Source organism: Oryctolagus cuniculus, chromosome 1 (assembly GCF_051225735.1).
Source record: "Oryctolagus cuniculus isolate XC-2025 breed Fujian yellow rabbit chromosome 1, ASM5122573v1, whole genome shotgun sequence".
Lineage (NCBI taxonomy): Eukaryota > Metazoa > Chordata > Mammalia > Lagomorpha > Leporidae > Oryctolagus > Oryctolagus cuniculus.
Genome location: NC_142867.1, coordinates 102,471,079 through 102,543,167, shown reverse-complemented (window position 1 = coordinate 102,543,167; position 72,089 = coordinate 102,471,079). Strand labels below are relative to the sequence as shown.

Sequence of the window (72,089 nt, the reverse complement as noted above, 5' to 3'; positions counted from 1 at the left end):
TCAGAATTAATTAATTTTAAATTTAATATGTGAGCAGGTTAGGTATAGAAGGAACATATCTCAACCTAACAAAAGCTGTATGTGACATCATCTTTAATGGGGAAAAGCTAGAAAGTATTACTCTAAGATCAAAAAATGTCCACGCTCATTTCTCTTATTCAAAAACCACTAGATGATCCAACATGGGAAGTGAGATACTCAGCAGACTCATAGAATGGCGGATGTCCTAAATAGCACTCTGGCCTCAGAATCAGCCCTAAAGGCACTCGGATCTGGCTGAAAAGCCCATGAGAGTATTTCAGGCATGGAAAGCCAAGACACTCTGGTAAAAAGATCTCTGTGAGTGAGATCCCAGTGGAAAGAACAGGTCTTCAAAGAAGGAGGTACCTTTCTCTGAAGGGAGGAGAGAACCTCCACTTTGACTATGACCTTGTCTAAACAAGATAAGAGTCGGAGAACTCAAGGGGCTTCCATAGCCTTGGAAACTCATGACTGGTGCATAGGGAGATTACTGATGCCATAAACAGGAGTGTCAATTTGTAAAGTCAACAACAGGAGTCACTGTGCACTTACTCCTCATGTAGGATCTCTGTCCTTAATGTGCTGTACATTGAGGCTTAATGCTATAATGAGTACTCAAACAGTATATTTCACTTTGTGTTTCTATGGGGGTGCAAACGGTTGAAATCTTTACTTAATGTATACTAAACTGATCTTCTGTAAAAAAAAAAAAAAAAGAAATTATCAATTCCCAACTTGACTCTCACTGGGATTAAACATGACAATAGGTCTGATCTGATTTCATCATCAATTAAAAAAAATCATCTATTATTTTTCACTTTATGTTTCTGTGTGGGAGCAAACTGTTGAAATCCTTACTTAATGTATACTAAGCTGATCTTCTGTATATAAAGAGAATCGAAAATGAATCTTGATGTGAATGGGAGAGGGAGTGGGAAAGGGGAGGGTTGTGGGTGGGAGGGATGTTATGGGGGGGAAGCCATTGTAATCCATAAGTCATACTTTGGAAATTTATATTCATTAAATAAAAGATAAAAAAACAGAATTAAAGACAGTGATTTCAGTGCTAATAAAAAAAAAACCACTAGAAATTTTAGCCAGAGCCATTAGGCAAGAGAACAAAATAAAAGACATACAAATAAGAAAAGACAAAGTTGAGTTATCTCTGTTTGAAGGTGACTTGATTCTATTGAGAGAGAAACCTGAAAACACCAGGAGACTATAAGAACTGATAAATTCAGCAAAGTTTCACAATAAAAAATCAGCACACAAAAATCAATAGCACTTTTTTACACCAACAGAAACTTCCGGAGACTGAAGGAGTAAGAGAAATTGCTTTTACATTAGCTACAAGAAAATAAAATACCTTGGAATAAATTTAACCAATTAAGTGAAAGATCATTACAATGAGAAATACAAAACACTAATCAAAGAAATTGAAGAGGACACATAAAAAGCAAAGACCTTCCATGTTTGTGGATTGGAAGAATTCATATTAATATAATGTCCATACTACCAAAAGAGATTTACAGATTCAATGCAGTTTCCTACAAAATACCAACAACACTTTTCATGAAAGTAGAAAAATCTTAATATTCATAAGGAAACACAAAAGTACCCAAACAGCCAAAGAAATCTTGAACAAAAAATAATGAAACTGGGATCATCTCAATACAAGGTTTCAAGAGATAATGTAGAGCTAACACAATCAAAACAGCATTGGGGCGGGGGGCAGGCGTTGTGGCACACCTGGCTAAGCATCTGCATGTAGAGCCAGCATCCCATGTTCGAGCTCCACTTGGAGTCCTAGCTGCTCTTCTTGAAATCCAGAACCCTGTTGATGCACCTGGGAAGGCAACAGAAGATGGCAAAGGTAAATGAGTCCTTGCCACCTATGTAGGAAAATCAGATGCAGTTCCTGTCTCCTGTCTTCAGATTGGCCCAGCCCAACTATTGCAGCCATGTGGAGAGTGAACATTGGATCTAAGATTCTGTGTGTGTGTGTGCGTGTGTGTGCGTAACTCTGCATTTCAAATAAATACATATATTTTAAAAAGATGGCATTAGCCCTTAAAAATAGGTACATACAAACACACAGACCATTGGAATAGAACTGAAATCCCACAAGTGAATCTACAAGTGTACAGCCAGCTGATCTTTGACAGAGGCACCAAAGTATACACTGAGAAAGGGCAAGCTATTCAATAAATGGGATTGGGAAACCTGGATATCCAACTGCAGGAGATTGAAGCTTGTCCCTGCCTGTCATCTATATAAAACTCAACTCAAAAATGGATCCAAAATCTAAATGTAAGACATGAAACTACTAGAAGAAGGCACAGGGGAAACATTTCAAGACATTGGCATAGGTCATTTTTTTGATAAGTACTTAAGCAACCAAACCTAAAGTAAACAAATGGGACTGTCAATCTAAGCTTCTGCATAGCAAACAGCGCAACACAGTGAAGAGACAACTGATGAGAGAAAATATTTGCACACTGATCATCTGACAAAGAATGCACATCCAGGACACATAAGAAACTCAAAAAACCAACAACAAAAACAAAGCAAGCCAGTTAAGAAACAGGGAAAAGATCCAAATAGACATTTCTCAAAAGAAGAAATACACATAGAGATTAAATGCATGGGAAATTCTCAATATCACTAGCCAGATAGGGAAGTTTTTTAAAATTTATTTTATTTATTTGAAATGCAGGGAGAGAGAGAGAAAGAGATATCTTCCATCTGCTGGTTCACCTCACAAATGGCTACAACAGCCAGGGCTAGGCTGGCCAAAGCCAGGAGCCTAGAACTGCATCTAGGTGCCAGGGGCCCAAGCACCTTGGCTGTCTTCCAGTGCTTTCCCAGGTATAGTGGAGCTGGATCAGAAGTGAAGCAGCTAGGACTTGAACCACTACTTACATGAGATGCTGACATCACAGGCAGTGGTCTAATCTGCTGTGCCACAATGCTGGCCCCTCCATCAGGGACACAAAAAGCAAACCCACCATAAGGTATCATCTCACTTTAGCTAGAATGGCTATTATCAAAAAGAAAAAGAAATACGGTTTTCAAAGATGTGGAGAGAAAGGAATGATTACACAGGGTTGGTGAGAATGCAAATTGTTTTTGCCATTATGGAGAACAATATAAAAGTTGCTCAGAAAACTAAAAATAGATCTATCATATGACCCAGCTCTAGCACTTCTGCGTGTATATCCAAAGGAAATGAAATCAGTCTGTGAAAGATATCCTACCCTCTCACAGTCACTGCAGCATACTTCACACTAGCCAAGATAGAGATTCAAAGTAGATGTCCATTGGTGGGTAGATTTTTAAAAGATTTTTAAAAGGTGCAGTTTTAAAATACATCTGTGTCTTTAAAACACATATATATTATCTTTTATACACATATGTATTATCTTTTATACACATACACACACAAAATGAATATTATCCAATCATAGAAATTAAATTCTGAGATTTTCATGGAAGTTGAGATCTATGTTAAATGACATAATCAGACATACAAAGGCAGCTATCACATGTTCTCAAATGTGGGTGTTTATAAAGTCAATTGAAATGACAATAGTGATTACTAGAGACTGAGGAAAGGGTTTGGGGGGACAACAGACATTGGGTAATGAGTACTAAAATGCAATCGGGGGGAGGTCATGGGTTCCTGTGTTCCACAGTACAGGGGGTGATTTCCAGAATGTATGATACACTGCTTTACAAAGATCTGGATGAGAGGAAGTGATACGCTCCAAACAGAAGGACATGGAAAGCATAAATCCCTGGTTTGACTGATTTACACCATGAATATGTGATGAAATATTGTGCCATACCCTATAACAAAGTACAAGTATTCATATTAATTCACAATTTAAAAATAAATCGCTTTAAAGCTAAAAAGTGCAGAAAATCAAATACAATAAGAAAATCATTAAGAAAAAAAATCTTTAAGAAACAAGGGGGAACCCATTAATCAGAGAATCAAGGTAAGAATTTACATGACATTGATCTGAAATCACACAAGCAAAAACTAGAGTATTTAGAGTGGTGAAAGAAAAGTGGCCTTAACATTAGACATCCAGAAAAATTATCATGCAAAAATGAAAAAAAAACCTTTTTTTTTTTTTTAAAAAAGACTTATTCACTGGGATTAAACATTACAATAGGTCTGATCTGATTTCATCATCATTTAAAAAAAATCATCTATTATTTTTCACTTTATGTTTCTGTGTGGGAGCAAACTGTTGAAATCCTTACTTAATGTATACTAAGCTGATCTTCTGTATATTAAGATAATCGAAAATGAATCTTGATGTGAATGGAAGGGGAGAGGGAGTGGGAAAGGGGAGGGTAGTGGGTGGGAGGGACGGTATGTGGGGGAAGCCATTGTAATCCATAAATCGTACTTTGGAAATTTATATTCATTAAATAAAAGTTAAAAAAAAAGACTTATTTATTTTATTTGAAAGTCAGAGTTACACAGAGAGAGGAGAGGCAGAGAGAGACAGAGAGGGCTTCCATCTGTTGGTTCACCCCCCCAATTGGCCACAACAGCTGGAGCTGTGCCGATCCGAAGCCAGGAGCCAGGAGCCTCCTCCAGGTCTCCCATGTGGGTACAGGGGCCATATTCTACTGCATCCCCAGGCCACAGCAGAAAGCTGGATCAGAAAAGGAGCAGCCAGGACTAGAATCAGCGCCCATATGGGATGCTAGCACTTCAGGCCAGGGCATTAACCGCTGTGCCACAGTGCCAGCCCCAAAAACCCTTTCTAACATAAGGAGAACTTAAGGTATTTCTCACCTGTAGGACAGCATTGTAAGAAATGTTAAATAGTAGTTATTTTAAAAGAGGAAAATTATACTTAGCACTAGAAAAGAAATGAGGGTAAAATATTTTAATTGCTGATTGATCTAGCAGAAAGGAGCAATTACAAAATAAAGATACAATGTACTCAGAAAGTACAGCTTATAAGGAAGGGAAATCAATGACAGTAGTGTCACTAGGGATGTGATGGAATGTGAATTTTGTTATAAGGTACTTGAACTACATGAAGGGGTACAGTGCTATTTGAAAGCAGACTTGGTTAGTTTTAAATATACATTGGAAACTCAAGAGCAACCACTGAAAGAAGTTTTAAAAATAAGTATAACTGGCCAGCGCCGCGGCTCACTAGGCTAATCTTCCACTTTGCGGCACTGGCACACCAGGTTCTAGTCCCGGTCGGGGCGCCAGATTCTGTCCCGGTTGCCCCTCTTCCAGGCCAGCTCTCTGCTGTGGCCAGGGAGTGCAGTGGAGGATGGCCCAAGTCCTTGGGCCTTGCACCCCATGGGAGACCAGGGTAAGTACCTGGCTCCTGCCATCGGATCAGCGTGGTGCGCTGGCCACAGCGCACCAGCCGCGGCAGCCATTGGAGGGTGAACCAATGGCAAAAGGAAGATCTTTCTCTCTGTCTCTCTCTCTCTCTCACTGTCCGCTCTGCCTGTCAAAAATAAAAAAATAAAATAAAATAAAATAAAAAATAAGTATAACTGCGCCAGTGCTGTGGTGTAGTGGGTAAAGCCGCTGCCTGCAGTGCCAGCATCCCATGTGGGCACAGGTTTAAGACTAAGCTGGCTCTATTTCCAATCCAATCCTCTGTGGGGCCTGGGAAAGCAGTGGAAGATAGCCCAAGTCCTTGGGCCCCTGCACCTGCATGGGAAACCCAGAAGAAGCTCTTGGCTTCTGGCTTCTGATCAGCATAGCTCCAGCCATTGCGGCCAACTGGGGAGTGAACCAGTGGATGGAAGACCTCTCTCTCTCTCTCTACCTCTCCTTCTCTCTCTGTGTAACTATGACTTTCAAATAAATAAATCAATCTTTAAAAATAAAAAAATGTATAATTGATATGCTAACAGGAAACAATAAAGTGTAATGAATATAAAATAGTAAATATGGTTTATATTCATACAACTTCATCAAAATAACTTAAGATTTCAACAGCCTAAATAAACCAGAAAGACAGGCACTGTCACAGTGGAGTTTAAAAAGTAAGATCCAACTGTATTTTTTTTTATTTGACAAAATCAGACAGTAAGAGAGAGAGACAGAGAGAAAGGTCCTCCCTCCGTTGGTTCACCCCCCAAATGGCTTCTACAGCTGGAGCTATGCCGATCCGAAGCCAGGAGCCAGATGCCTCTTCCTGGTCTCCCATGTGGGTGCAGGGCCTAAGCACCTGGGCCATCCTCCACTGCCTTCCCGGGCCACAGCAGAGAGCTGGACTGGAAGAGAAGCAACTGGGACTAGAACCCGGTGCCCATGTGGGATGCTGTCGCAGCAGCCAGAGGATTAACCAAGTGAGCCATGGTGCCGACCCCCAACTGTATGTTTTCTACAACAAACTCACTTTAAATAGTCTAAAAGTAGAATGCCAAAAAGTATATACACTAACACAAAGCGAGAGAGAGAGCTGAAGTACTTATATTCATTTCAAAGCAGATTCCTGAGCAAGGAAAATATCACTAATAAGGAATCTGTAGCAGGCATTTGCAACAGGGGAGATAAAAATATCAAGTTGCTTTTACTTTTTCTAGTTTGAAAATCCAAGCTAGATTGTAGCTTCAGAACACTAAGTTGCCCACTAAACTGGAAACCTTAATAGATCTTCATTCCAAGTGGTAGAAATAACGAGCTGGATTCTCCCACTGCCCTGGCCTTTATACTTCTACGCACTCCCTCCGACTCTCTGTGTTTCTTTTGGTTGGTTGCTCCATCACCACCTCTGGACACAGACCTAGTGACTGAGCACCCCCAATCTCTTGCCCCAGTGCTGGTGTTGGCTCAACCCTCTGTTCTCACACAGAGACCATTCTTTCCCACAGCCATCAGACCCAGTTGCCCACTGAGAGCCCCAGGCTCTCCTCACCAATTAGCAACCCCATCCCCAGGTTCATCTTGACCAATCACCAAGATGGTGCTCCAGCCTGATTGACATCTGAAGGGAAAGTATGGTGCTGACACCATGACTGAACCCATCGCTCACAGACATGCTTTTTTTTTTTTTAAGAAGAGATGGGGCACTTTCTGGGCAGAAGGCAGAATGCCCATCCCATCCTGAATATAGTCATTGGAAATATATTTTCTCAAAATTCTGGGAACCAGGAGTGTGCATAGAGTCAGCCTCATTTGTAAAATGAAGATATCCACTCAAAGGATAAAAAGTATTTTGGGACCATTGTTGTGATGTAGCAAGTGCTGCCTACAATGCTGACATCCCTCATGGGCACTGATTCAAGTCTCGGCTGCTCTGCTTCAGAACCATCTCCCACTAATGTACCTGGGAAAGCAGCGGAAGACGGCCCAAATACTTGGGCCCCTGAACCCACAGGGGAGACTGGGATGAAACTCCTGGCTCTGATCTGACCCAGCCCTGGCCCTTGCAGCCCTCTGGGGGACTGAATCAGCAGATGGAAGATCGTTATCTCTATCCTTCTCTCTGTCTCCAACTCTTTCAAATAATCTTAAAAAAAATTTAAGTATTTATTCACTCAGCAACTATGCACTGAACATTCACTCTGTACCAGCTCCTGTCCTCACTCGAGTACAGCAGTCAACAAGCAGTGCACAAAGAAGCACTCCATGCCTTCATGGAGGTTACTTTCTGTAGGAAGGCACACGATCGATCACTAGACCAGTGAGAAGACAGTGAGTAAAGTAGATGATGTTAAGTGCTAAGGAGACAGCAGGGAGGAGGAGGGAGGTGGAAGAGGCAGGAGCCAGTCCAGGGAAGCCCACAGCCAGGATGAAGCCTCACTGAGGCCAGCGCTGAGTTCTGTGCCTATCTAGGGCAACAGCATTCCTGGCAAGGTGAAGAATGGAAAAATTGTCGGAAAGGCTGAAGCTTTCTATGTGTGTACAGGTGAAGGAAAATTAATCTGATGTCAGGTATTTTGTGGTTTCTTTTCCTTCTGTTGCCTCCAGGGTTTGTCACAAGATCCTTACTTTCCATCAGTGTGATTGGATGGGACATAAGAAATCAACAAGGCCAACCTCAGATGACCCCAACAGGCCACACTGGCAAAGCTTCCATAGTTAGGAAGTCACAAGGCAGTTCTAATGTTTTCTGCACAGCCCACTTTCACCCTTGGCCTTACAAAAGCGGTCACTGGATACTTGCTCAGAACTCACTAGCCAGTTAAGCTATGTCCAGGTTGTAACTCAGAGAATGGTTTCCTGGAAACATCTCTCAAAAGTCTCAGCTCTCTTAGCTGAGGCTCTGGGTCAGTTCAGCTTCTAATCCTCTTAGCTGCAAGCACACCACAGTGGGCCCTCAGTAGGTTCTATCTAGCAACACCCACTCCTACCATACTGATGCTCAGAGCCATGAACAGCAGTGAACAAAACTGCCTGGTTCTTTAAGACTGGGACACACACACGTACACACACACACACATAGCCCCCAGTCTCAGTCGCAGCAATGGTGTTTGACTCAGTCTCTCTTCCATATGGCTTTACCCTCCCCTCCACCTGCTGCCAAGGGCAAGCTACCTCAATGTCCAAGTAGCTGGTTTCAGTCCAGATAGCTCTCGATGCCATGTGGCACCCACATAAACCACCAGTTGGTTTGGTGCCACATAGACACAACAGCGGTCTGATGGGTCGGGTTTTCACTTTTCACCCAGCTCAGTTGGCACGAGTCTGGGTGGCACCTGCCAAGTGCATGGGCACAGAACTGTCTGCAGGGCTAAAGCAGCCCCGTTTGCCCACTGTCCTTTCACAACCTGAAGTGCTTGGTTGGGGGAAGGGGGACTAATTTAGAGAAGCTGAGAACTAGGAGAGGGGCTGAGATTCAGCTCCCTAATCTGGAAAAGCCCAAGTTCCCAAGTCTCCCCTCCTGTGGGGAGGATTTGCCAGGTCTCTGACATTCGCCCCGGTCCATGCCTGCGTGCGACTGGCCAGCCAACAACAAAGGCTTCCTCAGAATCTGAGGTTAAGACAGACGAAGGGCCAGTGCCGCCTGTCTGTCTGCAGTGGGCATATTGCATCATAACAGCTTCCTCTGATCTCTCTCGTGCGCGTTCTTGGCTTCTCCTTCTTGGCTTCTCGCTTCCTCCTTTCAGCTTTGTAATGTAACACCCAGCCACTGGCTTCTTATCTTTCTTGCCTCCTCCACCTCCCAACTCTCCTCCTCTCTCAGACACACAGAAAACAGAGACCTCTCCTGCTTTGAAGAGTTGAGGATCCGACATCTGGCTTAACACCCTTTGTGTGCTGGACTCCTTGTTCAGTGGTGCTGTAGCCAAGCCAGGAGCATGAACTGCCCTCCCCTCCTCCCCATCCCAGTGACACAGCATCTCAGGCCAAGTGTTCTCACAGGCCCATCTCCAAGTGGGGACAGGGCCTGGATCTGAATATTTGGTCTGGAGCTTTTCTGTTCTTTCATAAGCTCAGAGGATGTGAAAATCAAGACTGTGCACTTCCTGAAATAGCTGTGATAATTTATCAGCGCCTTGTGGAGGGGGATGTTGGGGACCGTGGACCACCAGGCTGCACCCATTCAACATGGCGTTTCCCAGCTACAGGAAAGCTATCATGGTCTCCCTGGCACCAGGTGTGGTGAGTAGAGGGCTGCCTGACCACCTGTGGCACGCCCGGCGCAGCTCAACACTTCTGGGTTTAAGGAGTCCCATGTCACCAGCTCAGCTGAGATACCACGGGTGTAGGTCTTCCCCAAGTACCCAGAGTTGGGAAAACAGATTATTCTCATCACAAATTGACAATGTTGCTTCATAAGCAGAGTTCACACCCACTTCCTGGGCTCTCTCCAAGGAGGAGAACTGTGCTTTAAAACAAGGGGGAGAAATGCCTTCACGTAAATCTCCCCGCAGACATTAACTGCCTTGAGCAGGAACCTCCTTGGCAAGTCCCAAACTTCTCAGAGGTTGGAACAAAGAAACAAATTTTTCAACATTTAAAAAAAAAAAAAAGCCTAGAGCAGGCATTTTAGTGCAGCAATTCAGTCACTGGTTGGGATTCCCCATCCCAGAGTACCTGGTTCAAGCCCCAACTCCTCTGCTTTCAATTCAGTTTCCTACTAATGAGCACCCCTGGAGGCAGCAGTTGATGGCCCAAGTAGTTGGGAGGCTATTACCCATGTGGAAGACCTGGGTTGCATTTTAGGCTCCTGGTTTATGGCTGGCCCAGCCCTAATTGTTACAGATGTTTGGTGCATGAACAAGCAGATGGAAAATTTCTCTATGTCTCTACTTTTCAAATAATATGAAAAATAAAAATATTTAAGTAAAAGTATTTTAAAGATATATTTATTTACTTATACCTTCCCAGCTACATTGGCAGGAAGCTTGATCAGAAGTGTGGAGCAACCAGGATTGGAATCAGAACTTCAAAATGGGACGCCAGCATCACAAACAGGGGCTTAAACTGCTGGGCTACAGTGCCAGCCCCAATACAAATATTTTGCACAAGCTAATGGCAATGACATTATATGATTTATATGTAATTCATGAACTTATTATGTTAACTTGTGGGAAAATGTGTCTGTCTCCTATCAGAATCAGCTAGTTATAACTATAACTATGAGTGAATTTTTTAGTTAAAAAAAATAGCATGTTAAGTATTGGGATTTGTGAGGAGAAAATCTAAGATACCAGTGAGACCTGGCTGAGTGGTTTTGCCTGTGGCTCCTCCCACTGCGCAGAGCTCTGTGCCCAGGACAGTCCTATGGAACAAGGGTGCTTCTAAAGCACGTGGAAACGTGTGTTATGGCAAAAATACAAGGATTGCAATTTTTTGTTCCAAAATAAACTTATCTTTTAATCCCAGTTTCCCACAAGCTCTTTGAAGTGCCCTCGTGTTTTTCTGGAAAGACAGACACTGACAAGAGATGGGTTGTGTCTGCCATCTCTCCTCCCTAACTGGTCCCCAAGAAACGGGCCCTGGAGCGTGTGATGCTGAGGATCGAGAGCTCGGGGCCTCGACAGCATGAACAGGATACCAGACTACAGCAGGGCTGATAATGGGAGTGGTCATTACTGTGTGACAGTCATGGTCACTTTTTGGGCACTTACAACTTTCAGAGTTTACTCAGAGCCCACTTTTCAAAGTTTGTTGAGATGTGGGCTGAGTATGCATGATTAACCCCCATAATGCCGATGAATAATTTGGTCACTCACCCAGAAAGGGCTTAAGTTTAGGTCTCCTGACTACACCCAAACATTTACCTTCCAGAGCTCCAAGGGGCAGAGCTATTGTGCGACTGTAAGGCAAAGCTTCTCTGACCCCACTCCACTCCCAGTTATTTCAGGTTCTTTCTAGGCTTCCAGACCCACTTTGTCTCATGGGTAAACACAGCCTATCACATACAGATTAGACCACTCAGCACCAACTATCATTGGTATCACCAAAATTAAACCTACCTCCTCATTGAATGACACCATGAAGAAAAAGAACACACCATAAGGCCATAAGATGGGGGAGGGGGAGTAAAATATATTCAGCACATATCTGACAAATCCAAAATAAAGAATTTCAACAAACTAAAGATATAAAATAAAAAATCCAACTTACAAAACAATAGCTAGTAAGCACCTGAAGTATACCATAAATACAATATTTAAAAAATATTTTAAAATCATCAATTGAGAGATGCATAACAGCACCAATTATAGGAAAATGCTAATGAAAACTACAATAAGGAAGAACCATATACCCCATAGAATGGCTAAAATTTAGATAAAATACTAAAATGACTAATGGATATGGAGCAACTAGAAGTCACAAGCTGCTGGTGTGGGGTGTGTAAGACAGCACAATCACTTTGGAAAACCAGCCATTGTGAACATGCCTTCACTCTGGATACTAAACTAACAGGAGGAGAAATGTGTGTCTGTAACAAAGACTTGTAATTAAAGAGCCACTACAGCTTCGACTCATTATAACCAAAAACTTTGAACAACCCAAATATTCATTAGTAGATGAAATGCAATGCTATTTACCACCAAAAAATGAACTACTACACACAATAACATGGTAAAACCTGAAACATGTTATATCAAGCAAAAAAAAAAAGACACAAAAGAGTAGATTGCATTTACATGAATTCTAAGAACAGAAAATACTCTAGCATAATGATGGAAGTCAAGTTTTGAAGAGGACAGTAGAATAGATTTTAAGGGCACAAGGGGGTGTTGAAGAGGAACAGAAATATTTATCTTATTGTGGGGTAGTAGTTACACAGGCATTTACAACTGTCAAAAGTCTTCTAATTGAACTCTTGAGATCTACAATGCTACTTCAAAGTGTTCATGAAAAAATGGAATTAAAAGTTTCTTTAAGGGGCTGGGGCTGTGGCGTAGCGGGTAGAGCCACCGCCTGCACTACCAGCATCCCATATGGGTGCTGGTTAGAATCCCAGCTGTGGCCGGCACCGCAGCTCACTAGGCTAATCCTCTGCCTGAGGCACCGGCACACCGGGTTCTAGTCCCAGTCGGGGTGCCGGATTCTGTCCCGGTTGCCCCTCTTCCAGGCCAGCTCTCTGCTGTGGCCAGGGAGTGCAGTGGAGGATGGCCCAAGCACTTGGGCCCTGCACCCACATGGGAGACCAGGAGAAGCACCTGGCTCCTGGCTTCGGATCAGCGCAGTGCGCCGGCCGCAGCAGCCATTGAAGGGTGAACCAATGGCAAAGGAAGACCTTTCTATCTGTCTCTCTCTCTCACTGTCCACTCTGCCTGTCAAAAAATAAAAAAAAAAAAAAGAATCCCAGCTGCTCCACTTCCTATCCAGCTCTCTGCTATGGCCTAGGAAAGCAGTAGAAGACAGCCCAAGTCCTTGGGGCCCTGCACCCACATGGGAGACCTGGAAGAAGCGCCTGGCTCCTGGCTCCTGGCTCCGGATTGGATTAGCTCCGCCCATTGCAGCCACTTGGGGCATGAACCAGCAGATGGAAGACTTCTCTGTCTCTCTGCCACTGCTTCTCAGTAACTCTGCTTTCAAACAAATAAATAAATAATTTTTTAAAGTTTCTTTAGATGAAAAATTTTGAAACTCATGCATATTTTTCATAATATGTGTTTTCTGTGACCTTTTTGAAAGCCTCTCATGTGCATGTTTCAAATTTGTTGCACTAAAATAAACTTTTAAAATTCACTTTTACATGGACTTTTGAAACACCCATATATGTATTTTACTGTATGTTAATTATATCTCAATCTGCTGGATTAGCTGCAAGGGCTGTGGCCGTGGCTCCTTGGGGCCAGTTTCCTCCCCTCATCGTGAAATCTGAACTACAGAACTCTCCAAATAGCCTCAGCCTAACAGATAAAAGCGATGAGGAATTTCAGCAAAACATCTTCAACCAAAAGCCCAAGCTGCAGGGAGGTATGAGAAATCCCCCCTTTTCTGCCCTCTACCCCAGAGATACAGTGACCCCCCCCCAAATGTACTATCTTCATCTGTCAAACTGCGAGAGGAAAAGCCAGGAGTGCCTGCCAGTCATCTCCCAAAAAGGAGCAGAGCAAAACACTCACAGAGTGGTTGGTTGACAGCTCAGGGTCATGGTCACTTTGTTAGCAGGGAAGCCAGGTCCAGTGATTGACTGGCTCCTACTTTTAGAATGCACTGGACCTCACACAGAAGTTGACAGTAAAAGCTTGGAAAGGGATGCTAAAATGAGGGCTTCTGGCCATGCTCGTGTGTTACTAGGCCAGGATGTCTGGGTACTCCAAAGCAGCACAGTCTTGTGTCTAAACCACCTCTGGTGGCCAGCAATGTCCTTGCCCAGGGACTCTAGGATGGCAGTGGGCTTGGGAAACACAAGGGACAGTCACAAGAATCTGTGTCTTCCTGGATGAGAGGATGTGGAGACAACACACCAAAAGCTTGAAAAGCTGTCTAATGATAGAAGAAACAGGATTGATTTATACCAAACTGCCACACTCCAACCTGCGTATACAAATGACAAGAAGTCGGGTTTTAAAGCCAAAAGAGCCTTCACCCACCAACGCTCCTCGGCATCCCGTTCATGCATCCCTTCACTGCAGCCTCCAGTGTCTAAAGGCCTATCAAGTCGTGCACACACCAGAAAGGATCTGCTACACACTTGGCCAGGAAGAGCACTCTGTGCCAAACACGAGACAAGCCACCACTATAAATATCTTAGAAAATAGCAAGAGACAGGTGCAGGTGAGCTGACCATAGCGGGAGAGGCCGGGACTACTTCCCACCACAGCTGGGCCCCACAGGACACTCACCAGTCATTTTGCTCCTCCTCATTCATTTTTCCCATCTACTGAATAAATATTCATTGGGCCACTTTGTCCTAATTGGACAGTAAATAAGACAGTATCCTAAATGTTGGGGATAAAGAGTGAATCGGACAGTTTATCTGCATGGAGTTTACATCCTACAAACAAAAATCACACCAGTATAGTAGGTCAAGTAGGGACTGGAGCTACAAAGAAACAGGGTCACTCTGAGTGTTTATCACTCTCCTTGAGCAATCAAACAACTCTTACTTCCTCGTTTTCAGACGCAACAACCTCCTGACTCACTGATAAAGTTGTGGCCTCAGCACCTCTGCCCTACGTCCCAGCTACCATCATTTCTCAATTCAAATGCTTTGATTCAGAACAAAGGAATTTTCTTCCCCAACACTGATCTCTCCTTTCCCCTTGGTCACCACCTGTCTCTTCATTCAGCAGCTTGTCTTCCGCTCACAGACGCGCTCATTTCTCACAACTCAAACATCGCAAGCAGAACTAAATTTTCTCTTCCACATATGTCCTTTCCTCGCTGAATAAAATTCTTACAGTATTGTTAATCTTGTAGTCTCACAAACCAAAACAGTTGAAGTAATGGACTTCGTCTCCCTTGCCTTCTTTAAAAAAAAATTATTTATTAGCTTATGTCAAAGTCAGAATGGGGGGTGGGGGGACAGCCAGAGAGAAAGAGAGACAGAGAGACAGAGAGGTCTTCCATCCACAGGTTCACTCTCCCAAATAGCTGCAACTGCCAGGCTGGGCCAGTCTGAAGCCAGGAGCTTCCTCTGGGTCTCCCACATGGGTGCAGGGGCCCAAGCCCTTGAGCCATCCTCTGCTGCATTCCTGGCCACAGCAGGGAGCTGGATGCCTCCCTTGCCTTCTATACCAGCTTCCTTGCCAGCTCCTTTCTGTCAACTCTACCTTAAGAATCTCTCTTGAATCTCTTCTCCACACTCACTGCCTCTGCCTCAGAGCCCTCCTCTCTGTCTTGTGCTGTTGAAATGGTCTCCTGTTGGACTCCTTTTCTCTTCTTTGTGATAAATCCCATTTCAGGCCATTCCCTCCACTCACCCCATCATTACTTTATGACTTAATATTAAGTATGCTATTCCATGAGTTAAAGGTTTCTGAGGCTTTAAGGTTTTGTGGTGTAGCTGGAAAACTTCTGCCTACAATGCCGGCACCCAGTACGGGAGCCAGTTGGTGTTCTGGCTGCTCCACTTCTAATCTAATTCCCTGATAATGACCTGAGAAAAGCATCTGATGATGGCCCAGTACTTGGGTTCTTACCATCCACATGGGAGACCTGGAAGAAGCTCCTGGCTTCAGCCTGGCCCAGTCCCAGCTGCTGTGGCCATCTGGGGAGTGAACCAATGGGAGATATCCATCTTTATCTCTTCCCCCACCCCATCTGTAACTCTAACTTTCAAATAAATAATTAATCTTTCAAAAAAATTTCTGGAGCTTCCTGCTGACGCAGACTCTGGAAAGCAGAAGTGATGGATTGAGTAATTTGGATCCTGACACTCACATGGGAGACCAAGATTGAGTTCCTGTCTCCTGGCTACAGAGAGGGCCCAACTCTGCCCTCTGGGAGCACTTAAAGAGTAAACCATAGATAAGAGCTCTCTGGCTTACTGGCTGGATCCCTGTCTCCTTTAGTCTGTCTCTAAAATGAATAATACAATTTTTAAAAAGACTTCTGATTGTCCACATGCATAAGAGTGAGACTAAACTCTTAATTCTCACCACATACAAAAATTAATTCAAGGCCAGCATTGTCACACAGTAGGTTTGGTTGCCACTTACACTGTTGGCACACAATATGGGAGTGCCAGTTTGAGTCCCAGCTGCTCCCTTTTCAATCCAACTCCCTGTTAATATACCTGGAAAAGAAGCGGATGATGATCAGAGTCCTTGAGTCACACAGATGGTCCTTGCCACCCATGTGGGAGACCAAGAGAGTTCCAGGCTTCTGCCTTCAGTCTGGCCAAGCCCCAGCCACTGGGCCCTTTGGGGAGTGAACCAGCAGATGAAAGCTAGCTCATTCTCTCTCTTTCCCTCTCTCTTTCCCCACTGTGCCTTTCAAATGAATAAACAAATCTTTTAACTTATTTCTACTTGATTTTTAAAGTCTTAAATGTGAAACTCACATCTATCATACTACTAGAAGAGAACTTGGGACACTGGATCCAAGGTGACTAAATGTTGAGAAGCCACACAAACCTCAGCCATAGAAAGATACCAGAGAAATGAAGGACCATATTCCCAGGGCCTGACTCAGAGAAATTGTCAATGAAGTGACAGAACAACAGAGACGCCATGAGCAATGAGGAGAGAGGCTGAATACGCTACTGCTGCTCTGTATACTACCAGCCACCTTGCATCTTCTCAACTGGTCCCTGACTGAGGAAAGCCAGCTTGCTAAGACAAGGTAGGAAGAAGGTGCCTCAGCCCCTGCCCCCAGCAACATTAACAGAAGGAGAATCCCACAGTCCCCGCCCCCCTGACATCAAGTCCAGCCCGGGGAAATGAACGTAGGCTGGGTGATGACTTTTCTGAAAAGGAAAGCCACATCACCTGCCTTCCCTCCACCACCAAAGCACCAGACTCACTTTGCTATGGTAGAGGAGAAGCTGAACCCTGTTTTGATTCAGGGGACAGCAAGCAGTCCTGCTACCAGAAGCCACTAGAGAGAGAGAATAGAGCAATTTTCAGGGCAGAAAGCAACGCCCCTGCACCCTGTGACTGTGGCGATTCTGGGCTTAAGCCCTGGAGCTGAGAAAATTGCAGGTCGCAGCTGAATTCCCATGCACTCATCAAGTCTGACTTGTCCCTGCATACTGGGGACAGATCTCACTGTGGGGTCAGGGGACACACTATGGACTGAGTCAGTGCTCTGGACAGTGCACACCTGGGTAGGTGAGGTGCAATGGCACCTAATCTCACTTGAAGCTGTGAATCAACTAGTTCACCTGAGTACAGAGAAAAGCTTGGGCTTTGAATACACCATTCAGTTCCATCACCTTCCCCACACTGATTGTAGCCAGAGGTACTCTCTCACTCCCATCTCGGGTGTCACTCTGGACCCTGGCCCCACACAGCACGTGCTCCTGGAACTCAATTGTAATGCTTAGGTGCTCCAACAAGCCCCAGAGACACAACTCCAGGAATAAAGCCTTCAGTCAAAAAAAGCTTCCAGAAGAGATAAGAGATCCCCAAAGTCACTAAAATCAACATAGAGAGGCCAGCACTGTGGCATAGCAGGTAAAGTTGTCACCTGAAATGCCAGCATTCTATATGGGCACCAGTTGGTATCCCAGTTGCTCCACTTCTGATTTAGCTCCTTGCTAATGGGCCTGGGAGAGCCGTGGAGGATGGCCAAGGGGCTAGGGCCCCTGCACCCACATGGGAAGGCCAAAAGAAGCTCCTGGCTCCTGGCTTCAGTCCTGCCCAGTCCTGGTCATTGCATCTATTTAGGGAATGAACTAGCAGATGGAAGATCATTCGATCTTTTGATCTTTCAATCTTTCTCTCTCTCTCAAATAAATAAATAAATAAAATAAATCTTTAAAAAGAAACCATCATGGAAACACAAGAAACATGAACAAAGAAGGCAGTATCACTCCCCAAATGCAACACAATAATACAATACCATTGGATTGTGAAGAAGGGGAAACTGACCAAATGCCCAAAAAAGAATTCAAAAGAATGACTGTAAGGTTACTCAAAAATACAGAGAAACTGGTTCAGGTGTGGTGCAGGTTAAGCCACACACTGCCTGTGATGCCAACATCCCATATAGGTGCTGGTGTAAGTCTTAGCTGCTCTACTTCTAACCCAGCTAACCTAATTTGCCTTGGTGGGGAGCATAGTATGATCCAATTACTTGGGCCCCTGCCACTCATATGGGATACCCAAATGGAGTTCTAGAGGCTCCTGGCTTTGGCCTGGCCCATACCCAGTAATTGCACCCATTTGGGGAGTGAACCAGCAGGTAGAAGATCTCTGTAACTCTGCCTTTCAGAGAAACAAACAAATTTTTTAAAGAGAAAACATTAAATGAAATTATTCAATTATTATATGATGTAGATGAGAAATTCAGCAAACAGATATAGATTCTGAAGAAGAACCAAACAGAAATAATCTAAATGAAGGATTCAGTAAGTCATGATAAAATCAGACTAGAAAGTCTTAACAGTAGATTTGATGAGGCAGAGAAAGAATACACAATCAAAAGATCTTTTTAAATACCTTAGAGAAGAAAAAATTAGAAACAATGAAAACAATCTTCAGGACTGATGGAACACTATTTTTTTTAATTTTATCAAATTATTTTTAATTTCATGGACAATATGATACATATTGTATAGAAGCACACAATAGTTTCGCGGTACAATTTCAAAGTGTATACAAATTGGAATACAGAGAGGTTAAACACAGGTGTATGTACTGACAGCATTTCTCTTTATATAAACTGCATATAAAACTTACAATGCAAATATTAGCCAATCTGAAAACTTTACTCTCATAATATAAAAATGATACTTTGAGATGCAAATTTTTTTACTAAACAAACTATATAAACATTTAAAATAATCATTAAAAACTCAATATTAGAATTTATAAAGATCAGCTATAAAAATATATTGGCAGTCACTTTTCTTATAAAGGTACCATTCACTACATTACAAAATAGTCTCTAACATAAAATTACCTTAATAATCGTACTATTTTAAGATCTGATAAACCTTACATTGACTATAAAATCCTCTTGGAAAAACTTTGGTATGCATCTTCAGGTTTTTTTAAAAATAATATTTTAAGGGCCTGTAAACATTCCATTCTATTAAAGCACAACAGAATAAGTAATGAATATTCAACTACACACAGAATACAGAATCAAAAAAATTTATTACATATTTGTAGAAAATCACCATTACCGGAGTAAGCAAGGACCAATTTAAAAATATCAAACTATTAAACAGTTTTCTTTCCATTCTGATAAAAAAAAAAGTTATAAAATCACCACATTCCATTCATGTACCTTAGATAGCTTTAGGAGAAGACCTCAAAAAGGTTAACCCAGTTTCAAAAACCCTCTCAAGTCCAACAAGTAAACTTAAAAAAAAAAAAACTCACTTAAAAGACCTGACAATGGAACAAGCATATATAATCATAAAACATAATTTATCTTTTAGTAATGTACTAAGGTTTTCTTTTACAATTGTAATTTAGAATTTATTGGCAAAAATAACACACACACACAACTGAAAAAAGGTAAGTTTCAGGAAACAATAAAAAATGCAAACCTATAGGGTAAATTGATTTATTTTTAAAAATTCAATTTACCATATTTCATCTTTTTTGTATTTCTGGGTTGACACCAATGTTATTTAGAAAATGCCTGCTTCTTGGTTCTTGAGTTTAATTTTTACACAGCTTCCAGTTGTGTCCAGAGCTTCCTTGAGGTTGTTTTCCACTTAATCCTGTCGACACATCTCTTGCATAAGATATCTTTGTTGCAAAAACCTAAATAAAAAGCTTCACTTTTGACCTTTTAATTTATAAAACTCCGCTAAAAACAAATCCATCTAATTTTTAGGCAAGTCCACAAAAATATTTTCTTTCTTTCTTAAGAATCAAACACTTTTATGGGAATAAAGATCTTTTAAAGTCTTTAACTCTTCTATCAGAGTTTTATTTTGATTCTCCAGAACTGCAACTCGATTCTCCAGGCATTTCACATACTCTTTCTTCTTTCTGCGACATTCTCGAGCAGCTTCTCTGTTTTTCATGAGCCGTATTTCTCTCTTCAACTGAGGGTCATCTTAGTCATCTGTCTTAGTTGTCTGAGACGTCAGCGTCACAGGAGACGTCATCACCACAGCCTGTGGCAGTGAAGTCGCCGAGGGCGTGGTCCGGATCTGGTAGGTCTGCATATCTCCTGAGGCTGTCTGTACAACCACCTGGTTGCTGGGCACAAGTATTTGCTGTCCGTCCGAGGTCTGTGCCTACTGCAGGATTGTACCTTGCTGAGTGCTGCCTGAATTGGTCATGGGCAACGTCTGCAGTCCCTGTACTCCGTCTGCGCCTGGACTGGCCAACTGTAAGGCTCCATCCATTCGGGGCAATGGCAACTTCAACTGTACTGTCCGCTGCTAGTCTGATAGTTGGAAGTTGGAACAGACATAGAAGTAACAGCGGAAACTCCAGGGTTTTCTCCGTCTCCTTTTCTGCCTCGTGTATTTTCAGAAGAGAGGGCTTTCAAAATGTTTCTGTAGGATGGGCGTAGTGCTAGGATCCCGGGGGCTTTCTGTGAGGAGCCATGCTGTCAGACGAGTCCTGAGACTCCTCACTTTCTGATAAAGATGATACCTGCTGAGAAATATGAGCTCCCTGAACTGCTGAACCAGCTTGAGGCGCTGTCTCTGAAGCGTTACTCTTGTGGGAATCTTCCGTAATCAACTGTGGCTGCCGCCTCGCCGCAGTCCGGGGTGGGAACTTCCACGCCCCCCCACACACACACCCCTCCCAGATGGAGCCGAGTTCACTGCCCACTTCCCCTCCCCCTCCTCTCTCTCTCTCTCCCTCCTCGAGGGCCAGGCCGGGCGGTGGACGCGGTGTCGCTGAACGGCCCCGCAGTCCTAGGCGACCGTGTCCGAGGCACTCGGGGCACCCACGGGCGGCATGATCTCGACTCCGGGCCGGGGGCGGGGCTGATGGAACACTATTGAACAACCAAATATACAAGTCTTGGGAGTTCCAGAATAAATAGGAAAAAATAAGAATGGTATAGAAAATCTATTCAATAGGCCGGCTCCGTGGCTCACTAGGATAATCCTTCGCCTTGCGGCGCCGGCACACCGGGTTCTAGTCCCGGTCAGGGCTCCAGATTCTGTCCCGGTTGCCCCTCTTCCACGCCAGCTTTCTGCTGTGGCCAGGGAGTGCAGTGGAGGATGGCCCAAGTGCTTGGGCCCTGCACCCGCATGGGAGACCAGGAGAAGTACCTGGCTCCTGCCTTCCGATCAGCGCGGTGCGCTGGCCGTGGCGGCCATTGGAGGGTGAACCAACGGCAAAAGGAAGACCTTTCTCTCTCTCTCTCTCTCTCTCTCACTGTCCACTCTGCCTGTCAAAAATTAAAAAAAATAAGAAAATCCACTCAATAAGATGATAGCAGAAATTTTCCTTAATTTGGAAAAAGATACAAACATCCAAATACATGAAGTACATAGAATTGCAAATAGACATGATCAGGAAAGATTCTCACCACAACACATTAAACTGAAACTTTCAAAACTAAAACATAAAGAGAAAATCCTAAAATTTGGATGAGAAATGCCAGGTGACTTTTAAAGAAAATTATATCAGATTGAGAAATTTCTCAACACAAAACCTACAGGCCAGGAGAGAACGGAGAGACACAGTTAAATCCTATAAGAAGAAAACTGTCAACTCAGGATACTTCACCCAGAGAAATTGTCATTCATAAACGAATGTAAAATAAATACCTTAAAGTCAAGCAAAAACTGAAAAAATTTCCACCACCCAGTTAGCATTACAAATGATATTTAAGGGTACACTATCCACACACAGAAAGACAAGGAGCATCATGAAATATGAAGCCAATAAACCTCTTAGAAAAAGAAAAAAGGAAATCAAAATAAACAATAGGAGTAATTATGGAAAATCTTTCAATAATAACGTTAAAGGCAAATGGACTAAATTACACAATTAAAAGATACAGACTGGCTCAATGGATTGAAAAAAAAAAACAGACTAGACCCACTTCACCAATAATGCTATACACTGATTGAAAATGAAAGGATGTTAAAGGATATTCCATGCAAATGGAAATTCAAAGTGAGAAGTTGCTATATTCTTATCAGAATATATAGACTTTAACATAGAAACTGTTAAAAGTGACAAAGAATATCATTATGTAATGATTAAGAGAGAAATTCAACAAAAACGTGTGACTAAATATACATGCAGCCAATGCTAGGGCATCCAGTTTTATAAAACAAATACTAATGGATTTAAAGGGAAACAACAGGGGCTGGCGCTGTGGTGTAGAAGGGTAAAGCCACCCTCTGCCTTGCCGACATCCCATACGAGTGCCATTTCAAGTCGTGGCTGCTCTTCTTCCTGGGGAAGCTGTAGAAGATGGCCCAAATCCCTAGGCCCCTGCACCATGTGGGAGACCTAGAAGAAGCTCCTGGCTCCTAGCTTCAGATCAGTCCCACTCCAGCCATTGTGGCCATCTGGGGAGTGAACCAGTGATAGAACACCTCTCTTCTCTCTCTCTGCCTCTACCTCTCTAACTCTGCCTTTCAAATAAATAAATCTTAAAAAAATAAATAAAGGTAAACATAAGCTCCAACAGTAATAATGGAAGGCTTCATTATCCACGTTCATTAATGGACAGATCAACTAGACAAAAAAAAAAAAATCAACAAAGAAAAAGCAGAACTAATCGACACTATAGAACAAATGGAACTAACAGGTGTTTACAGAACATTTTACACCACAGCTGCAGCACATACATTCTTTTCATCAGTACATGGAACATTTGAGGATAAACCCTAAAACAAGTGTCAACAAATTAAAAAAAAAAAACTGAAAACATGTATTTTTTTACTGCTGTATATTTTTCTTTTTTATTTATTTTTTATTTAGTAAACATAAATTTTCAAAGTATAGTTAATGGATTACAATGGCTTCCCCCCCCATAATTTCCCTCCCACTCACACCCCTCCCATCTCCCGCTCCCTCTCCCATTCCATTCACATCAAGATTCATTTTCAGTTATCTTTATATACAGAAGATCAATTCAGTATATATTAAGTAAAGATTTCATCAGTTTGCACCCACACAGAAACACAAAGTGTTAAATACTGTTTCAGTACTAGTTATAGCATTACTTCACATTGGACAACACACTAAGGACAGATCCCACATGAGAAGTAAGTACACAGTGACTCCTGTTGTTGACTTAACAATTTGACACTCTTGTTGATGGCGTCAGTAATCTCCCTAGGCTCTAGTCATGAGTTGCCAAGGCTATGGAAGCCTTTTGAGTTCACCAACTTCGATCTTATTCCCACTGGGTCATAGTCAAAGTGGAAGTACTCTCCTCCCTTAAGAGAAAGGTACCTCCTTCTTTGATGGCCCCGTTCTTTCCACTGGGATCTCACTTGCTGAGATCTTCCATTTAGGTCTTCTTTTTTTTTCCCAGGGTGTCTTGGCTTTCCATGCCTAACATACTCTCATGGGCTCTTCAGTCATATCCGAATGCCTTAAGGGCTGATTCTGAGGACAGAGTTCTATTTAGGACATCTGCACATTAATGTTTATTGCAGCTCAATTCACAATAGCTAAGACCTGGAACCAACCCAAATGCCCATCAACAGTAGACTGGATAAAGAAATTATGGGACATGTACTCTATAGAATGCTATACAGCAGTCAAAAACAACGAAATCCGGTTATTTGCAATAAGATGGAGGAATCTGGAAAACATTTTGCTGAGTGAATTAAGCCAGTCCCAAAGGGACAAATATCATATGTTCTCCCTGATCAGTGACAACTAACTGAGCACCGAAGGGGAAACCTGTTGAAGTGAAATGGACACTATGAGAAACAGTGACTTGATCAGCTCTTTCCTGACTGTTGCTGTACAATGTAATACTTTATCCATTTTAGTATTTTCTCTTTGTTTTGTTCTAGTACTATTGGTTGAACTCTGTGATTAACACACAATTATTCTTAGGTGTTTAAATTTTAACTGAAAACATGTATCTTTTCTAACCACAATGGAATGAAGCTAGAGATTAACAGCATGAGAAACTTGAAAACATACAAACACATGAAAACTGAACAACATGTTCCTCAATGAACAGTGGGTCATAGAAGAAATCAAAAGCGAAATCAAAGGGATGGTGCTGTGGCATAGTGGGCCAAGCCTCTGCCTGTAGCACCGACATCCAGAGGGCACTGTTCTAGTCCCCAGTGCTCCTCTTCCAGTCCAGCTCTTTGCTATGACCTGAGAAAGATGGCATAAGTGCTGAGCTCCTGCACCTGTGTGGGAGACTCAGAAGTAGCTCTAGGCTCCTGGGTTCAGATCAGCCCAACTCCAGCCATTGCAGCCATTTGGAGAGTGAACCAGTACGTGGAAGACCTTTCTCTCTGTCCTTCCTCTCTCTCTAACTCTACCTCTCAAATAAATAAATTAAATCTTTTTCTAAAAAAAAGAGAAATCAAAAGATTCCCTGAAACAATGAAAATAAAAAACATCACACCTTATGGGATACAGGAAAAGCAGTGTTAAGAGGCAACTTTATAGCAGTAAGTATCCCATATAAAAATCATAAAGGTATCAAATAAATCATCTAACAATGTCTCTCAATGTCTCAAGGATCTAGAAAAACAAGAATGAAATCAAAATTAGGGTTAAGAAATAAAGAAAAATTGAGAATAAGTAAAATAGAAAAATTTTAAAACTATACAAAAGAACGAAAGGTCAGTGGAATGAAGAGCTTGTTTTTTGAAAAAATAAAATTGATAAAGCATTGACCCAACTAACTGGAAAATAAGAGAAGGCCAAAATTAATAAATAAAGATATGAGAAAAAAGCAGATGCTACCACTGATTTGATAGAAAAACAAAGAATCATTAGGACTTATTACAAACAGCTATATGCCAACAAATTGGAAAATACAAAAGAAATGGGTAGATTTCTAGACACCTACAATTTACTAAAATTGAGATTTGAAATCACAGACAATCTGAATTGAGCAATAATACAAGTCTTAAGAGAAAAAAAGGTGTCAAACCCAAAATACTATAGCCCGCAAAGCTCTCATTTTTTTTTCATTTTCAATTCTCTTTATATACAGAAGATCAATTCAGTATGTATTAAGTAAAGATTTCAACAGTTTGCACCCACATAGAAACACAAAGTGAAAAATACTGTTTGAGTACTAGTTATAGCATTAAATCACACTGTACTGCACATTTAGGACAGAGATCCTACATGAGGAGTAATGCACAGTGACTCCTGTTGTTGACTTAACAAATTGACACTCTTGTTTATGGCGTCAGTAATCTCCCTAGGCTCTAGTCATGAGCTGCCAAGGCTATGGAAGCCTTTTGAGTTCACCGACTCTGATCATATTTAGGCAAGGTCGTAGTCAGAATGGAAGTTCTCTCCTCCCTTCAGAGAAAGGTACCTCCTTCTTTGATGACCTGTTCTTTCCACTGGGATCTCACTCGCAGAGATCTTTCATTTAGGTCATTTTTTTCCCAGGGTGTCTTGGCTTTCCATGCCTGAAATACTCTCATGGGCTTTTCAGCTGGATCCACAAAAAGTTCTCATTTATTAATGAAGGTGAAATAAAGACCTTCCATAACAAACAGAAATTGAAAGAATGTGTAACCAACAATCCAGTTCTACAAAAGATGCTTAAGGATGTGCTGCACACAGAAACACAGAAACATGGTCATCACTACTAAAGAAGGTAAAGCAAGAAAATCTCTCAGTAAAAGTTCAAATGAAATGAAAATCAAAAAATGGAAATTTTTTGGAAAAATGGCAGGACAAAGTTGCTACTTATCAAAAGTCACCTTGAATGTAAATGACCTCAATTCTCAACTTAAAAGAGACAGATTGGCTAAATGGATTAAAAAAACAAAACCCATCTATTTGCTGCCTATAAGAAACATATCTTATGGACAAAGTTGCATGCAGACAAAGTGAAAGTATGGAAAAAGATACTCCAAGCTAACAGAAACCAAAAAATAGCTGGTGTAGCCATCATAGTATCAGACAAAATGGACTTTAACACAAAAATCTGCTACAGAGAAAAGAAGGGCACTATGTAATGATTAAGGGATCAATTCAACTGGAAGATGTAACTGTTAAAAATGTATATGCACCTAATTACAGGGCAGCTGGCTATTTAAAAGAAATATTTATGGATCTAAAGAGACACATAGACTCAAATAACATAGTAATGGAAGATTTTAATGCCCCACTTTCAGCAATGGACAGATCAGTCAGACAGAAAATCAGCAAAGAAACAGCAGAGATAATCGACATTATAGACCAAATGGACCTTCAGATATCTACAGAATTTTTCATCCTATAGTTGCAGAATACATGTTATTCTTGCCAATGCATAAAACTTTCTCTAGGACTGACCACATGCTATGCCATAAGCAAGTCTCAGCGAATTAAAAAAAATCAAATTAATGCCATGCATTTTCTCAGACCACAATGGAGTGAAGCTGGAAATCAGAAACTCAGGAATCTCTAAAACACATGCAAACATATGCAGACTAAACAACATGCTCCTGAATGACCAGTGAGTCATTGAAAAAATCAAAAGAGAAATCAAAAAATTTCTGGAAACAAATGAAGACAACAACAAAACATATCAAAACTTGTGGGATACAGAAAAAGCAGTGTTAAGAGGAAAGTTTACAGCAATTGGTTCCTACATCAAGAAATTGAAAAGGCACCAAATAAATGAGCTATCAATGCATCTCAAGGATCTAGAAAAACAGCAAACTAAACCCAAGACTAGTAGGAAAAAAGAAATAGTTAAAGTTAGAGAAAAAAATCTAAAAACTGAATCCAAGAAAAATAACGATCAGCAAAATGAAAAGATGCTTATTTGAAAAAAATAAATGAAATTGATACATCATTGGCCCAGCTAACCAAACAAAAGAGAGAAGACCCAAATCAGTAAAATTAGAGATGAAAAAGAAAATGTAACAGACATCATGGAAATAAAACAAATCATCAGAAACTACTACTAAGAGCCATATGCCAACAAACTGGGAAACCTAGAAGAACTGGATAGATTCCTGGTCACATACAACTTACCAAAATTGAGCCATAAAGACATAGAAAACCTGAGGAGTCCCATTACCAACACAGAAATGGAATCATTAATAAAGGCCCTCCCAACAAAGAAAAGCCAAGGACCAGATGGCTTCACTGATGAATTCTAACAGATATTAAAAGAAGTACTAACTCCAATTCTTCTCGAGTAATTCAAAAACAATTTAAAGGGAGGAATCTTTCCAAATTCTTTCTATAAAGCCAGCATCACCTTAATTCCTAAACATAAAACAGAAGCTAAAGAGAATTACACACCAATCTTTCTTATGAACACAGATGCGAAAATCCTCAACAAAATACTAGCCAATCGAATCCAACAACAAATCAGAGAGATCATTCACCCAGACCAAATGGGATTTATCCCTGGTTTGCAGGGATGGTTCAATATTTACAAATCAATCAATGTGATACACCATATTAACAAACTGCTGAACAAAAACCATATGATTATCTCAATAGATGGAGAGAAAGCATTTGATAAAATATAACACCCTTTCATGATGAAAACTCTAAGCAAATTGGGATAGAAGGAATATTCCTCAACAAAATCAAGGCCATTTATGATAAACACAAGGCCAGTGTGATATTGAATGGGGAAAAGTTGGAGGGATTCTCACTGAGATAACGGTACCAGACACAGATGCCCACTCTCACCATTGCTATTCAATATAGTCCTAGAAGTTTTAGCCAGAGCCATTAGGCAAGAAAAAGAAATCAAAGGGATACAAATTTGGAGGGAGGAAGTCAAACTATCTCTATTTGAGGATGTGCCGGACGCTCTCCCGTGAGAGTCCAGCATAGTAAAGACACGATCGCTGCTTACTCGGTTCTCATGGAACTTTATTCATCCAGATGCAAGGCGAAAAAAAAGAAGCCAAACCCTCTTTCTCCTACACAATACTATCCCCATTATATACCCAAGGTTCCCCTATCAGGATGCTCCCAGCCAATGGCAAGTCTGTTCAAATGCAGTCCATGCAGGCACAATCCAATCAAGTCGAAGGGCACATAGTGCCTCAGGTCGAAAGTTCATCTTGCTCCATCGGGGTTGTTTGTGTGTCTTCAGGACATCCTGTGGTTAGCACTTCCTTGACTTGTTCTGCTCAGCAGCCAGCACTTCCTTAACTTGTTTTGCACAAGTTGTTACAAGCCATGCAAACAGCAAAGTGAGGAAGTTCCCACAGGTGGCCAGCCTGCGGTTCCCCACAAGGACGACATGATTATATATTGAAGGGATCCAAAAGAGTGCTCTAAGAGACTACTGGAACTCATGGAAGAGTTTGGTAAAGTAGCAAGATATGAAGTCAGTAGACAAAAAAAAAAAAAAAAAAAACAGCCATTGTATACACAGACGATGCCAAGATGAGATTTAGCTCCTAAGATCAATCTCATTCACAATAGCTAAAAAAAAATAAAATACCTTGGAATAAATTTAACCAAGTATATCAAAGATCTCTACAATAAGAATTACAAAACATTAAAGAAAGAAATAGAAGATACAAAAAAGGGGAAAATCTTCAATGTTCATGGATTGGAAGAATCAAGATCATAAAAATGTCTATTCTTCCAAAAGAAATTTAAAGATTCAATACAATACCAATCAAAATACCAAAGATGGGGCCAGCGCTGGGGTGCAGCGGGATAATACCCTGGCCTGAAGTACCAGCATCCCATATGGGTGCCGGTTTGAGACCAGGCTGCTCCACTTCTGATCCAGCTCTCTGCTTTGGCCTAGGAAAGCAATAGAAGATGGTGCAATCCCTTGGGCCCCTGCACCCATGTGGAAGACCCAAAGAAGCTCCTGGCTCTTGGCTTAGATGGGCACATCTCCAGCCATTGCAGCCAATAGGGGAGTGAACCATCAGATGGAAGACCTCTCTCTCTCTCTCTCTCTCTGTCTCTCCTCTCTCTGTATAACTCTGACTTTCAAATAAATAAATAAATAAATCTTTTTAAAAAAAGGAAAGTCACTCTCACTCTCCATCTCAAATAAATATTGAAAAAAAATACCAAAGACATTCTTCTGAGATCTAGAAAAAAATGATGAAGTTCACGTGGAGGCAAAGGAGACCTCTAATAACTAAAACAATATTATACAACAAAAACAGAGACAGAGGCATCACAATACCATATTTCAAGACATACCACAGGGGCTGGCACTGTGGCATAACAGGTAAAGTCACCACCTGCAATGCCAGCATCCCATATGGGTGCCATTTCATTCCTAGTTGCTCCACTTTCAATCCAACTCTCTGCTATGTCCTGGGAAAGCATTAGAAGATGATCCAAGTCCTTGGGCCCCTGCACTCACATAGGAGACCTAGAAGAAGCTATTGGTTCTTGGCTTCAGATCGGTGCAGCTCCAGCCATTTCAGCCAACTGGGGATGAACCAGTGGATGGAAGAGCTCTCTCTCTGTCTCTGTCTCTCCCTTTCTCTCCCTCTATCTCTCTCTCTCTCTCTCTCTCTCTGCCTTTCCTCTCTCTGTATAACTCCAACTTTCAAATAAATTTAAAAAAAAATACGTACTACAAGGCACTTATAATTTAAAAAGCCTTGGGGCTGGCGCTTTGGTATAGCGGGTAAAAGCCGCTTCCTGCAGTGCTGGCATCCCATTTGGGCGCCAATTCAAGTCCCCGGCTGCTCCACTTCTGATCCAGCTCTCTGCTTTGACCTGGGAAAGCAGTACAAGATGGCCCAAGTCCTTGGGCCCCTGAACCTGCATGGGAGACTTGTTCTTCCTCATCTGTGACAACTAACTGAGCACCAAAAAGGAAACATGTAGAAGTGAAACTGACACTATGAGAACCAATGACCTCAATAGCCCTTGTCTTGTGTGTTTTTTTTTTTTTACTATTTTTCTACTAAATACCATTGGTTGAACTCTTTATTTAACACAGAATTATTTATAGATGTTTAAATCCAATTGAAAATAGATCCCAATAAAAAATAAGAATGGGAATAAGAGTGGGAAGAGACACATTCCCTTAGGGTAAAACTAAAAACTTGCCATGGGACTCCAAATCCCATTAAGTTGGGTGGTACTTATGCCATCTTACATGTTAAAGTGATCATATTAAGTGTGTAATTGATAATATAGGATTAAGTGTCAAAGGGATCACATAAATAAGACCAAGAATCTGCTAATAACAATAAATGGAATTAAGAAAGAATATCCAACCTGGGAAGCAGACTCACAGAATGACAGACATCCTAAACAGCACTTCACCTCAGAATCAGCCCTTAAGGTATTTGGATCTGGCTGAAAAGCCCATGAGAGTATTCAGGTATGGAAAGCCAGGACACTATGGCAAAAAAAAAAATGATCTATGTGAAATACTTCTGTGAGTGAGTGAGATCCCAGTGTAAAGAAGGGGACATCAAAGGAGGTACCTTTCTCAGAAGAGTAGAAGAGAATTCCACTTTGCTTCTGGCCCTGTCTAAATATTGATGGATTTTGTGGACTCAAAAGGCTTCAACACCCTTGGTAGTTCATGACAAGAGCCTTGGGTGATCACTGACATCATAAATAAGAGTGTCTGAGTCTGGCACCATGACACAGTAGGTTATCCTCTGCTTGTGGCACCGGCATCCCATATGGGCACCAGTTTCAGTCCCACCTGCCCCTCTTCCAAATCAGCTCTTTGCTATGGCCTGGGAAAGCAGTAGATGATGGCCCAAGCGCTTGGGCCCCTGCACACATATGGAAGACCAGCAAGAATCATCTAGCTCCTGGCGTCAGAATGGCACAGTTCCAGCCATTGCAGCCATCTGGGAGTGAACCAACAGAAGAAAGACCTTTCTATCTATCTCTACCTCTCACTGCCTTAACTCTACCTCTCAAATAAATTTTAAAAAAAATTAAAAGATAATAATAAATAAATAAGACTGTCAATTGTTAAATCAACAACAGAAGTAACTGTGCATTTGTTCCCCTGAAGGACCTCTGTCCTTAATGAGTTGTACTATGAGAATTAATGGTAAAACTAGTCTTTAAACAGTACTTTATACGTTGTGTGTTTGTGTGAGTACAAACTGTTGAAATCTTAACTTAGTATAGAGTTGGTCTTCTGTATATAAAGATAAGTAAAAATAAAAAAAGAAAAGAAATGGCTCAGGTATCTAAAGGTCTGAATGTGTGTGGAGAAGAGTGGGACCAGGGAGGTAGGAGACAGTCATTTAAGCAGGAGTGCTTGAATTTATGCTTTTTGAGTTGGAAGATTATGTGTAGAAGCAAGGTGCTGTGACAGCCAATGCAGAGCTTCAAGATGTCTTTGCTTCCCCAGAGAGTATCCACTGGGGTACTGGGTCTCCATATAGACTTGTATCTTGGCCATAAAAATGTCAAATGAATTGAATCAGAAGTAGTTAAAAAATTACTAGATATATTTTGTTTCTAAAATGTTCAAAAAGGTTCTTTAGTGATGTGGATTTGTATAACAGAGAAAAAGGAACAAAAATGCATAGTCTTTTGCAGGTTATTAAGTTTATCCTCCCCTATAGGTATGCATTGCTATCTATATATCTATATAATATATATTATATTATATATATGCATTATATATATACTATATATATATATGCATTGCTATCTCCATCCTGTAGTGGGAGCATTTTTTTTAAGATTTATTTATTTGAAAGTCAGAGTTACACAGAGAAAGGAAGAATCGCAAAGAGAAAGAGAGCTAGCTCCTCCATCCACTGGTTCACTCCCCAGATGGCCACAATGACTGGAGCTGTGCTGATCTGAAGCCAGGAGCCAGGAGCTTCCTCCAGATCTCCCACATGGATGCAGGGCCCCAAGCACTCTGGCCATCCTCCACTATTTTCCCAGGCTATAGCAGAGAGCTGGATTGGAATTGGGACAGCCAGGACTCAAACCGGTACCCATATGGGATGCTGGCACTGCAGGCGGTGGCTTCACCCGTTACGCCACAACACAGGCCCCCATTGTTTGCTTTTGTGGTGAGTTTTATTTTTTGTAATTACATACTTAATATGTATGTATGTGAGGTTTCATTACCCATATACTTTGTGTAATATTCCATTAGGATAAATGTATTTATCATTTATCTTTTCAAGTAAAAAAATAAAAAATAAAATAAAGTGAACATAAATAAAGATCAAGCATCTGGGAATCAAACATATAGAATTAAAAAGAAGAGAATATCCAACATGAGAAGCAGTCCACACAGCAGACTCATAGAATGACAATCACTTTAAGTAATACTCTGACCTCAGAATCAGCCCTTAAGGCTTCCTGGTCTTGCTGAAAAGCCCTCGAGAGCATTTCAGCCATGGAAAGCCATGACACTGCGGCAAAAAAGGTTCTACATAAAGGATCTCAGTGAGTGAGACCCCAGCAGAAAGAAGCAACAATCAAAGAAGGACGTACTCTACTCTAAAGGGAGAAGAGAACTTTCACTTAACTTATGGCCTTGTCAAAATACTGACGGAGTTTGTGGACTCAAAAGGCTTCCATAGCCTAGGTAGCTCTTTTCAAGAGCCTCAGGTGGTCACTGACATCATACATAAGACTGTTAATTGTTAAATTAACAACAGGAGTCACTGTGCACTAACACCCCATGCAAGACCTCTGTCCTCAATGAGTTTTTTATGAGAATTAACTGTAAAACTAGTCTTCAAACAGTTTTGTGTGTGCATGTGTGTGTGTGCAAATTATTGAAATCTTTACTTAGTATAGAGTTGCTCTTCTGTGTACAAAGTTAATTGAAAATAAATCTTAATGGAGAATGGGACTAGGAATGGGAGAGGGAGGAGGAGGACAGTGTGGGTGGGATAATGGGTATGTTGGGAAGAATAACTACATTCCTAAAGTTGTACTTATGAAATTTGTATTCCTTAAAAAATGAATAAGTAAAAATATTAAAGTAAATTAATATGCACCCAATGCTGGGTACCTGGCTATTTAAAATTAATGTTAATTCACCTAAAGGGAGATACAATCTGCTATAAAATAGTAATGGAGAACCTAAATACCCACTTCATCAATGGACAGATCAATTAGACAAAAAAATAATAAAGAAACAATAGAGGGGCTGCCATTGTGGCATAGTATGTTAAGCCTCTGCCTGCAGCACCAGCATCCCATGTGGATACCAATTCATATCCTGGTTGTGCCTCTTCTGCTACAGCTGTTTATGGCCTTGGTGGGCAATGTATGATGGCCCAAGTGCTTGAGCCCCTGCACCCATGTGGGAGACCCAGAGGAAACTCCTGACACCTGGATTCAGATCAGCCCAGCTCCAAGCATTGCAGCATTTAGAGGAGTGTACCAGCAGATGGAAGACCTCTCTCCCTGTCTCCTCCTCTCTGTCTGAAACTCTGCCACCAAATAGATAAATAAGGGAATGGCACCATGGCTCACTTGGCTAATCCTCTGCCTGCGGCGCCGGCATCCCATATGGGCACTGGGTTCTAGTCCCGGTTGCTCCTCTTCCAGTCCAGCTCTTTTCTGTGGCCCAGAAGGGCAGTGGAGGATGGCCCAAGTGTATGAGCCCCTGCACCCACATGGGAGCAGGGAGAAGCACCTGGCTCCTGGCTTCGGGCTGACACAGCGCCTGCCATAGCAGCCATTTGGGAAATGAATCAATGGAGGGAAGACCTTTCTCTCTGTCTCTCTCTCTCTCACTGTTTATAACTCTATATGTCAAAATAAAAAATAAATAAATAAACCAACTAGATAAATAATTTTTAAAAGGAAATGAAGAAAGGAAGGAAGGGAGGGAGGAAGGGAGGAAGGAAGAAACAATAGAGCTAATCTATAATTATACACTATGGACCAAATGGACCTAACTGATATCTACAGAACATTTTATCCTACAGCTACAGAATATTTTTTTTAACTTTTATTTAATGAATATAAATTTCCAAAGTACAGCTTATGGATTACAATGGCTTCCCCCCCATAACGTCCCTCCCACCCGCAACCCTCCCCTTTCCCACTCTCTCTCCCCTTCCATTCACGTCATGATTCATTTTAAATTCTCTTTATATACAGAAGATCAGTTTAGCATACATTAAGTAAAGATTTCAACAGTTTGCTCCCACACAGAAACATAAAGTGAAAAATACTATTTGAGTACTCGTTATAGCATTAAATCTCAATGTACAGCACACTAAGGACAAAGATCCTACATGAGAAGTAAGTGCACAGTGACTCCTGTTGTTGACTTAACAAATTAACACTTTTGCTTATGGCATCAGTAATCACCCTAGGCTCTTGTCATGAGCTGCCAAGACTATGGAAGCCCCCTGAGTTCACCAACTCTGATCATATTTAGACAAGGCCATGGTCAAAGTGGAAGTTCTCTCATCCCTTCAGAGAAAGGTACCTCCTTCTTTGATGACCCGTTCTTTCCACTGGGATCTCACTCACAGAGATCTTTCATTTAGGTTCCCCCCCCCCCAGAGTGTCTTGGTTTTCCATGCCTGAAATACTCTCATGGGCATTTCAGCCAGATCCGCATGCCTTAAGGGCTGATTCTGAGGCCAGAGTGCTGTTTAGGACATCTGCCATTCTATGGGTCTGCTGTGTATCTCACTTCCCATGTTGGATCATTCTCTCCCTTTTTTATTCTATCAGCTAGTATTTGCAGACACTAGTCTTGTTTATGTGATCCCTTTGGTTCTTAGTCCTATCATTATGTTCAGTTGTGAACAGAAATTGATCACTGGGACTAGTGAGATGGCATTGGTACATGCCACCTTGATGGGATTGAATTGGAATCCCCTGGTATGTTTCTAACTCTACCGTTTGAGGTAAGTCAGCTTGAGCATGTCCTGAATTGCACGTCTCTTCCCTCTCTTATTCCCACTCTTACATTTAACAGCGATCACTTTTCAGTTAAGTTTCAGCACTTAAGAATAATTATGTATTGATTATAGTATTTATACATTCTTTCATCAGTGTGTGTAATTTGCTGTAGGGCAGGCCATACACTAGGGCATAAAGCAAGTTTCAACAAATTCAAAAAACACTGAAATCATACTTTGTATCTTTTCTGACCACAATGCAATGAAGCTGGAAATTAACAACTTAAGAAAGTCCAGAAAATATGAAAACACATAGAAACTGAACAACATGCTTCTCACTAAGAGTGGATCATAGAAGAAATCATGAGGGAAATCAAACTATTCCTAGAAATGCATTAATATAATATTAAAACTTATAGGATGCAGAAACAGCAGTAGTAAGTGGAAACTTTATAGAAATTAGCATCTACATCAATAAATTGGAAAGTCATAAAATAAATGATCTAACAGTGTATCCCAACATTCTATAAAAAGAACAAGCCAAATACAAAATCAGGAGGAAAGAAATAATAAAAATTATAAACAAAATTGAGGCCAAAAAATCATACAAAAGATCAGCAAAATGAAGATCTGTTTTAAAAAGATAAATAAACCAAAATGATAAACCACTGGTCCAACTAACAAAAAAAAATCGTGGAGAGAGAAGACCTAGGTTAACAAACTTGGAGATGAAAATGATGTTACAATGGATGTGGCAGAAATAAAAAGAATAAGCAGGAATTACTAGAAACAGTTATATGCCAACAAATTGAAATTACTCCTCATGTAGGATCTTTGTCCTTAGTGTGCTGTACATTGAGATTTAATGCTATAACGAGTACTCAAACAGTATTTTTCACTTTAAGTTTCTGTGTGGGAGCAAACTGTTGAAATCTTTACTTAATGTATGCTAAACTGATCTTCTGTATATAAAGAGAATTTAAAATGAATCTTGATGTGAATGGAAGGAGAGAGGGAGTGGGAAAGGGGAGGGTTGCGGGTGGGAGGGATGTTATGGGAGGGAAGCTGTACTTTGGAAATTTATATTCATTAAATAAAAGTTAAAAAAAAGAAAAATCAAGAAGAAATTGACAGACTTTTGGACACATCTATATCTAAATTAGGCCCTGAAGACACAGAAAACCTGAACAGACCAATAACTAAGACAGAAAAAATCACTAATAAAGCCCCCCCCCCCCAATAAAGAAAAGCCCAGGACCGGATGGCTTCACTGCTGAATTCTACCAAGCTTTTAAAGAAAAACTAACTCCAATTCTCCTCAAACTATTCAAAACAATTGAAAGGGGGGAAAATCTTCAAAACTCCTTCTATGAGTCCAGCATCACCTTAATTCCAAAACCAGAAAAAGATACAACAAAGACATATTACTATAGACCAATATCCCTGATGAACATAGATGCAAAAACTTCAACAAAACACTAGCTAATCATGTCCAACAACACATCAGAAAGATCATTTACCCAGACCAAAGGGGATTTATCCCTGATATAGGGGGATGGTTCAACATATGCAAATCAGTATATGTGATATGCCATATTAACAAACTGAAAAATAAAAACCACATAATTATATCAATGGATGCAGTGGAAGAATCTGATAAAATACAATAGCCTTTCGTGATAATAAAAAACAACTTAAGCAAACTGGTTATAGAAGAAACATTCCTTTACTTAATCAAGCCAATAGATAACAAACTCACAGCCAGCATCTTATTGAATGGGGATAAGCTAGAAAAATTTCCACTAAAACCCAGATCCAAATACAGATGCAAAATTTCACCCTTATTATAAATATCATTCTGGAAGTCAAACCATTAGGAAAGAAAAACTCAAAGAGATACAAATTGTAAAGGAGGAAACCAAATTACCCATTTGAAAATCATATGATCCTATATATAGAAAAACAAAAAGACTGCACTCAGAGATTATTGGAACTCATTAGAGAGTGTGGCAAAATTGCAGCATATAAAATCAATATATGGGGCTGGCGCTGTGGCACAGTGTGTTAATGCCCTGGCCTGAAGCACTGGCATCCCCTGTGGGCACTGGTTCTAGTCCTAGCTGCTCCTCTTCCCATCCAGCTCACTGTTGTGGCCTGGGAAAGCAGTGGAGGATGGCCCAAGTCCTTGGGCCCCTGCACCTGTGTGGGAGACCCAGAAGAAGCTAATGACTCCTGGCTTCAGATCGGCGCAGCTCTGGCCATTACAGCCATTTGAGGAGTGAACCAACGGACAGAAGACCTCTCTCTCTGCCTCTCCTCTCTCTGTGTAACTCTGACTTTCAAATAAACAAATAAATCTTTAAAAATAAATAAATAAAATCGACATACTAAAATCAGTAGCCTGTGTATACACAGACAATGACATGGTTGAGAAAGAACTTGTAAGATCAGTCCCATTCACAATAGCTTTCAAAAATTTTGAATATCTTGGGATAAATTTAACCAAGGATGTAAAAGAGCTCTACAATGAAAATTGTCACATATTAAGGAACGAAGTAGAAAAAGACACAGTAAAAATGGAAAAATCTTCCATGTTCAAAGATTAGAAGAATTAGCATCATCAAAATGTCCATATTATGCAAAGAAATTTACAAATTCAATCAAATTCCAATAAAATTACCAAAGACATTCTTCTCAGATCTGGAAAAATTACCCTAAAATTCAAGTGGAGTCACAAGAGACCCTGAATAGCTAAAGCAATCATAAACAATAAAAAATAAAGCTGGAGGCATTACAATACCCAATCTTAAGACTTATTCCAGGACAGTTATAATGCAAATAGCTTGGTACTGACACAAAAATAGATCATGTAGACCAATGGAACAGACTAGAGACCCCGGAAATTAATTCATGCATCTACAACCAACTAATTGTTGACAAATGAGCTAAAATCACTCCCTGGAGAAAGGACAGTATCTTTAAAAAATGGGACTGGGAAAATTTGATCTCTGCATGCAGAAGTATGAAATAAGACCCCTACCTTATACCCTACACAAAAATCAGTTCTCAGTGGATCAGGGTTCTAAATCTTGGACCAGGAACCATCAAATTACTAGAGAAAAACACAGAGAAATGCTGCAAGACATTGGCATAGGTAACGAATTCTTAGATTAGACTCCAGAAGCACAGGAATGCAAAAATAGACAAATGATCTTACATCAAACTAAGAAGCATCTGCACAGCAATGGAAACTCTCAAAGAGACAGCCAACAGAATGGGAGAAAATATTTGCAAACTATACATCTGATACAGGATTAATACCCAGGATATATAAGGAGCTCAAGAAATTCAACAACAAAACAAGAAATCCAGTATAGAAATGGGCTAAGAATATGAACAGGCATTTTTCAAAAGATGACACACAAATGGCAACAGACACATGGAAAGATGCTCAGGATCACTAGCCATCAGAGAAATACAAATAAAAACCACATGTGATTTCACTTTACTCCAGTTAGAATGGCTATCATCCAAAAATCAAAAAGTAACAAATGGGGCCAGAGCAGTGGTGCACTAGGTTAATCCCCTACCTGCAGCGCTGGCATCCCACATGGGCGCCAATTCTAGTCCAAGTTGCTCCTCTTCCAGTCCAGCTATCTGCTATGGCCTGGGAAAGCAGTAGAAGATGGCCCAAGTGCTTGGGCCCCTGCACCTGCATAGGAAACCAGGAAGAAGCACCTGGCTCCTGACTTCAGATCAGCACAGCTCCGGCCATTGTGGCCATCTGGGGAGTGAACCAACAGAAGGAAGACCTTTCTCTCTCTCTCTCTCTCTCACTGTCTGTAACTCACCTGTCAAATAAATAAATAAAATCTTAAAAAAAAAAAACAATAAAAAAACATTGGTGAGGATGTAGGGGAAAATATCCCAATACACTATTGGTGGGAATATAAATTTGTACAATCATTATGAAAGACAGTATGAAGATTCCTCAGAAATCTGAAAATAGATCTACAATATGGCCTAGCAATCCCATTCCCGGGTATTTACCCAAGGAACATGAATTCAGCTTATGAAAGAGTTATCTGTACCCCCCCATTTATAACATCTCAATTCCTAACCGCTAAGATATAGAATCAGCCCAGATGTCCACCAGATGACTAGATAAAGAACTTATGGTATATATATATATACATGATGTAATACCACTCAGTTGTAAAAAAAAAAGTAAGAAATTCTGTCTTTCACAACAAAATGAATGAAACTGGAGACCATTATGTTTTGTGAAATAAGCAAGTCCCCAAAAGACAAATACCATGTTTTCCATGAAAAAACATATAATATATATGAGAAAAATTGACATTTTGAGTTTTGATTATGGTGTATAACCCTTGTCCATATTCTTGGGAAACAGTGGTTTTTCTGCTTAGTACTTGTTGAATTCTTTATTTAGTGGAGGTTTAAGTTTGTGATTATAAAGGAAATTGAAAGTATTGTAAAAATTAAAAGAAAAATAGGAGGAGGAGGAAGGTGGGAGTGAGGGAAGCAGCATTATGCTCTTAAAACTGTATACATGAAATACATGAAATTTGTCCCCTTTATATAAATTTTTAAAAGTTAAAAAGTGATATATTTACACAATGAAATACTATTCACCCACGAAAAAGAATGAAATGCTATTTGAGACAACATGAACAAATGTGGAAGACATTGTGTTAAGTGAAATAAACCAGACCCACAAAAGCAATCACCTCATGGCCTACTTTTTGTAGAATCTAAAAGCTGGTGATCTCATACAAGGCTCGGACAGTGGTTACCAGACACTGAGAGTATCAACAGGTATGAAGTTACAGTTAAGTAGGAGGAATGAGTTGGGGCATTCTATTGCAAAGTAGGATGACCATAGTTTACAATAAGATATTATGCAAGTAAGATTTTTGTGCACCATAATAAATTTATCTTTTAATTCCATTTGCTGTGCTCTTTCATAGGTAATGGTCTAAGCAAGTATTTCAAAGTAAGTACCTAAGAGGATTTTGATTGCTCTCACCACAGAGAAACAGCAAATGCATGAGTATGGAAACACTAACTACCCAGGTATGATCTATCTATAGTGTATATTTATATGCAACAAGAAAATATACTCCATAAATATATAGTTATAAAATATCACTAAAAAATAAGCATTCTGGAAATGTCCTTTAAATGATGAATGTTTAAACAAACTGTGGTACATCTGTACCATGGAATACTACTCCCTGATAAAAAGAAATGGATTCAAAATATGCCACAACTTGAATGAATCTCAAGGAAATTATGCTGACTGAAAACAAAATGCCCTCCTCAAAAGGGTACCCACTGCATGACTCCATTTATGTACCAACCATGAACTAGCCTAATTAGATGACAAACAGGTTACAGGTTACCAAGCAATGGGGATGGGGGATGGGTGTGACAATGAAGAGATGAACCAAGGCAAACTTGTGGGAATGGCACAGTTGAGTATCCTGATGGTGATGGTGGTTACTAAAGGCCACACATGTGACAAAATTACATGGAGCACACACATGTGGATTAGTGCATGCAAACTAGTGAAATCTAAGTTCCATGAATTGGACCAATGTCAATTTCTTGACTTTGATATTATGCTGATTCTATAAGATATTAACATTGGAAAAGATAGGATGAAGGGTGCATGGGACTCTGATATGCCTTTCTTTGCAACTTCCTAGGAATTTCTAAAAATCAAAAGCTAAAAAATACACTCAAGAATGCATGATTACTTTATAAAAAGAAAAAAAGTAACAAAAACTTCCAATGGCTTTCCATTTTTCACAGGACAAATACAAACTCCTTTGCGTAACACTCAAGACCCTGAACAATAAGGCTTTGCACTCTTTCCAGTCCTGAATCAGCTTGCTCTTTCAGACCCTTCATTCCTCAAATAACTATTAAGAGGTTGTGGAGGGCTAGGACATTGAAACTACAACAAGTGAGCTAAACAGGTAAGTGCCCTGCCCGCAGAATCTTACAGTCCAGGGCGAAAACAGTCAATTAGGCAACAATTTCTGTAAGATGAGCCAAGCTCCACCTCTTGGGAAGTGCATACGGCTATCTCACCACTCTCTCATCAGTCCTTTTCCTTGCATTCTCTTTGCCTAAAAGTGCTCTTCCCTGTGCTAACCGATGTCCTCTCAACTCTTCTAGGAACTCCTCCCACATGCCTTCATTCGTCAGTGCACACTGACGGAAGATCTGCCCTGTGCCAAGGCTTGTTCAGCTGGAGCATGGGGTTGCCACTGAGTGGCCCAGTAAGGTCTCTGCCCTCACGGTCAACAGCCAAACAGTAAAAATGGCAGCCACGATGCGAGAGCATCTCAACAGCTGATTTAGGCTGGATGGGCCGGGAAGTGTTCACCAAGAAGGCAAATTTTAAATACCTAAATGACAAGAGCGAGCAGGGAAGAGGATTAGAGACAAAGGACAAAGCTGATTCAAAGTCCCAATGAGGGAAACGTGGGCTATGTAATGATTGGAAAAGTTAGTGTGGGGCAGCTGAGTGAGGCCAATAATGGGACAGGGAAGGTCAGAACGGCAGGCAGGAGTCAATTTTGAAGGTTTTTGCAAGACAGGATGGTGGATGTCAATTTCATTGAATTTCTAAGTAGCACCTTCTAAAACACTATTGCTTTTTAAATTCTCTATCTAAAACAGGGCAACCGAGTCGCAGAGATTTGGCATGTGTTGGTTCACTCCACTGATGCCCACAATGGCTGTGACTGTGCCGGATTGAAGCAAGGAGCCAGGAACTCAATCCAGAACTCCTATGTGGGTAGCAGGTCACTTGAGCCTTCGCTGCTTTCCTCCAAGGGTGTGCGTTAGTAGCGAGCATTGGGAGTGTAGAAAACCAGGCCTTCAGGTGTGGGATGTGGGCATTTTAACTAGCATCTTAGTCACCAGGCCTAATTCCCACCGCAGTGAGTATAAATTTCATTCTATGGACAATGGCAAGGCTCTGGAGAGGCTTAAAAAGGGGGAGGAACATGTATCAGAGTCAACCTTCTGACTGTTGTGTGGATAAAGAACTAAAAGGTGTGCGGAGTGAACGAGAGAAGGAGAGACCAGTCAGGAGGTGAGACACGCTGGTGCCTCCATGGTGTCTCTACAGGGCCTTGTGCTCCTGGCTGATGCCTCTCTTGTCCCCTGGCTGGAGTTGTTTTTTGCGTGCTGCGTAACCAGGTGCTTGCTGTGTTGTTCTTTCTTGTCTCCCTCATGCTGGCCACTCAGTTGTTTCTTCAATAAAATGGGGTAGAATAGTTACATACAGCGAGGGAAGGCAGGCAAATGTGCAGGCAGGCTCTACACAGCAAACGGCATCTGAAGTCAGCCACACAGATGGGAAACATGTGTGCAGGTGGAAATGAGGAAAGGAACAAAGACAGGAGCACACCAAAGGGGGAGGGGCGGTGTAGTGATCAGCCTGGAGGAGTGGCTGGTGGACGGAAGCAGGAGAAAACAAGTTCAATACATTAGAACTGCGTGTTAGAATAAAGTTATGGCAGGCTCTTGAGGGCTGTACCAAGGAACTTGTCTTTAATTTTGAAGACAAAGAGTTACTGGATGTTTGCAAGCAGGGCAATGATCCAACTTGAGTGCTACTGTAGAAAAATCAAACTGGAGGAGCTGGCACCATGGCATAGTGGGCTAAGCCTCTGCCTGTGGTGCCAACATCCCATACGGGCTCCAGTTCGAGTCCCAGCTGCTCCTCTTCTGATCCAGCTCTCTGCTATGACCTGGGAAAGCAGTAGAAGATGGCCCAAGTGCTTGGGTTCCTGCACCCATGTGGGAGACCCAGAAGAAGCTCCTAGCTTTGGGTCAGCCCAGCTCCAGCCATTGCTGCCATCTGGGGGAGTGAACCAGCGGACAGAAGACCTTTCTCTCTGTCTCTCCCTCTCTCGGTATCTCTACCTCTCAAATAAATAAATAAAAATCTTTTAAAAATAGAAAAAATCCAACTGGAAGCCAGTGAAATTGGGAGGGGTAAGAGACGAGAAAGATGGAGAAAGGAGCATGATGGGAGCAGTGGCAGGAGGCCCTGTGCACCTGCAGCAACGCTACCCTCTGGAAGCCTCACCCATGCCACCACGCAGGGCTTCTATCAGCACAAGACTTCACAAGATCTCCACAGTCAATGCAGACCCTGCACGTAGGCCATGTCTGCTGCTGAAACGGAACACCTGATGTGGGGTAATTTACAAAGAACAGAAACTATCTTCTCACAGTTCAGGGGCTGGGAAGGCCACGCTCCAGGCAGCAGCATCTGCTGAACCTTCTTGCCGTCTCCTCCCACGGTGGCAGAGCAGAGAGAAAAGCCAGCAAACCTGCGCCCTCACGCCCTTTCATCAGGGCCCAAGCCCGCTCACAAGGGAGGAGCCCTGTGGAGGCAGTCACTTGTCATCACTAGCCCAGCAGCCCTGAAGCTTCCACACCTGAATTTGGAGGAGCTACCACCCCTCAAACCGCCACATTCCTGAACGCACAGAACCATGCGGACCTATCATCCCATCTGGTTTCCAGACAGAACCTGAGCAATGTGGAAGGGGCTATGAAAGAAGCAATGCGTGCCAGAGGCAGACCCAGGGCCTGGGAAGCCCCCAGAGCAGGCGAGCAGAAACGCAGGATTTATTCTTCCGTTTGCATTTCCTTCCAGGAGTGCCAATGTGTTTTCTTCTCTTGGTCCCCAGTTTGCCACGGTTCCTAGCTCATTATGCTGGACTGGGTTACTGGTTGAGATGCTTTCTCTGAATGTTTCCAGCTGTTCTGTTCCCTGCCTTCTACTTATGTGCACTTTCTGTCTCCCATCATGCTATTCCAGCACCTGCTGTGAACACAACTGAGTTGGCTTCCTTCCTGCCCTGCCCTGCCCGGCCCAGCCCACCATGTTCCACGCCCACACTTTCCTATCTACGCTTTACTAGCCTCGGCAAGAAAGGAGCCAATTAATATTTATTAAGCACTTATTACAGATGAGGCACTGTGCTAAACCACTGAAATACCTAATGTAATTTCTAAAGTTTATTAGTTAGCTATTTGAAAGGCAGAGTTACAAAAAGAAGAGGGGGAGGGGGGAGAAGAGAGGAGGGGAAGAAGGAGGGGAGGGGAAGAGGGAGGGGAGGAGGAGAGGGAGAGAAGGGGGAGAGGGAAATCTTCCATCTACTGGTTCGCTCCCCAAATGGCTGCAACGGGCAGGGCTCAGCCAGGCTGAAGCCAGGAGTTTCTTCCAGGTCTCCCATGTGGGTGCAAGGGCCCAAGCACTTGGGCCATCTTCTACTGCCCTCCCAGGCACATTATCAGGGAGCTGGATTGGAAGTGGAGGAGCCAGGTCTCTAACCAGTGCCCATATGGGATGCCAGCACCATAGGTGGAGGCTCAACCTACTATGCTGCAACACCAGCGCCTAAATACCTGATAGAATTTGATTCTCAAAGCAAGTTTATGAAATAAGTTCAATTATTGTTCCCATTTAACAGATGAGAAAACTGATATTCAGGGAACTTTTGCAACTCTGGTTGTACAGCTCACAGCCAGGATTTCACTCAGCACAATTTCATACGTTATCTGCAGCACCAAGTGCTTTAACAACTACAAAGATCTGTAACAATGGAAGTTTCTGGGCAGGAATTTAGTCTAGCAGTTAAGAGGCTGATGGGTGGGGCAGCACCATTTGGAAGGCAGAGTTACAAAGAGGAAGAGAGGAAGAGAGAGAGAAACACCAGTCTTCCATCCATTAGTTCATTGCCCAAATTGCCACAATGGCCAGAGCTGAGCCAGGTGCCAGAAGCTTCCACTGGGTCTCCCAGGTGGGTAGCAGGGGCCCAGGGATTTGAGCCATCTTCTGCTGCTTTTCCAGGTGCAACAGCAGTGAGCTGGATGAGAAGTAGAGCAGCAAGAATATGAACCTGCACACATAATGGTATATTGGCCCTGCAGGCAGTGGCTTAACCCACTATACCAAAGCACTGGCCCCTAAGATGCTGTTTAAGATGTCTGTGTCCCATATTGGAGTACTGGTGTTGGAGGCTCAACTCCACTCCTGACTCCAGCTTCCTGCTAATGCAGACGCTGCGTGGCAGCAGTGATGGCTCACCATTTGGGTCCCTGCTACCCCTGTGTGAGGCCCAGACTGAGATCTAGTTATGATGATAAATTTGCTTTAGCTTGCTTTAATAATGATATAAGTGTACTCCAAACAGTTCATGTAAAATAAAATAAAAGATAAGTTAATTTACATGCTTAACGTTTTGAAATCCATGCATATAAGTATCTTCAAAAAGCTCACAGAAAAATACATTTTATGAAAATACTGTGCATGGATTTCACATTTCTTGAAGCAAGTAAACTTATCTTTTAATTCCATAGTCCAGTGACTTTTTGAGGACCCCTTATATTTTAGTTCATGAACATACTCATACTACACTTACGGATGTTTAAGTCATTTCTAATGTTTTGTTATTAAATGCATCCTAGTATTTAGCTCATGTGCCACACAATAGGCTTTATTTAGGGTATATACCTGGATATAGATTTCTGAGTTAAAGGGTGTGGGCATATCCATTTCCATTTCTAGATTTATTTGGATTTCATCTTCCAAATGGTCAGAGCAATTTACACTGCCAAAAGTGTCCCGCATTCTTACCACCACTTGCATTACCAAGATCAGAAGCAAATATGGCAAAATCTACAGAGTGGTCCATGGGTGTATTGCGTTATTTTGTTCTTTACTTCTCCATACATTTGAAATATTTCATAATTAAAATAGTAATCAAAATAAAAATGTTTTTATTATTGTCTGCTTTTACCAGTGGCTTAGATGAAAACCTAGAATTCTCACTGATAGTGCCTGAAGATAAAATAAAGTTAATAAGGAATAAGATTTATGAAAGTTAAACACCCAAATTAAATATAACCTTGCTACAAACTGACCAAAGCAACAAAATTAAAGAGAAGCAGATTACAGGTTAAAAAATGAAATATTACCTTCACACACACAGGGTAGAAGGAGCTATCTTAGCAACAGCTTTGACATAAAGAAGTAAGGGGTGAAGTGAAGTAAGGATAGGTCTGGTTGACCTGAATCAGGCTATGAGCCATCAATGTGATATTTGTTTGTAATAAAGAGGCTAATACCATCTGTACCAGTCAGGATTCCTTGGTTACAAACCACAGAAACTGATTTTGGCTAACTTAAGCAGATAAAAAAATGGATTTACTGGAAAACCATCTCTACTTAAAAAGTTGTCAGTAGGTCTCAGAGCCAGAATGGGAAACAGACAAACACTTGAAGGAGTAGAAGCAGAAGGAAGGAGAGAGCTGGTAGTAGGAGTGGCAGGCTTCCGCTACCACTGTAAACAGAAGTAGGTCCAGGGTGAGAGAAACCTGCCTGATTCTCACTGGGATCGGAGCGAGCCAGGCCACAGTCAAAGCTCTCAGTGCCTGCCTTGCTCTTTAAAGGAATATGCACCTTTCAAAATGTGACATGTTTAGAAGAGACACTTGTGGGGGATCCTGACTTTCATAGGGTCAGTCTGAAAGCCACTGCCAAGGGGAATGGTGGAAGAGACCTGCCTCTTGTTACCCCACATAGTAGGACTAAGGGCCAAGAGTTCAAGTTTCAAGAAGACAGAGTTGTGATCAAGATGATCAAGGATTTCCAATAAATAGATCTATTCCACAATAGACTTTCCATGGTTTTCATCTTGTTGCACACTGCAGCTGCTCAAGGAAAGAGTAAATTCCCTTCTATGGGATAAAATGGAGGTAATCTTTATGTTAATAGGAAATAGATTGGATAACCCATAGAATCTTTAAATCTTTGAATCTTGATTTCTTTCCCACAAATAAGCTTTCCTGTATAGTCATTCTCTACCCTCTGCTTGCCCTCTATTGGCTTAATTAGACAAGCTTTTTGAGTTGCTATATGGATATAAGATTATAGATGTAAAATCATCTATGACCATATCCTTTAATATATTTAGTATCATCCCTCAGAACTAGATTATATTCCTTTTTCCTGTTATAAGTATCATAATTACACCATATAAAGTTTGCGGGAAACAAGACAAGAAAGGAGAACAAAGAGTATATACAATCTCAACACAAAACTGTGATCGTTAGAAAGTTTTCTTCCAGGTTTTAAATGACTTACAATTTTTTTCCTATGGTTTCTTATGATGGGAAAGATGACACACTCTTAATGTGTTTAATAAACATAGGAAAGTATAAAAAGAAGATTACCTAAGATGTCATCATCTGGAACATCTTGGGGCCCATCCTTTGAGATATTGCTCTATGCATAAATATGCACATGGTGTATTTTAACATTTTATGTCAATGGCATTACCATAAATGTGTGACTGGGGACCCTTCTTTTTTTTTTTTTTTTTTTTTTTTTTTTTTTTTTTTTTTTAGTACTAGTTCTAAATTTTTTTTTTAAACTTTTATTTAATGAATATACGTTTCCAAAGTACGAATAATGGATTACTATGGCTTCCCCCCCATACCGTCCCTCCCACCCACAACCCTCCCCTTTCCCACTCCCTCTCCCCTTCCATTCACATCAAGATTCATTTTCGATTATCTTAATATACAGAAGATCAGCTTAGTATACATTAAGTAAGGATTTCAACAGTTTGCTCCCACACAGAAACATAAAGTGAAAAATAATAGATGATTTTTTTTAATGATGATGAAATCAGATCAGACCTATTGTCATGTTTAATCCCAGTGAGAGTCAAGTTGGGAGTTGATAGTTTCTTTTCTTTTCTTTTCTTTTCTTTTTTTTTTTTTTTTTACAGAGGATCAGTTTAGTATGCATTAAGTAAAGATTTCAACAGTTTGCACCCCCATAGAAACACAAAGTGAAATATATTATTTGAGTACTCGTTATAGCATTAAATCTCAATGCACAGCACATTAAGGACAGAGATCCTACATGAGGAGTAAGTGCACAGTGACTCCTGTTGTTGACTTTACAAATTGACACTCCTGTCTATGGCATCAGTAATCTCCCTATGCTCCAGTCATGAGTTTCCAAGGCTATGGAAGCCCCTTGAGTTCTCCGACTCTTATCTTGTTTAGACAAGGTCATAGTCAAAGTGAAGGTTCTCTCCTCCCTTCAGAGAAAGGTACCTCCTTCTTTGAAGACCTGTTCTTTCCACTGAGATCTCACTCACAGAGATCTTTTGCCAGAGTGTCTTGGCTTTCCATGCCTGAAATACTCTCATGGGCTTTTCAGCCAGATCTGAATGCCTTTAGGGCTGATTCTGAGGCCAGAGTGCTATTTAGGGCATCTGCCATTCTATGAGTCTGCTGAGTATCTCACTTCCCATGTTGGATCACTCTCCCCTTTATTTATTCTATCGGTTAGTGTTAGCAGGTACTAGACTTGCTTATGTGCTCCCTTTGACTCTTAGTCCTTTCATTATGATCAATTGCGAACTGAAATTGATCACTTGGACTAGTGAGATGGCATTGGTACATGCCACCTTGATGGGATTAAATTGGAGTCCCCTGGTATGTTTCTAACTCTACCATTTGGGGCAAGTCAGCTTGAGCATGTCCCAAATTATATATCTCTTCCCTCTCTTATTCCTACTCTTATGTTTAACAGGGATCACATTTCAGTTAAATTTCAACACTTAAGAATAACTGTGTATTAATTACAGAATTAAACCAGTCATATTAAGTAGAACAGACAAAAAAACTACTAAGAGGGATAATGTATTAAGTTGTTCATTAACAGTCAGGGCTATGCTGATCAAGTCACCGTTTTGGGGACCCTTCTATTACTCTGTGGTGTGTCATGGAACTCCTCTTATACCAGTGAGTACATAAATATTGCCTTCTTTTTTAATGATACCATAGCATACTTAAATGAGTCTTTCATAGTTTAACTAATATACTATTGATGAGCATTTTCAACATTTAGGTTGTATCTAAATTTTCACTCTTTGAGCAGTTAAACATCCATACATCTCCATCTTTGTGTATTTCTTCAGGATGTATTTTTCTCAAAGTAATTCTAAGAGAATGCCAAACCAAAGCAGGTAACAGTAGTAAGCTGGATAAAAGAATTGTTCTGGGGCCAGAATTGTGGTACAGTGGGTTAAGCCACTGCCTGCAACACCGACATCCCATATGGGGCCCCCGTTTGTGTCTTATCAGCTACACTTCCAAACCAGCTTCCTGCTAATGGCCTGGGAAAAGCAGAAGATGGCCCAAGTACTGTGTCCCTGCCACTTACATGGGAGACCTGGATGAAGATCCTGGCTCTTAGCTTTGGCCTCACTCAGTTTACTTGGGGAGTGAACCAGCAGATAAAAGACCTCTCTCTGGCTCTTCCTCTCTCTCTCTCAAACTCTAATTTTCAAATAAATAAATAAATCTTTAAAACAAAAACAAAAAAGACTTAGCCCCTGGCCAGGTCACAGCCCAAGCTTGCCCACCATGGAGGGAGGGACAGTCGTGCGCCACCATTGCTAACTGCTACCACCCAGCAGCACTCCATGGGATACCTGTGTCTATAGCAGCTGGTACTGTGAAGAAAATATTTAGAAGCTCTGTGAACACATCAAGAACCATGACTGTCTTCACATTTAATGAGACAAAGATGCTACCGATCCAGAAACAACAGGCAAGACCTGGGAATGGACCTATGACCTGGGATTACCATGCTTTTTTAGTTAATGTTTCAAGTGGAGGACAGAGCTTCACCTAGGATCTCGATACTGTCTTTCCCTTTCCCTGTCCCTTTGACAGTTCCGTAGAAGATGCCTGTAAGTATGATGACAACATTTACCCATAATTCAGGGGGAAATTTAGAGTGATCCACACAAATTCATTGCTTCTGACATGCGTGCACATGAAAATCTCTAGTGGGAACTGGAGAGAGCTGCCTCCGCCCACACCCAGCATTGAGACTGGAGATTCCAAAATGAACCTTAATGATTTCATCAGTGTGGACCCTAAGATGGGATGGGGAGCTGTCTACATGCTATCTGAATTTGCACAGTGGTTTGGAAATAAAAACTACTGAACTTAACATCAGGACATGCAACTGTAGAAAAATTTAGGACATGGAGAAGCCATCCTTTCATTTAGGACATGAACAGTGCAGTATAGTTTGGCCTGGAATTATGTTTTCTGCTTCAATTCAGTTGAGTGGAAATATGAATGAACATAAGTATAAATCAAGTAAAAACTTTTCAGATATGTCAAGTTGAAACTTGATTTAGTGTCTAATTGCTGATACGTTCCTGTGGCTCATGTGTTAGACATGTGTTGACTTATGCCAGTGATTGCTCCTGTTGGGATAAAGGTGTGGTCTTGCAGCCAGGTCCTCCTGCTGGTTCTGGATGTCTACAGTGTCCCCCTGGCTACACAGGAAGCTTCTTGAGGGGAGGGCTGTGGATCATTGCTCTGCTCTGCAAATCTCTGATACCTGGACAAGGTGCCCATAAAATGTTTTCTTGTGACCATGATATTGCTTGAAAAGGGATAATATGGTGAGGTGAATCAATACTAAGCATTAGTTTTGGGGACTATGATGTTGTTAAGAAAACTGTATTCCTCTCAGGCTCAAGTGTTATTTGGTCTATTTATGGCTTTGAATAAAATTGATTTAGAATTTTTTAAGAAAAGACAGCTGGCTAACTCCAGCTGTCAAAGTAACCAGGGTATATTAGAGTACTTCAAAATGTTCGTGAAAAGTAGAATTAAAAATTCTGGTTCCGTGTTTATTGAAGCACTACTCACAATAGCTGATGGAAACAATGTAAATGTTCATCCACTAATGAGTGGACAAAGAAAATGAGGTACATACACACAGTGGAATACTAGCCATTAGAAGGGATGAGATGCTGTCATTTGCAAAAGCATGAATATAAATGGAGGTCATCATGTTAAGTGAAATAAACCAAAAGAGAAGTACCTCATGATCTCACTCATATGTGCAGTCAAAAAAAATAAACAAAGATGATCTCATAGAAGTTAAGAGTATAATGGCGATTACCAGAGACTGTTGAGGGAAGGGGCTAGGAAAAATGGGGAAAGGTTGACTAACAGGTACTAAGGTGTAACTACACAGGGGTCAGAAGTTCTGTGATTCTATTGCACCGTACAGTAACTATAACATATTGTAGTATATTTTTCTATTTAAAAAAAAATCTAGAGATAGGATTTGAGATGTTTTCACCATAAAGAAACTTAAAGGTCCAGTCCAGTGACCTTTATCATGCAAATAAGTCCCAATTACTCTGACTCTGATCACGTAAATAAAGTAGAACTGCCTTTCATTCAAAAAGAAAGAAAGAAAGAAAGAAAGAAAGAAAGAAAGAAAGAAAGAAAGAAAGAAGAAAGAAAGAAAGAAAGGTTAAATGGGGGTGTTGTGGCACACAGGTTAGTACACATACATCCCATATCTTGGGGCTCCTGGGTATGAGTCCTTCTCCATTTCCCATCTAACTTCCTCCTAATGTGCATGCTTGGAAGCAGCAAGTGATGCCTCAAGTACTGGATCCCTACAACCCACAGGGAAGACCTAGACTGAGTCCCAGCTCCCATCTTCTGCCTAGCCTAAACCCGAATATTGCAGGCATTTGGGAAGTGAACTAGCAGATAAAAACAAATAAAATATCTTTTATATCTTTTATTATTTGAAAAGCATATAAGTAAAACCTTACAAAGAATGTTCGGTATTTCCGCCAGATGGACATTGTACAATATATGGATAAACATCACATGGTATACCACAAATATATACTTTTTTTTTTTTTCAGTTGAAGCTTTTTTTAAGATTTATTCATTGGGCCGGCGCCGCGGCTCACTAGGCTAATCCTCCGCCTAGCGGCGCCAGCACACCGGGTTCTAGTCCCGGTTGGGGCGCCGGATTCTGTCCCGGTTGCCCCTCTTCCAGGCCAGCTCTCTGCTGTGGCCAGGGAGTGCAGTGGAGGATGGCCCAAGTGCTTGGGCCCTGCACCCCATGGGAGACCAGGAAAAGCACCTGGCTCCTGGCTTCTGCCATCGGATCAGCGCGGTGCGCCAGCCTCAGCGCGCCGGCCGCGGCGGCCATTGGAGGGTGAACCAACGGCAAAGGAAGACCTTTCTCTCTGTCTCTCTCTCTCACTGTCCGCTCTGCCTGTCAAAAAAATAAAAATAAAAAAAAAAGATTTATTCATTCGAGAGGCAGAGCTATGGGTGGGGGGAAGCAGGGAAGGAGATGGAAGAGAGAGATATTTCATCCATTGGTTCACTCTCCAAATGGCCGTGACAGCCAGGGCTGAGTCAGGCCAAAACCAGGAGTTTCTTCCAGGTCTCCCATGGGGGTGCAGGGGGTCCAAGGACTTGGGCCATCTTCCACTGCTTTCTCAGGCCATTAGCAGGAAGCTTAATTGGAAGTAGAACAGCCAGGACCCGAACCAGAGCCCATATGGGATGCTGGCACTGCAGGTAGAGGCTTAACCTTCTATGCCACAGTGCTGGGCCCATGTTGAAACTTTTTTAAAATAAAAAGCTTTGAAATTCATGCATAGTTTTTTTTATGATACACATTTTCCATGAATTCTTGAAGACCACTTGTATTATAGGTTTGAGCAGAGAAACTGTCCCCTCACTGGTGGAATTTCTAGTCAATAAATAGGTTCTAGTGCACTCCTAAAAATGTTTCTGGTCTACCTTTGACAGAAGCTCCCAGAACTCCCCACTTGTTATCCAAAGTGCTAAAGTACCCCTCTCCCAGCCCCGGCAACCAAGGCACTGCCTCTCCCCTCGCCCACTGCATCCTGTTTCTAGCCCTTCTCACCCTGCCCAGAAGCTGTTGATGCCATGCTGGCTCTCTTCTTTAAAGTGAGGAAGAAGAAATCCGCCTTCTACCCTTCAAACCAGCTTCTCTACATCCAAATTGCAGAGCAAGCTCACACCTTATAGTGCTAGCCCAGGTCAGCACATCTGCCTTCCAGGAATTCACAAGTCACAAGCAACCCCAGACTTGAAGAATTCTGGTTACAAAGCAGAGCTCACTGACACAGAGACTGGATTTTAAAGTCAGCTCAGAAAGCAAAACATCAAGGCAGAGCCTGCTGCTGGCCTCCTCAACCCTCACACTCATCCCACACTAAGAGAACCCCAATTCTATTCTGGATCACTGCATGTTCAGCTAAAGGATCCTATTTTCCAGGCTCCCTGGAGGCGGCCGATGATCCAGAATCATTGGGGTGGGGTGGGACGGGGCTACGCAGAAGGCACTGTAAAGGGGTTTACTCTACTGGTGTGGTTGCATGTTTGTTCCTTTCTCCTGTCTTGCCTAGAATAGGGGCTGTGAGATGTTCCTGTCATCACCTTGGATTGTGAGGTAACTCTGAGTTGGAAAACATAAGCCAGTAAGAGTAAAACCAAGACAGGCACAGCCTGGATCTCTGTTGTCCATGGGGTCCCCAGCCCTCAACCACTTTTAATGCTGCACAGTTCTTTGTTGGAAAGAAATCAATCTTCATCATGCTTAATTAGTTGAATTTTATTCTATAGGCATCTAACACTAAACTTGAACAACCAAAAATGATTAAAAATCCTTTTTCAAAATTCCACAGGACACCACTGTGTGAAGACTTGTCTCTCAAGCAGTCCAACACTCCTTTCAACAAAGTGACAAAATACTCAGTGCAACATTCATAAAACCGAGACAAAAAAAAAAAAAAAAAAAAAAAAACAAAAAACACTGAGACCTAATAAAGACCACATTATTTTTTTTTAATCTATTTTATTTATTTTTTTGACAGGCAGAGTGGACAGTGAGAGAGAGAGACAGAGAGAAAGGTCTTCCTTTTGCCGTTGGTTCACCCTCCAATGGCCGCCGCGGCCGGCGCGCTGAGGCTGGCGCACCGCGCTGATCCGATGGCAGAAGCCAGGAGCCAGGTGCTTTTCCTGGTCTCCCATGGGGCCCAAGCACTTGGGCCATCCTCCACTGCACTCCCTGGCCACAGCAGAGAGCTGGCCTGGAAGAGGGGCAACCGGGACAGAATCCGGCGCCCTGACCGGGACTAGAACCCAGTGTGCCGGCACCGCAAGGCGGAGGATTAGCCTAGTGAGCCGCGGCACTGGCCAAAGACCACATTCTAATTTCCCATTTATTCTCTAGAGCTGTTACTGTTGGGTGGGTTGGCAGGGAGAATGGTCCAGATCCTTTAAGTGTGTTTTTGTGCATGTTTTCACATCTTTCCTGCCTCTTTCTTATAAAAAGTTATTGAATTAGATAATTAAATGTGTTTGCTGAAATTTCAGTGTTTTTTAAAAATTGTTTAGTCATTAAATTAGTGATTTTTTAAAATTATCTGACAAGTATCTTCTGAATAACTGTTCTTTACAGGAACTCGGCAGCCTTCTCCTTCCAATACAACACGTTCCATGGGTCTAATTCCCAGGTGCTCATTTTGGAGGCCTCGCCACAGGATTACCTGGGAAAGGACCAAAACTCCCTCCCAGTCAAGTCGTCTAAAAGGCCACTGTGGGGCCAGAGCTGTGGCTTAGCCAGTAAAGCTACTGCCTGTAGTGCTGGCATCCCCCATGGGTGCCAGTCCAAGTCTCAGCTGCTCCACTGCCAGTCCAGCTCTCTGCTGTGGCCTGGGAAAGCAGTGGAAGATGGCCCAAGTCCTTGGTCCCCTGCACCCACGTGGGAGACCCTAAGAAGCTCCTGGCTCCTGGCTTAGAATTGGCATAGCACTGCAGCCATTTGGGGAGTGACCCAGGTAAACCAGTGGATGGATAAATTCTCCCTCTCTATTTCTCTGTGTCTGTAACTCTGCCTTTGAAGTATACAAATAAATCTTTCAAAAAAAAAAAAGGTCATTGTGACAACACAAAATATCATCATACAAGCAATTCCCACCATCAAATCTAAGAGGTTCATTTAAAACCTTGGTCAGGACATGAGTTGGGAGGGGTGGAGAGAGGAGGAGAGAAGAAAGCAAAAAACAAGAGGAGCATACTGGCCAAAGTCCTTGTGTGGGCTGCTGCAACAGACCGGCCAGGAGACCTCACAGTGGTCCTGGGGCTAGATGTTCCTGGAGGCCCGTGGCAACCAAACACAGCTCTCTGACTTGACCTTTGCCTACAATATTGAAAATAATTGTGCTAAAGACTACTTTTTCCTAAGAGTCCATTATATGTTCATAGTGTTTTAGGTATCTTGTAAACATCATCTTTATTCTTCAAGACAAAACTAAAACTGAATTTACAGGTAAGGAAACCAAGTCAAGCCACAGTACACAAGCAGTTTCAAAGACTCCACTGTATCCGGTCACACGATCAACCCCACGCTGGTGGGGAGGAAAGTAAGTCGGCTCCACATGAAAGATTGCACAATGCGTGTGGATGGGTACTTCTGTTACAGGAGAACAGAGACTTGGCACATGACTCTGCCACACTTATCAAAATCACACCATGTGAAAGCCATCTCACTGGTCCCCACTGAAGAGACTGTTCGAACATGAGAGGGACCGCCCAGTATTGAGGTGATCTACAAATAATTCACATAGCTGAAAACACAAATGACCAAGTCTTCCTGCTAATCCCTGGGAGGTGAGAATGCTAGTATATACAGATAAGGGCATATTTTTGTTACTGTTGTTAATAAAAGTCAGTTTACTTCTTTATAGGGAGAAGAATATTGAAACTTCCAAGGCCTAAATACCTGACCAGCTATCTTGCCTTGGGTTACCTCCCGCAATCAAACATCTTGCTTTAACTTCCTGTTGCGGTGTACTCAATGGTACCAATAAACTGCAAGCTTCTTGAACATGCTGACTGAACACGCTTCCAAGTTCTGCTGTGAGGATCAAATGAAGATGCCAGGCCCAGCTTAAGCGCTCAATACAGAGAACTACGCGCTATTTTGATAAGAAGCCACTTTCCTACATGCAGCTGTAACCAGCACAACTTGCTGAATCCACCTTAGCACCACTTGCAGTGTTTACACCCGCTCCCCTCTGTGCCCAAGAGGGACTAAGAGGCCACAGGTGCAGTCCAGAAGGTGAGGGTTGGAGGTAGCTTCCAGAGGACGATGCCATCCATTATAGCTCCAGGAATCCCTAGGTTCTCCCTGACCTATGATAACTCAGAGAGCACCTAAAGGGTCATCTGTAGGAGTGAAATTGACACTTTGAGATGCAATGACTTTGAACAGCTCTTGCCTCAACTGTTAAACAGCAATTTGTTTTCATACTATTTGTTGAACTCTTTACTTAGTATGTATATAAAGTTAATTGAAACTAGCTCTTAGTAAAAAATAAGAATGGGAATAGGAAAAGAAGAGGAAGAAGGGTGGGAGTGTGGTGGGAGGCTGGATACAGTGGGAAGAATCACTGTTACTAAAGTTGTATTTATGAAATGCATGAAGTTTGCATTCCTTAAACAAAAGGTATCTGGGGGGAGGGGAAGCTCTAAGTATCAAAGTCAAACAAACAAACAAAAATGCCCAGAAATCACCAGCTCTCCAGAGATACGGAAAACGTGTTTCTCATACTCTTTAGACAAATTTTAATAAACATTGCTAGTTCCCAAGCCAAGAAAAGTGTTGAAGAGAGGAGAGGCCATTATGATGAAGGATGAACAAAGGGCAAACATTTCTTTGTGTTGGTCACAGGTTAAGGGGAATACCCGCTCTAACAGACCATCAACACCCTCAAAATAGCATGATGGTGGGGCAGTTGCTTAGGCTAGCATAAGACATCCACATTCCAACTGGCAGTACCTAGGTCTGATTCCCGACTCCCTGTCCTGATTCCAACTTACTGCCAGTGCAGACCCAGGAGACAGTGATGATGGCTCAAGCAATTGGATCCCTGCCACACACGGAAGACCTGGATTGTGTGGTTCCCAGCTTCAGCTGGGTCCCTGCCCAGTCACTGCATGTATTTGAGGAATGAACCAGCAGATGGAATCTGTCTGTGTGTGTGTGCACACGTGTGTGCGCTCAACAAAAGTAGGAAAGGGTGCTATAGGTGCCCAGATGAACATGTTCCTCAACTTCATTCATTCTCAATTATTCAGTATCAGCATACCTTTAGTACCTTATTTTCAGTAAATCTTTGTTAAATGTGTAAATAAATAAATATCTGATCTTTGGGGAGTCTGTATATTTTGGTCTAGCCCTGGTGACTATAAATTCTGGGCAATCTGTTCCTTCATTCGGGTTACTCGGTAAATACTTGCTGCCGAGATGGCGAAGCCTTGCTCAAGCAGCGTCCATTCTACCCTGTGCTAGTGACTACACAGCTGCCTCCCCAACACTCCTTTGGGTGGATTTCACCTACAGAGCCTGGAAGGGGCCCATGCAGCTTCACTCTGCCTTCCCATCCCTGCCTACCCCACACTTGGCCCAGGCTGCATCCCTAAATCATTTCCCTCTCTGGTCTCTTTGTCATGGGTGCCTGCCTCACCCCTACTCCCAACTCACAGTCTTCTCCCCACCTCCCCTCCAGGGAGAGAGATGCTGCGTTCTTCCCTGGAAGGGAGGCATCCACAGAGCCGACACGAATTGGCTGCCCTTTCTAAGAGCACTGAACATCTTGAAGATATTTGTAATTTGACTCACAACTGGAGGACATAATTCATTGCTTGCTGAATCAAAGTCTACCAGCTGCCAGGGGATTCCAGAGACCATCGGTGCAATACTTAAAAATAAAAACCAAGTGGAATAGTTTAACTTTCATCCTACCCTCCTACAAAGGGACATATACACTCACAACCAAGCCCTGGGCTCTTGCTCTTGGACAGAATAAACCATACGCCGCTTGCTGCCTCACCACACCCCTTGATCTCCAAGGGGAGATGGCTCAGCTCATATTTGAGACATATAGACTGTGCATGCAAATCAGGCAGGCTGCAAAGTTAACAGTAAAACACTGTCAGCTATAAGGGGCTTAAGGGATAGAGGGAACCCCAGCCAAGGAGAGGGATGCACTCTCGCTCCCCTAGGCAATTAATCATCTATATGTGCAAGGAGATGACCTCTGGGAAGATTACGTGAGTCTCTGCAGCTTGCCCAGCCTCTGCTTTCCAGCTGGGCCATGGTATCAGGCAGTTCAACCAGTCCCCCTCCCATGGCCAAACCTTGGAGGACAGGAAAAACACAGGTTGCTAATTGACAGGAGAGACTGTGAGGACCCAAAACATCCTCTCTGTGCATTCAGGGCTGGCAGGCACTGTCAGCACAGATGCTCTGGCCCTGACTGTCCCCGTGGTTCTACACACAGACACTGAGTTAAAGCAGATACCCAACCATATTCAAGGGATGGCTTTCAAGATCTGATTAAGTTCAATAATAAAAAGCTTTGCCATGTATTAAGGACTAACTGCGTGTTCCACGCCTTGCTAAATTCTCGGGATACAATCTAAGTGAATTGACATGGCAGCTTTTTGAGAAAGGGACTTTGCTTATCTCATTTTCACAGATGAGAAAATTGAGGCCCAGAGAGATTCAGTGATTTGCCCAAAGTTAAGTGATTGTTGAGTGACAGACATGGGATTTGAACTCAGTTCAGGCTGAGTTAGAAGCCGTTATATGAAAACACCAGACTGCTGCTTCTGCCTTGAAGCCGAAGGAAGTCTCGTGAGAAATAAAGTCTTTTCTGAACTGAGGATAAAGGAAATTTTCATTCCCTCAAACAAACTGTAGATGTCTCTGCTTCAGTAACAATGACTGTGGAAACAACTAGGACACAGATTTGTGACCCAACTATAGGAGCAACTAGTATATTCTTGCAATATGTTCTGGCTTTTATTTCTCTTCCCATTCCCAACTTCTTATCTTCCCACGCCTTCCTAATCCTGTGTGTATGTGTGTGTGTTTATTTTGGTGTGTGCATTCCAGAATCCACTGAAAATATTTTATAGAATTATATGGGAAAAATACAGAAAAAAAGAGATGAATAGATGATTAAATTGATGGACAGATGAACATGCAGAGATAGATGGATGAAGAAATGGGCACACAAATGATCAGACACACAGACAGATGCATGGACAAATAAATGGATAATGAAGTGAAGAGATACATGGGCAGACAGATCAACAGATGGACAGAGTGTACCCGATTCATGTAGAACCTGACTCTGACAATCCCCCACACCGGCCACCTGGACCCTCTGAGAATTAGAGCTGATCACAAGGTAACCCACCCCCTCTCTACATGAGGGCCTGGGTGGTCCTAGGAAGTCAGATCACCTTGCCCCTGTCACTAGGATTGGCTATTTCATGCCTGCTCAACAAGGAGGAGCCAGGTATGGCCAAATACAGACCCAGAACCACCACTCAAGTCCACTGCTCCATCAGGCCTTGCTCTGCTGCCCTGCACTGCAAGGAGTCTCTATCCTCACCACGTGACCAGTGCTACTGTACTGGTTTTCATCTTTTATGCATGGACTTTTACATCCCTCTCATCCCACCACTACCCCCAGCCAGGTGATAAGTATCCTTAGGGCAAAAAGGAAACCTCTCCCCTCTGTTTGAGGAGCACTTACTTCAGCGCACTGTGATGATCTGATGGGGGAGGGTCCCACTGAGCCATCACAGAAGTGTCAGTCATTGGCTTCTGCACTTTGGGAATTTCTTTAGCCTCTTGGAGATCCTGTCAGAAAATGTGTGCGATCCTCAATGACATCGTCCACAAATGGCAACGACTGAAAATGTCTTAGCCCCATCAGAAAGGCTACTTATTCAGTGTTTACTAGGCATATAATAACAGCTAATAATTAGAGAGTTCCTACTACTGATCTATGTGATTTAAACTCAATCTACATCAAAACACCAAAATGTAAGTTATACTGTTATCCACATACCACAAATGAGAGGATGTATGCTAAACAAGGTCAAAAAACTCAGTCAAGGTCACACTTCAGCAGAAGCCCGAGCCTGAGCTGCAATCTCCATCAGACTCTCAGCCTGTGGTCTCCACCTCCAAGCTATGGGGCCACTTCCAAGTGGTTCCAGTGGTGTAGCCCTCTTGACTCTGTGGAAAGTGGTTAGAGTTTTGTGGGCGTCTTCTGCCCGATTCTGACCACGTAATTCCTCCCTCTAATCAGACAAGCACAGCTGGGTTTCAGCACAGAGCAATGGCTGGCTCATGCCTCTCCATCCCATTAATGACCTGCCTATCTCTGCTTAACTTCCAAAACCAAGTGAAAAAGGGCACCTGAGCGGAAAGTCACAGCATGGGTTCAACCAGCTACTCAATGGCTTCGTGACTTAGCCCCCATCACATAACGTTGGCAAGCCTCAGTTTCCTCATGTGCAAACAACAACAGTAATATCTGCCTGGGATGCTACCCAAGGCTATTGTGAGAATCAGAGCCCAAGGGTGGAAGACGACTCACACAGCGAAAGGTGCTCCAGTTGGCTCTGCCGAAGCCCTTGGCAGCATTCCTGCATTAAGGCTCCCTCGGCAAATGCGATCTAATGAGGTGATTCAAACAGGCTTCCCAAAGGTATTACAGATCATTGCTAGGAAATGCTAAGTGGTATCCGAGAGTTCAACCAGCCCTAAAGGTTATGTTTGAGGCTTGTGAGTAAACCTCAGTTATTTCACTCTGGGCTCCTGTCCACTTGGCTGTGAGGCTAGAAATGCTTCAGGCTTTCTCTGTTCAGACTTGGTTTGACCACAGTCATATTAAATCTTAAATCATCCAGTGGTGATGGCAAAGAACAAGCTATGTCAGACCTTAGCTATGCTGCCTTTTGTTACTATTCATAACAATTTCCTAAGTATTTAGAAAGCTCCAACATCAAGCCTCAGGCTTAAAAGAAATGATATCAAGCCCAAAGGAACTCGGTGCTAATTTCACTGGAAATTCAAAGTAGGTCCCAGACAGCAGGGTTGTGTTACTTCATCCCCTTGGTAACCAAAGGGCTCCAGGACCAAGGCAGGCCTCTGCTTGCAGGAAGGAGGCTGCTGTTTTCCAGGGCTGAGACCCAGCCCTTGGCCTCCCTGCACCATCCCTGGCCCCTTTTCCTCTCTTCAGGGCCTCTCTCCTCTTGCAGCTGACAGCAATGCCTCTACTTCCCCTCCAGCAGCACTTTAACTGAGGCATCAAAGTGAGCACCACCAGCAGAGAGGCACAAATGGACATCCTGAGCCTTCTCTGGGCATGCGCGAAGAGGCACACACTGTAGCCTATGCTGCGCTGTAATCCCGCACAAAGGCTTCCCTGGGATCTAACTATGAGGCTAGAGCATGGACATTCTAAATGACAGGTGGCTGGGACTCTTTAAACAAGTCAGGGATTCCAAGGTGGTGTATAGTGCATGATGTGATGTGCTAGACTAGGGATAAACTGTGAAAGAAAGGGGTGAGAACTACACTGGAAATCCTACAGGAAGAGGAGAAATGCTGTTGACCTGTGTGGAGGGTGCAGACACACAGCATGAATGCAGGCCCAACACTCAACTGCAGAGGCTGAGAGCTGGAGCAGGTGGCAGCTTGGAGATGGAGGGGAGACTGGACTGCAGCAACCATGGTGACATAACCCATGGTGAAAGAGAGCATGGCATGAGTCCAGACTGGAGCCCTGGGAGCTAGAGGTTGCTAGTGGTAGCCCGTGGACCCAGTGGAAGTAGAAGGGGCACATGTGTCTCACGCCCGCCAGCTTCCTACAACAGTGCCTGCTGCCTGGCTGAGAAAGGGTGGGTGCCAGTATGGGTCCAAGTGGCAGATACACAAGCCTTCATGCGCATGTGCGTGCACACACAGCAACTGGCTGAGACAACATGCTACCTCACAGCAGTATTGGTGGCAGTGGCAGAGCAACATTTGGCCAGTGGCTCTTATGTACCTGTGTGAACCAGTGATTCCAGTGGAGGGAACAATCTGCAGTGAAAACTGACTTTGAGCCTAGCTGAGAGGTGGCTGGGCAACCATGTAGGATGGTGAGGTACTCGTAGCCTCCCAGGAGCAAGACAGTGAGGTAAAGCTGTCTCAGGGAACATCTGCCTCTCTGTTGACCAGGCAGGCTAGCAGGGCAAACAGAAGCCTCTGCACGCAGCAACTGTGAGAGCCTCATGTGTTGAGACCATGGGGACTCAGAGGTTACATGAGGAGGTGCAGGGAGGAACAGGGACTTGGGGCAATCACCAGAAGTGGCGCCACATGCTCACTGGGCTCACAATGAAGACTGTGCAGATCATTTGTGCAGTTCATACGGTGCCACAGAACCTACTGGGGACTACACTCAGGCACTGAGATCTACCATGCTCAACTTGGGTATAACCCTGGATACTCGCCCCACCCTGGAGCATTGAACAGAGCTCCCTGGCCTCACCTAGCACACACCTCTTGGTATTCAATGAAAGTGCAGACATTCCACTAAGCCACAGAGGCATAGCTCAAAGACAAAAACCACCAGAGGAAAAAAAAATCAACTCCACAAATGCCTAAAAACAAATGCAGAAAGTCAAGAAACAAGAATAAGGAAGACCATGACCCACCCCAGAAGAAACAAAATATTTCAATATTATGTGAAGATGAAGAGATTGAGGAAATGCCAGAGATAGAATTCAAATAATCATAATACTATGCAAATGCAATCAGAAGCAAATCCACGAACTAAAGAAAACCATACATGACATAAATGAAAATTTTTCCCATGCAATTGAGATTTTTGGGAATTAAGTATTCAATAGAAAATTTAAAAATATGGTGGAAATCCTTAACAGCAGTCTTGGTGAGGCAAAAGAAAGAATATCTGAGTTAGAAGACAAATCTTTGGAAATGTTACAGTCAAAAAATAAAAAAGGAAGAATAATAAGAAGAGGGCTGGCACCATAGTGCAGTAGGTTAATCCTTCACCTGCAGTGCCAGTATCCCATATGGGTGTCGGTTCGAGTCCCAGCTGCTCCTCTTCCAATCCAGCTCTCTGCTATGGCCTGGGAAAGCAGTAGAAGATGGCCCAAGTGCTTGGGCCCCTGCACCCACAAAGGAGACCTAGAAGAAGCTCTGGCTCCTAGCTCCAGATCGGCACAGCTCTGGCCATTGCGGCCATCTAGGGAGTGAACCAGCAGATGGAAGACCTTGACCTTCCCTTTCTCTCTCTCTCTCTCTGTGTGTATGTGTGTGTGTGTGTGTGTGTGTGTGTAACTCTGACTTTTGAATAAATAAATAAACCTTTAAAAAAAAGATAAAGACTGGTTGAATGGGTTAAAAAACAAAACCCATCTATTTGCTGCCTACAATAAACATACCTCAAAGATACACACAGAGTGAAAGTGAAAGGATGGAAAAAGGATGTTGCCCTCCTACTATCAGACAAAATAATCTTTAACATAAACACTGTTCAAAGAGATGAAGAAGGGCACTATGTAATGATTAAGGAATCAATTCAACAGGAAGAGGCAACTACAACAAATGTATACATACCCAATTACAGGACAGCTGACTATTTAAAAAAAAATGTTAAGGGATCTAAAGGGAGACAAGGACCCCAATACAATAGTAATGTGGGACTTCAACACCCCACTTTCATCAATGGACAGATCAACTAGACAGAAATTCAACAAAGAAGCAACAGAGCTAATTGACACTATGGAGCAAGTGGACCTAACTGAAATCTACAGAACCTTCCACCCACAGTTGTGGGATCTAAAGGGAGACAAGGACCCCAATACAATAGTAATGTGGGACTTCAACACCCCACTTTCATCAATGGACAGATCAACTAGACAGAAATTCAACAAAGAAGCAACAGAGCTAATTGACACTATGGAGCAAGTGGACCTAACTGAAATCTACAGAACCTTCCACCCACAGTTGTAGAATACACATTCTTCTCATCAGTGCAGGGAACTTTCTCTAGGATAGACTATATGCTATGCTAAAAAGCAAGTCTTTGCGAATTCAAAAAAATCAAAATCATACCATGCATCTTCTCTGACCACAATGGAATGAAGCTGGAAATCAACAACTCAAGAATCTCTAGATTATATGCAAACACATAGAGACTCAACAACATGCTCCTGAATGAACAGTGGGTCATAGAAGAAATCAAATGAGAAATCAAAAAATTTCTGGAAACAAATGAAGATGGTAAATTATATTAAAACTTATGGACTACAGCAAAAGCAGTATTAAGAGGGAAGTTTATATCAGTGCCTACATGAAGAAATTGGGAAGGTATCAATTAAATGAGCTATCTATGCATCTCAAGGAGCTAGGAAAAACAAACCAAACTGAAAATTAGTAAGAGCAAAGAAATGATTAAAATTATAGAATAAATAGAAAAATGAAGCAAAAAAATACAAAAGATCAGTGAAATGATTAACTGGTTTTTGAAAAAAATAAACAAAATTAATACACCATTGGCCAAATTAACCAAAAAAGGAGAGAGAAGACCTAAAATCAATAAAATCAAAGATGAAATGGAAATATAACAGACACCACAGAAATAAAAGGAATCATCAGGAATTATAAATTGAGCTGTATGGCAATAAATTGGAAAACCTAGAGAAATGGATTTCTAGACACATACAATCTACCAAAATTGAGCCATGAAGACAAAAAAAACCTAAACAGAACAATAACCAGACAGAAACTGAATCAGTAATAAAGACCCAGTAACAAAGAAAAGCCCAGGATTGGATGGCTTCACTGCTGAATTTGACCAGACATTTAAAGAAGAAGTAATTCCAATTCTTCTCAAGCTATTCGAAACAATTGAAAGGGAGGGAATCCTCCCAAACTCCTATGAAGCCTGCATCACTTTCATTCCCAAGTCAGAAAAAGATATTAGAAAGAGAAAGAGAACTATAGACCAAATCCTTGATGAACATAGATGCAAAAATCCTCAACAAAATATTAGCTAATCTAACCCAACAATACATCAGAAAGATCATTCACCCAGACCACGTGGGATTAATGTTTGCAAAATCAATGTGATATATCACATTAACAAATTGGAGAACAAAAACCATGTAGTTATCTCAATAGATGCAGAGAGCATTTGATAAAATACAACACCCTTTCAAGATGAAAACCTTAAGCAAACAGTATAGAAGGAACATTCCTCAACACAATCAAGGGAATTTATGACAAACACACAGCCAACATCCTATTGAATGGGGAAAAGCTGAAAGCAGTCCCCCCTAAGATCCAGAACCAAAAAGGATGCCTACTCTCACCATTACTATTTAATATAGTCCTGAAAGTTTTAGCAAAAGCATGAGGCTAGAAAAAGAAATCAAATGGATACAAATTAAAAAGGTGGAAATCAAACTATCTCTATTTGCAAATGGCTCACAAAGACTCCAAGAGACTACTGAAACTCATAAGAGTTTGGTAAAGTGGCAGGTTATCAAATCAATACAGAAAAATCAATAGCCTTTGTATACATAAACAATGTCATGGCTGAAAAATAATTTTTAAGATCAATCCCATTCATAAAAGCTCCAAAAAGAATTAAAAACCTTGGAGTAAATTTAACCAAGGATGTCAAAGACCTCTACAATGAAAATTACAAAACACTAACAAAAGAAATAAGACACTAAAAATGGAAAATCTTCAATGCTCATGGATTGAAAGAATCAACATCATCAAAATGCCCATACTACCAAAAGCAGTTTACAGATTCATTGTGATTCCAATCAAAATACCAATGACATTCTTCTCAGATCTACAAAAAATGATGCTAAAATTCATACGGAAACACAAGAGACCCCTAATAGCTAAAGCAATCTTATACAACAAAAACAAAGGCAGAGGCATTATCATACCTGATTTCAATACTATAGGTATGTTATAACTACAGGACAGTTATAATCTAAACAGCCTGATACTGGCACAAAAACAGACTTGTAGACCAATGGAACAGAATAGAAACCCCAGAAATCAATAAATACCATCTACAACCAACTTATTTTTGACAAAGGAGCTAAAAATCAATCCCTTGAACAAGGACAGTCTCTTTAACAAATGGTGCTGGGGAAACTGGATCTCCACAAGCCAAAGTTTGAATCTAGACTCATACTTAACACCTTACACAAACCCCATTCAAAATGGGTCAAAGACCTAACTCTACGGCCTGATACCATCAAATTACTAGAGAACATTGGGGAAACTCAAGACACTGGCAGAAAAACTTCTTGGAAAAGACACCAGAAGCATAGGCAATCAAAGCCAAAATTGACAAATTGGGTTACACCAAGCTGAGAAGCATCTGCATTGCAAAAGAAACACTCAGCAAAATGAAGAGACAACCAACAGAATAGGAAAAATTTTTTGTAAACTATGCAACTGCTGAAAGGTTAACATCCAGGATCTAAAAAAGAGTTCAAGAAATTCAACAACAACAAAAACAATCCAGTTAAGAAATGGGCAAAGGACTTCAACAGGCATTTTTCAAGAGAGGAAATTCAAATGGCCAACAGACACTTGAGAAAATGCTCAGGATCACTAGCCATCAGGGAAATGCAAATCAAAACCACAATGAGGTTTTACCTCACCCCAGTTAAAATGGCTTTCTTACAGAAATCAACAATTTTTTTCTTTTTTCTTCATACTATTTGTTGAGCTCTTTTACTTAGTGTAGGCTTAATTATATGATCATTAAATAAACTGAAAAATAGATAAGAGTGAGAATATTAGAGGGAGGAGGAGGAAGCATTGGAGCAGAGGTGGGAAGGAGGGTAGGGGGAAATTTCATTATGTTCCTAAATCTGAATATATGAAATTTGCATAAGATAAATAATTTTTTTAAAAATTCAAGGTCATTTTTTACAAAGAAGCATAAAACTGTTATAGATTAAAGGAGACAAAAGAGACATAACTAATGCACTGTGTGGGTAAACCTTGATTAGATTCTAAGCCCCCAAAAATACTTCTTAAAATTCTTGAGGAAGGCGCTGGTATTGTGTTGCTGTGGGTTAAGCCACATGCAAAGCTAGTATCCTACACTGGAGCACTGGTTCAAGTCCTGGTTACTCCATTTCCCATCCAGCTCCCTGCTAATGCACCTAGGAAAGCAGTGGATGATGACCCAAGTCCTTGGACCACTATCACCCATGTGGAGACCCAGATGGAATTCCAGGGTCCTGGTTTTGGCTTGGCTCAGTTCCAGCCATTGTGGCCATTTGGGTGTGGCCTGTGGATGAAAGGTCATTCACTTGCTTGCTTGCTCTCTCCTTCCCTCCATCACTCTTTCAAATAAAAATCTAAAAAATATTCTTCAATAAAATCACAGGAGTCTTACCAAGAACTGCATGATCGATGCTATTATTGGATTAAAGTCAGCTTTCCTGACTGGAATGGTAATGTGGCTATGCTGGAGAAAGTGCTCATTCTTAAGAGGTGCTTTCAAGGGTGTAGAGTTACAGTATCTACAATTTTCAAATATACATACAGTTGATCCTGATTATGCAGATATGCCTACTTGCCAAAATTTGTTTCTAAATTTTGACCCGAAAATCCACGCTCAAGTGATTTGGCGGTTACTTGCAGATATGCGTAGAGCAGTAAAAAATTCAAGTCACCAGACGCTCACATTCCCAGCTGAAGGGAACAAGGTGACCAGCACCCCGCCTTCATGCTGTACTTGCTTCACACAGTAAACAAGTGTCCTGCCTATGGTATACTTAGTGCCACATTTTTCACATTTTTGTGTTTTTGTTAATGATTTTGCTCTTTAAATGGCCCTAAGCATAGTGCTGAAGTGTTGTTTCCTGTTGCCTTGGGTAAAAAGGCTGGGGTGAACCTTGTGCAGAAAAGACAAGTTAGATGAGCCTGGTTCAGCAAGAACTGCTGTTGGCCTTGAGCCCAATTTGATCAACATTATATAAAGCATCCTTAAACAGAAACATACATAAAACAAGGTTAATGAAAACGCACATGGAGGCTTGCAGGAATCTAACCCTGTCTTCCCCTTAGGAGCAATGGGTCCATACTCTCTAATTCAGTGTTTGCTATGACTGGATAGAATATGACTGTGGGTAAGGGGAATCAGTGGGTGTGCCTGTACACATATGTACTCATACAACCATGCTGAAGTCCCCCTCATTCTTCTCTGGGTCTTGATACCTTTTTCTCTAGGTCCTGCTAAGCCATGACTCATCCATCCTCAAGCCCCTGAACTTATCTCTGATCACTGCCCTTGGAGGCAGATGAAGTATCTATGAGAGCAAAGGGGAAATGCATGGAGGAAGCAGGAAGCCAATAAATGTGCAGGTACCACCTTCAGCCCCAGAAGATTCTCTCAGTAAGCGAGTAAGCTAGCAGAGCCCTGTATGAGAACCAAAAATGTGCAGTCATGTCAAGGCAGACTAAACAGGAGTCAGCGTGGTAAGGGAAAGAAGCACCAAGACTCAACACAGAAGGAGCAGCTAGACTGATGGGGGAAGCAGCAGTATAAAGCAAACTTGGGGTGGGAGTAGCAGACAAGCAGGGTGATCCAAGAATCAGTAATGTAAGTGGGGTGCTCTTCCTGACATCACAGAGACCAAAAAAGATGCTACGGCTTCTTCTATACTACAGGAAGCTGCCACCGAGCTGGACAGAAGCCACAGGCTGCTCTGGACCCTAACACGTGCCTGCAGCGCTGCGGAAACAGAAGGTATCTTACTAATTAGGGAAATATTTTCTTTCTTGTTTGGGCTTAAAATGAAGATGGTACTAGCCTGTTCCCCTAAAATAGCTGTGCTTGAGGACAGATTTACATTAACTATTAAGTTACATAACAAAAAAAGTTGAAGAATAAGGATGTGAGGGGTCCCATCCTGGACACCCGAGCGTCCCCCACAGTTCTGCCAGCAGAGCCATCCAGCCCTGCCCAGACACCCAGACGCCCTGAGTGACTCAGACCAGGAGTGGACGAGTGAGGTCCTGCCTGTGGGAACACGTGAAGACTCCAGGGGAAGTGGAGGAAGACAGGGGAAGGAGCTGGGGCAAACCTCGGGCTGGGCCCTGAGAATAACCTACTTCTCCCTAAGCTTCACCCCTTGGGGTCGAGGGAAGTCTCCTGTATGGAAACCAGACTGTGTGCTAGCTCCATGCTAGAATCTCTGTTCTAGAATCGCTTTTGGCTTGGCTCAGCCCCTTGAGAAGCAAACAATATACCCACCGAGGGAGGCCTGAGGCACCTCACAGGGAGTTTGAGTCGTCCTGGTAGGAGACCGAGTCCCCCATCTACACATGTCCACCCTGCTGTATTTAAAAAGTGTCTCCCTCTGAATGGGGAAAGGTTGGGCAGTCATATCTGGATTTTAAGAGTGTAAGACGGGGCTGGCACTGTGGTGTAGTAGGTACAGCCACCACCTGCAGTGCTGGCATCCCATATGGGCACCGATTTGAGTCCCGGCTGCTCCACTTCCAATCCAGCTCTCTGCTATGGCCTGGGAAAGCAATAGAAGATGAACCAAATCCCTGGGTCCCTGCACCCATATGGGAGACCCAGAAGAAGCTCCTGGCTTTGGATTGGCACTGCTCCGGTCATTGAGGCCATTTGGGACGTGAACCAGCAGATGGAAGATCGATATTTCTCTCTTTCTCTCTCTCCCTCTCTGCAACTCTGCCTTTTAAAAATAAATAAATATTTACAAAAAAAAAACAGTGTAAGAGGCAGGACTTGAGGAGAGGTTAGGGGAATGAGGGAGGTAGAGACCAAGCATGGAAGGCAGAGACCAAGCCATGTAGAACGGCCAGGAGCTGGGACTTTGTTCTCCAGGGTAATGTCCTTGGCCTTGGCTGTTCTTCAAAGTCATGAAGCGGGGTATTTTAAAAGAAGCCATCCAGTCCCTTTCCAGAAACACTAAATGGGAATCCACAGGCACCCAGTGACATGTCCAATTTCTGCTGATGGGCCAGGAGTTGGTTAAGGTAAGGTGCTGTGTCTTCCGAGTCAACCGGTACAAGCAGCAGCTGGTTCAAGTACAGAGGTCATCAGCCAGGCCCTGTGGGCACAGAATGGGCGTCGGGGAGCCCCAAGGGGACTTTTTGGCTTCTTTTTGGCCTCTCTGGGTTCTGCCTCAGCGTCTTTCACAGGTGTGCTGTCACCCATCACGTTTGCACCAGAGAACTCTCTCGATCTGACCACTTCTCTGTAGTCCTGCACACAACAGAGTGATGGCTCCCACTCTGCCTAACCCTGTAATCCAAGCACTCATTGATAATGCAGCCATGTTTCTGAGTCTCTTCCTACCCAGGTTTGGGAAAGAATTACTGACCACTGACCAGCTAATGGACTGACCACCGGCGTCGAAGAAGTGATAAATGGGAAGTAGAGTGAGAACCAGGTTTTTGTTTTGTTTTTTATCTGTTTGAAAGGCAGAGCCACAGAGAAAGAGTGAGAAGAGGAGACAGAGACAGAGTTCTATCCACTGGCTCACTCCCCCAATGGCCGGGCATGGAGCCAGGAGCCGGGAGCTTCATCAAGGTCTCTCACATGGGTGCAGGGGCCCAAAGACTTGGGCCATCTTCTGCTGCTTTCCCAAGTGCATCAGCAGGGAGCTGGATTGGAAGTGGCACAGCCAGGACTCAAACCAGCACCCATGTGGGATGCCGGCATGATAAGCAGCAGCTTTGTCTGCTATGCTACAACACCAGCTCCCAGAACCAGGTCCTTTTGGAAGAAGCGTGGCCACATCAGCTCACCTCACTGAGAGGCAACAGAGCTGAAAAAGGCTATGTAGAACATTTGCGTGACCATCCTACAAAGATAGGATGGTAGGAAAAGGAGTACTAAGTGTGACACAGGAAAATATGGCCTTCTTAGAAGAGACCAGAATCTTCATATATTATGAAGCCAGGAAGGAAGATAGGAATTATGCTCTGAAAACTGTTAGATCAAGCCAAACTGCAGTTCTGATTGTTTGCTAACTGGCTGTGTGACTTTCTCCTTCTCTGAGTCTGTTTCCCAGTCTAAAAAAATGAGAAGCCTGGAGCTGGTATTGTCGTGTCATGGGTTAATTCACTGCTTGCAACGCTGGTGTTTCATGATCAGAGAGCTGATTTCAGTCCCAGCTACTCCAGGCTTCTGATCCTGCTCCTTGCTAAAGCGCCTGAGAAAGCGGCAGATGATGCCCCAAGTATGTGAGACCTTATCCCACAAAGAAGATAAAGCTGGAGTTTTGGCCTCCTGGCTTCAGCCCAGCCCAGCCCAGCCCAGCCCAGCCCTAGCCACTGTGGCCATTTGTGAAGTATCCAACAGATGGAAGATCTCTGATTTTCTGTGTGTCACTCTGCCTTTAAAATAAATAAATCTTTAAAAAAAAAAAAATGAAGCTGAGTGACCAGATCTCTTCTGGCTCCAGTACTTGATGTGTTTATCAGTGACCCATATCCCTTGCTAACTCTATCTGATGGGCAATCTCTAAACGGATTTCACCAACCTAGGGCTGACTGGAAACAAGCGACCCCTAACTGGAAGCTTGCCTATGTAGGAGATTGGGACGTATCCCTCTGAGTCCACACAGCCTTCTCTACATGGATCCGATTGCTGTGGCCCAGGGTCCTTATGATGTCTGCCTGGGACCTGTCCATTGTGATGTTTTCTCACAACTCAGCCAGAGAGAACTCGGCACAGCTGCTCCCAGCCAAGGATGAAGCAAGTGGGACCCTCTGCCAGGAGAAAATACCAGGCACTCACGAGTTAAAGGAGCTGAGGCAAGCATTTGGTACAGTGGTTGTTATGTTGCCACTTGAGGTGTCTTGTCTGCATCACATGTCACAGTGCCTGGGTTCAAGTTCCGGCTCCTCTGCTTCTGATCCAGCTGCCTGCTAATGTGCACCTGGGAGGAAGCCAATGATAGTTCAAGTGCTCGGGTCCCTGCCACCCCTATGGGAGACCTGGCTTCAGTTCTAGGTTCCTGGCTTTGGCCTGACCCTGGCACGGTAATATCTCATTCATTCATTCTCATTCTCATTCTCTCTCGCCTACCCCTTTCAAATTAAAAAAGCTGAAGACAAATAATTAAAAAGTAACTATCACTGCAGTGGTTTTCTGGAGTGGATTTCAAAAGGCCCCAGTGTATGGTGCATGAGGAGCCAGCGCAGTGCAGTGTTGAAAGTTCTCTGGTCCCTCAATGACAGCCTCCACTTAC

At 42.3% G+C, this 72,089-nt stretch overlaps 2 pseudogenes across 1 annotated transcript; one reads left to right on the top strand and one right to left on the bottom strand.

Annotated features, from left to right (window-relative positions):
• Positions 1 to 18,601: 18,601 nt before the first annotated feature.
• Positions 18,602 to 20,855, bottom strand: LOC138850579 (cyclic AMP-dependent transcription factor ATF-1 pseudogene; annotated as a pseudogene). Its single transcript, XR_016219808.1, has one exon. The product of XR_016219808.1 is annotated as a cyclic AMP-dependent transcription factor ATF-1 pseudogene (transcript).
• Positions 20,856 to 49,638: 28,783 nt separating this feature from the next.
• On the top strand, positions 49,639 to 50,064 carry LOC100352635 (protein N-terminal glutamine amidohydrolase pseudogene; annotated as a pseudogene).
• Positions 50,065 to 72,089: the final 22,025 nt, after the last annotated feature.